Raw genomic sequence first — 72,089 nt, forward strand, 5'->3', positions numbered from 1 at the left:
TTCAGTTGCCTGATAACAGCTGGGAAGAAACAGTCCCTGAATCTGGAGGTGTACGTTTTCACACTTCTGTACCTTTTGCCTGATGGGAGAGGGGAGAAGAGGGAGTGTTCGAGGTGAGACTGGTCTTTCATTATGCTGTTGGCCCTGCCGAGGCAGCGTGAAGTGTAGATGGAGTCAATGGAAATTGGGTTGGTTTGCGTGATGGACAGGGCTGCATCCACAATTCTCTGCATGTACTCCGGTAGACCACTTCTGCACCCTCTCCATAGCTTCCACATCCTTCCTGTAATGGGGCGACCAGAACCTCACATAATACCCCTAATGCAACTGAACCAAAGTCCTACAAGGGTTCAACATGGCGTTCCCACTCTTGTACTCAGAGCCCGAGCAATGTTGGTGCACGGTGGTGCAGCGGTAGAGTTGCTCCCTTACAGCGCCAGAGACCCGGGTTCAATCCTGACTACGGGCGTTGGTCTGTATGGAGTTTGCACGATCTCCCCGTGGTGTGCGTGCATTTTCTTCGAGATCTTCCGTTTCCTCCTACACTCCAAAGACGCACAGGTTCGTAAGTTAATTGGCTTGGTAAAATTGTAAATTGTCCCTAGTGTGTGTAGGATAGTGTTTGGGTGCTGGGATCGCTGGTCAGTGCGGACTCGGTGGGCTGAAGGGCCTGTTTCCGTGCTGTATCTCTAGACCAAACTATACCCGCTGAGTATTACCTCAGCTTTCAGTGTTAAATGAAACTAATCCTGTGTTGGGCCATTACTATTACTACTCTCTGATCTCATTCACAGAGGATTCAGACCTGTTTTGGTTCAGTGTCATAATCCCTGACAATCTGCTTCTTTTCCGAGACCTTTCCCAGTGGCATATCAACCCCGCTCTCTCCCACCCCCCCCCCCCCCCATTCCCATCTTTCGGAATTTCAAATGCCTTCTGTCAAGACCCTCTTGTATCTAATTGCCACAACAGTAATTACTCCCGCTTCCCTGTCAGGTGTCAGCTGTATCTCAAACAAAAGATAACTTCTACAATTAGCTGGGGAATTATGAGGCAAATCCTCAGAGCTTTGCAAATGAAAGTGTGGATTTCAAGGGGTGTGTTGATACCTTTGAATTTAGTCTGCATCCAAACAACAACATCGTTTCATTTAGTTTAGAGATACAGCGCGGAATCAGGCCCTTCGGCCCACCGGGTCCGCGCCGACCAGCGATCACCGCATATTAACACACTAGTGACAATTTTCTACACACTAGTGACAATTTTCACATTTACCAAGCCAATTAATCTACATACCTGTACGTTTTTTGAGTGTGGGAGGAAACTGAAGGTCTTGGGGAAACCCACACAGGTCACGGGGAGAACATACAAACTCCGTACAGACAGCACCCGTAGTCAGGATCGAACCTGGGTCTCCAGTGGTGCAAGGGCTGCGAGGCAGCAACTCTACCGCTGCACCACCGTGCTGCCCTGCCTGTGTTGGCAGATATTTTCTCATCTTGGTGTTTTTGTAACCGTTACTAACTCATGTGAATGTGTCGGCCTAGGCCTACGCGATCTCCCAGCAAACTTCGCTGTTCACGTGAAAACAATCCAAGTCTTTCCAACCTCTCCATGTAGCTAATACCCCGTTACCCAGGCATAATTCTGCAAACATAGAAACATAGAAACATAGAAAATAGGTGCCATTTAGCCCTTTCGAGCCTGCACCGCCATTCAATATGATCATGGCTGATCATCCAACTCAGTATCCTGTACCTGCCTTCTCTCCATACCCTCTGATCCCTTTAGCCACATCTAACTCCCTCTTAAATATAGCCAATGAACTGGCCTCAACTACCTTCTGTGGCAGAGAATTCCAGAGATTCACCACTCTCTGTGTGAAAAATGTTTTCCCCATCTCGGTCCTAAAAGATTTCCCCCTTATCTTTAAACTGTGACCCCTTGTTCTGGACTTCCCCAACATCGGGAACAATCTTCCTGCAACTAGCCTGTCCAACCTCTTAAGAATTTTGTAACTTTCTATAAGATCCCCCCTCAATCTTCTAAATTCTAGCGAGTACAAGCCGAGTCTTTCTTCATATGAAAGTCCTGACATCCCAGGAATCAGTCTGGTGAACCTTCTCTGTACTCCCTCTATGGCAAGAATGTCTTTCCTCAGATTAGGAGACCAAAACTGTGCGCAATACTCCAGGTGTAGTCTCACCAAGACCATGTACAACTGCAGTAGAACCTCCCTTCTCCTATAAACCTCTGCATCCTTTCCACAGTCTCCACATCCTCTAGTCAAGTCGAGTCAATTTTATTTCTATAGCACATTTAAAAACAACTCTCGTTGACCAAAGTGCTTTCCATCAGTGCAGGTACTAACGTGCTACAAACAGTGGTACATAGATGTAACAATACATACATAAATATATACAGACAGCATTCCTTCAGAGGACCTCAAGAAACGCTTGTGAGTAGAAATAAGTTTTAAGTCTAGACTTAAAGAAGTCGATGGAGGGGGCAGTTCTGAGAAGAGGGATGCTGTTCCACAGTCTAGGTTCTGCAACTGCAAAAGCGCGGTCACCCCTGAGCTTATACCTGGACCGCCGGATGGTCAGTAGCCCCAAGTTGGCCGACCTGAGGGTGACCAGAACCGCATGCAGTGTTCCAAATGCGGCCTAACTGAAGTCATATAGAGCTGCATCTTGACCTCCTGACTCTTATACTCAGTGCCCTGAACTATGAGGTCAAGCCTTCTGCACCACCATATCGACTTGTGGTGCCACCTTCAACGAGTTATGGGCTTGAGATCCCCCCAAGTTCCCTCTGTACAACAATGCTGTTGAGGATCACAACATTACTTGCTTATTTGGCCACCTCACGCTTGCTCTGATTTGCTGCATCTGCCATTTCTATGCCCATTTCTGTAGCTGTTCGATATCCCACTGTAGACCTGGCAGCCTTCCTCACAATCCGTGACCCCAGTACATTTAAGTACATTTTTTGTTTTCCTTTGTTTTCACTTATTCTTTTCACGGTTTTATTCCAAGCATATGGCCTAAAGTTGCTGAAAAGGTAAGACTTATTTTCTCTAGAGCTTTGGAGATTAATGAGATACTGTAAAAGTATATACAGGTAGAACTATGAGAGACACAGATATGATATTTATATCCCAGGTTGGAAATGTGAAAGACTTCTTTAGTGAAAGGGGGGGAAGTTTAAAGGAGATGTGTAAGGCAGGTTGTTCACACACAGAGTAATGGATGACTGGAACGTGCTGCCTAGGGTGGAGGCAGATAAGATTGTGGTGTCTAAGAAGCTTTTAAATAGGCACACAGAGAGCGAGGGAATGGATGGAGAGGAGATGGCAGAGGAGATTAGTTTAACCTTGCCTCGTGTTCAGCATGGACATTGTGGGCCGAAGGGCCTAGGCTGTACTGTTTTATGTTCTAAGGGACAAGACTGCACCATTGACTCACAGGTGCATTGAAACACTTTGTTTCAATGGCCTGTTTCCACGTTGTATCTCCAAAGTCCAAAGTAAAAGTCTATAAAGAGCCTGTCCCACTTGGGAGTTATTTGCGCGTCATTTACACGACATCATTTACGCGTCACGTGCGCGTCATGACGTACATAACGCGCGCATGGCGTGTGGTGAGACGTGGTGGCGTAGGCAGTGATGCGCGGTCGCGCACGGCGCCCCAGGATTTTGGGATTCACAAAATCTTCGCGCACCACCTGCGTGACGCGCAAATGACGCCCTAGTGGGACAGGCTCTTTAAGAGTGAGAGAGACTTGTTTGTAGCACAGGAGATCCTGAGAAATGGTAGACACAAAATGCTGTGGTAACTCAGCGGGACAGGCAGCACCTCCAGAGAGATTGGAAATGTTTTAGAAAACAACAATGGATGACTAAGAAAATTATAAAGAGGGAAATTGTAAAGTGTTCGGGTATTTTGATGGGTAGAAAGATATAGCATGGACTTTAGGCTAGACTTTAGAGATAGAGCATGGAAACAGGCCCTTATGTCCACCGAGCTGTATAGGGCCCTAGTGAGACCACACCTGGAGTATTGTGTGCAGTTTTGGTCCCCTAATTTGAGGAATTCTATTGAGGGAGTGCAGCGTAGGTTTACAAGGTTAATTCCCGGGATGGCGGGACTGTCATATGCGGAGAGAATGGAGCAGCTGGGCTTGTACACTCTGGAGTTTAGAAGGATGAGAGGGAATCTTATTGAAACATACAAGATTGTTAAGGGTTTGGACATGCTAGAGGCAGGAAACATGTTCCCGATGTTGGGGGAGTCCAGAGCCAGGGGCCACAGTTTAAGAATAAGGAGTAAGCCATTTAGAACGGAGACGAGGAAACACTTTTTCTCACAGAGAGTTGTGAGTCTGTGGAATTCTCTGCCTCGGAGGGCAGTGGGCGACGGTTATATGGATACTTTCAAGAGAGAGTTAGATCAGGCTCTTAAAGATAGCGGAGTCAGGGGATATGGGGAGAAGGCAGGAACGGGGTACTGATTGGGGATGATCAGCCATGATCACATTGAATGGCGGTGCTGGCACGAAGGGCCGAATAGCCTACTCCTGCACCTATTGTCTATTGTATATTGAGTCTGTGCTGACCAGGGATCACCCTGTACACTAGCACTATGCTACGCACTAGGGACAATTTACAGCAGCGAATTAACTTACAAACCTGCAGGCCTTTGGAGTGTGGGAGCAAACAGGAACACCTGGAGAAAACCCACGCGGTCCCAGGGAGAAGGTGAGAACTTCATACAGACAGTCTATCTCCAGCCTTTTGTGTCCATCTACAGTTTAAACCAGCATCTGCAGTTCCTTCTTACACTCATAGTCAGGATTGACGCGGGTCGCTGGCGCTGTAAGACAGCAACTCTACCCGCTGCACCGCTGCACCGACCTTGAGAACAGGCCATTTGACCCACTGAGTCCATGCTGACCATTGATCATCATTCACACTACTTCTATGCTATTCCACACTCACATTCAATTCCAACACATGAGAGACAATTGACAGTCCATTAACCTACCAACCCATACACCTTTGGCTTGAGGGAGGAAAATGGCCTTAGAGTGGGGGCAGAATCAAATTTATTGACAACACAACAGTGTCTTTACATTGCTTGTCTGCAGAGAGCATGCGTTTGGTGGGACGGTAAATCATCTCACAGTGTCACCACTGCCTTAGCAAAAAAGAATAGATTAACATGAGATTATGTAGAAAGATAACTGCAGATGTTGGTTTATACCAAAGATAGACACAAAGTGCTGGAGCCACTCAATGGGTCAGGCAGTATCACTGGAGACAAATGATTTGGAAGATGGGCCCCGACCCAAAACGTCACCCATCCTTTTCCTCCAGAGATGCTGCCTGATCCGCTGAGTTACTCCAGCACTTTCTGTCTATCTCAGCATGAGTTTACCTGTGAAAGCAAATGTCACCAGTTCTTGGGAAATGTCATCACTTTACTGGTACTTGGATTTATATCACTTTGATTTTTAAACAATAAACTTTTGGTGATTTTTTTCATGTTCATAAAGGTTCCAGAAGCAGAATTAGGCCATTCGGCCCATCAAGTCTACTCCGCCATTCAATCATGGCTGATCTATCTCTCCCTCCTTACCCCATTCTCCTGCCATCTTCCCATAACTCCTGACGCCCGTACTAATCAAGAATCGGTCAATCTCCAACTTAAAACTATCCATTGACTTGGCCCCCACAGACGTTTGTGGCAATGAATTTCATTGAAAACACCTTTGGGGAAATTGACATTTGGCACAAAAAGCTGGAGTAACTCAGCGGGTCAGACAGCATCTGTGGAGCAAAGGGTCAGGTGACGTTATGGGCCAAGACTGAGAGTCAGGGAAGGGGGAAACAAGAGATATAGACAGTGATATAGAGAGATATAGAATAAAAGATATGCAAAAAAGTGACAATGATGAAGGAAACAGGCATTGTTAGCTAGGGTGTTTAAGAAGGAACTGCAGATGCTGGAAAATCAAAGGTAGACAAAAATGCTGGAGAAACTCAGCGGGTGAGGCAGCATCGATGGAGCGAAGGAAATAGGCAACGATTCGGGTCGAAACCCGCTTCAGACTGAAGAAGAGTCTTGACCCGAAACGTTGCCTACTTACTTCGCTCCATAGATGCTGCCTCACCTGTTGAGTTTCTCCAGCATTTATGTCTACCATTGTTAGCTAGGGACTAGGTGAAAATAAGTTACAGGTAATGAGACTCAACAAGACGACTTTGACGCTGGTACAACGACTTGGGTCAGGGAGGAGAATTGAATTTGGAAATTATCAGTATAGAATTGAATCCTGGTTATGTTTAAAAGGGCTTGAATATTCTGCACAAACCAACCCATTTGTTACCTCCAAATACTCACTGCAAATATTGGAAGCTCCCAACCATGACATCGTTTACAGCCCTCCCAGGGTATGGGGTATTGAATATTTTGTTTAATGCGGTAATTCTAAAGTGTAGTTACAGCCATGTGATTCATTTGCGCTGATACATATGTGTTAATAGCATTAGCCAGCTAATATGGATAAGTACACACAGGGCTGGCACAGAACACCATTTGGTGATCCAATTGATGGTTCTATTGCCGAGACTGTTCAATAATGTTACACAACTAACTGCATCGTAACAAGTTAATTTATAACAAGAGCTGTCGATATTCTCTTTCCGACTGTCTAAAGGATTTCAGTAGGGCGGTAGTGCATGCTTTTGTGCAAGGAGGAACAGGGTGATAATGTGAGCCACCTTATCCTTGGTGAAACGGGGCAGAAACAGTTACATTTAGGCAGGGTTAATCAAGGGAGTTAATTTAGTTTAGTTTCAACAGAGATGACATCCTGTATTCTCCTCTCCAGCTCAATGCAACATACCGGCCACCACAAAGTGTTGCCATTGCCACCAAAAATGAAAACCAACTTTTCGTTTAGATTAGAGATACAGCGCGGAAACAGGCCCTTCGGCCCACCAAGTCTGCGCCGACCAGCGATCCCCGCACACTAACACCATCCTATGCACACTAGGGATAATTTACAATTATACCAAGCCAATTAGCCTACAAACCTGAACGTCTTTGGTGTGGGAGGAAACCGGAGCTCCCGGAGAGAACCCACGCAGGTCACGGGGAGAACGTACAAACTCCGTACAGAGAGCACCCGTAGGCAGAATTGAACCCGGGTCTCTGGCACTGTGAGGATGCAACTCTGTAACTGCACCACCGTGCCACCATAATCTTAACCTTAAGGCAGGGTTACTGCAGTTCTGGAGAAGAGTCCAGACCTGAAACATCGGCTGTATCCAAGAAAGCTGCCTGACCCGCTGAGTTAAAACGGAGATTGATACGTTCTTGATTAATACGGGTGTGGAAAGGGGAGGATGGGGTTGAGAGGGAAAAGTATATCAGACATGATTGAATGTCGAAGCAGATTTGATGGGCCGAATGGGCCTATTTCTTATGAGCTTATGAACTTACTCCAGCACCTCTGTTGTAAAGCAGCACCTGCAGACACTTGTATCTTGATATTGACGGCTTGCCTGGACCATTAGCCAAGTATCTGAAGATTAGCTGGGGCTAGAGAAAACGGTATTGAATTTGCCACCCGTAAAGGTGGCTGAGGCATTAGAGGCTGCTTTGGGCCACAGAAGGGTAAGATTGACTTAATTACAGTGCATTGGATTTCAAATAGAGACACAAAGAACTGCAGATGCTGCAATCTTTATACTTTAGACGTTGCAAATACAAAGCGGAAACAGGCCCTTTGGCCCACCCGAGTCCACGCCGACTAATGATCACCCTGTAAACTAATACTATCCTACACACTAAGGTCATAAGATTATCTGATAGGAGCAGAATTAGGCCATTTGGCCCATCGTCTATCATTCAATCATGGCTGATCTATCTCTCCCTCCTAACCCCATTCTCCTGCCTTCTCCCCATATCCCCTGACACCGTACTAATCAAGAATTTATCTATCTCTGCCTTAAAAATATCCATTGACGGTCTTCTGTGGCAAATAATTCTATAGGATCACCACCCTCTGATTAAAGAAATTCCTCCTCATCTCCTTCCCAAAGGAACGTCCTTTAAATCTGAGGCCATGACATCTAGTCCTGGACTCTCCCATTAGTGGAATCATCTTCTCCACATCCACTCTATCCAGGCCTTTCACTGTTCGGTAAGTTTCAATGAGGTCCCCCTCATCCTCCTAAACTCGAGCGGGTAGTTCAAGTTCAAGTGAGTTTATTGTCATGTGTCCCTGTATAGGACAATGAAATTCTTGCTTTGCTTAAGCACACAGAACATAGTAGGCATTTACTACAAAACAGATAAGTGTGTCCATATACCATAATATTAATATATACACACATGAATAAATAAACTGATAAAGTGCAAATAACAGAAAATGGGTTCATAATAATCAGAGTTTTGTCCGAGCCAGGTTTAAAAGCCTGATGGCTGTGGGGAAGTAGCTATTCCTGAACCTGGTTGTTGCAGTCTTCAGGCTCCTATACCTTCTACCAGAAGGTAGCAGGGAGATGAGTGTGTGGCCAGGATGGTGTGGGTCTTTGATGATACTGCCAGCCTTTTTGAGGCAGCGACTGCGATAAATCCCCTCGATGGAAGGAAGGTCAGAGCCGATGATGGACTGGGCAGTGTTTACTATTTTTTGTAGTCTTTTCCTCTCCAGGGCGCTCAAATTGCCGAACCAAGCCACGATGCAACCGGTCAGCATGCTCTCTACTGTGCACCTGTAGAAGTTAGAGAGAGTCTTCCTTGACAATCCGACTCTCCGTAATCTTCTCAGGAAGTAGAGGCGCTGATGAGCTTTCTTGATAATTGGCCCAGTGCTGTCAAACGCTCATCATATGTTAACCCAATCATTCCTGGGATCATTCTCATAAATCTTCTCTGGACCTTCTCCAGCCAGCACATACTTCCTCAGATATGGTGCCCAGAATTGCTCACAATACTCCAAATGCGGCCTGACCAGCGCCTTATAGAGCCTCAACATTACCTCCCACCAGCGGCAATTTATGGAAGCCAATTAACCTTCAAACCTCCGCGTTTGAAGGTTAATTGGGAGTATTTAGAGTATGACCCACATGGTCACTGGGAGAATGTTCAAACTCCATACAGACAGCAGCCGAGGTCAGGATTTAACCCACGTCTCAGGCGCTGTAAGGAAGCAACTGTACCGCTGCACCAGCCTTGACCAAAACACGAAGCGCTGGAAGAACTCAGCGGGTCAGACAGCATCTTTATCGATGCCTCCAGATCTGCTGAGTTACTCCAGCACTTTGTGTTTTGGACTGCTAATAGCCAGACTTAGGTGAGCAAAGGTCCAATGGTTCAAGGTCCTGGTTCTTTATCATCACATGTACCGAGGTACCGTGAAATTATTTTTATTGCATACAGTTCAGTAAATTATTACTATACATAAGCACAATCCCTGATTAAGTACAACGTTTATAGAAATAGCCAACTGGGACCTTAGGCAAGAGTCACCAGATTTTGGTGTCATTTACAAAGTCCAAGCTGCAGCTGGCCATGAGGGCCTGTTGTCCTGGGGGCGTTGCAGGGTCGGCCTGGCCAAGTGAGGCTGTAGACATCCTCCACCGCTCCATGCCGCTGCAGGCTGTGTCCGGTCCGCTCGCTGGGTCTCCTGGAGCGGGTCCTGATCCAGGTGGGCCCCAGGTTGCTGCAGAGCCTCTGTTTGGATCGTCCAGTGAACCGTCGGCCCTCTCCTCGCCTGGCCACCTTCAGGGGATGGAGGGGCACTTCCCGCAGCCCACCATGAGGCCGTGGAATGTGAGACCCTCAGTTCCCTCTCACCGGCCCTTTGTTCGTGCATCCGCTCCCATCGCCAGCTCCCTCCACCCACCTCTCTGGTTCTCCGGTCCTCTGGGTTCGAGCAGGGGCCGGGCTCGGCGGATTCCCTCCCCAGGTGGGTTTCCCTGTTCCGCGGCCGGTGAGCCAGGCTTGTCGCCGGGGGATAGCCGCGGACCGACGGTGAAGATTAAAAAAAATTATAAACCTAACAACAGAAAACGGAGGTAATACTCGGTAGGTTAGGTAGCATAGAAACATAGAAAATAGGTGCAGGAGTAGGCCATTCGGCCCTTCGAACCAGCTTCACCATTCTATATGATCATGGCTGATCATCCAAAATCAGTACCCTGTTCCTGCTTTCTCCCCAGATCCCTTGATTCCGTTAGCCCCAAGAGGTAAATCTAACTCTCTCTTGAAAACATCCAGTGAATTGGCCTCCACTGCCTTCTGTGGCAAAGAATTCCACAAATTCACAACTCTCTGGGTGAAAAAGCTTTTTCTCATCTCAGTCCCCTTATTCTTACACTGCGACCCCTGGTTCTGGACTCCCCCACCATCTGGAACATTTTTCCTGCATCTCGCCTATCCAATCCCTTAAGAATTTACATGTTTCTATAAGATCCCCTCTCATCTGCAGAGAGAGCAATGTTGACCTAAATGCTACCTGTTCTGCCGAGTCCTTCCAGCATTTTTTGTTTTCACTTCAGGTTTAAAATATTAGTGTAGGAAGCAACTGCTGGTTTACACCAAAGTTAGACACAAAACGCTGGAGTAACTCAACGAGACAGATAGCATCTCTGGAGAAAAAGAATAGGTGATGTTTCGGGTCGAGACCCTTCTTCAGACTGAGAGTCAGGGGAGAGGGAACCGAGAGAAACACAAATTAATGAAAGATACGCAGAAAGGCAGACCAAAGCCAGCAACGAAGTTCAGGGAAAGGTGGAGCCCACAATGGTCCATTGTTGGCCGTGGGAAAGGTGATGACGAGCGATTCAAACAGTGAAACTTAGCAGGATGACACTGAACCTAGTGAGACAACTAGGGTGGGGAAGGGATGGAGAGAGAGGGGAGGCAAGGGTTACTTGAAGTTAGAGAAATCAATATTCATACCGCTGGGTTGTAAGCTGCCCAGCGAAATATATGGTGCTTTGTTTAGTTGAGCGATACAGCACAGAAACAGGCCCTTCGGCCCACTGAGACTGTGCTGACCAGCAATCCCAGCACATTAACACAATCCTACACACATTAGGGACAAATTACACTTATACCAAGACAATTTACCTATATACCTGTTCGTCTTCGGAGGGTGGGAGGAAACTGGAGCACCCGGAGACACGCAGGTCACGGGGAGAATGAACAAACTCCGTACAGACAGCACCCGTAGTCGGGATTGAACCGGGTCTCCGGTGCTGTGAGCGCTGTAAGGCAGCAACTCTACCGTAGCGCCACCGTGCTGCTGTGCTGTTCCTCCAATTTGCGTTTGACCTCACTCTGAGAACTATTTTGGTTTGCAACTTGTCTGACTTGAACTGTTTGGTAGGCAGTTAGGTGAGAGAGTCAGGCAATATGAAACTAGTCTGTCTGGTGACACAAATGAATGGGACAGATTTCCAAGAGGAAAATAAAGCGAATGGATTTCTATGACAGTATTGGAGTTGTTAGAAATTTGTCCTCCTGCACTTTTTTGAAACTATGCTGTACTTAAGTCTGTGAAAAGACCTAAATGATCACTTTAAATTTGTAACCAAGATATGTTTTGTTTTAAACTTAAATGCATATTTCTTTGAAAGTTCAATGCAACGGCTCATTAATGTAACTGGTCAATTTGAAAACGCCGATGTTTGCAAAAAGCCTTCTCCACCCACGAACATCCAGGAATGAGGAAGATTGCAAAAAAGTGGTGCTCACTGCCCCAGTCCACCACGGGTTCTGACCTCCCCAGCATCGAAGGGATCTACAGGAGTCGCTGCCTCAAAAGGGCAGCCAGTATCATCAGAGACCCACACCACCCTGGCCACGCTCTCAGTTCATTCCTGCCATCGGGAAGAAGGTACAGGAGCCTGAAAACTGTAACGTCCAGGTTCGGGAGCATTTTCTCCAGAGATGCTGCCTGTCCCGCTGAGTTATTCCAGAATTTAGTGTCTATCTTTGGTATAAACCAGCATCTGCAGTTCCTTGTTATTGCTGTTAGTCTTCCCATTGTCAATCAGAGGAAATATTGGTTTACCCACAAAGTAATGTTGGGCGGACGTTGTTGTGGTCTTAGGGTGGATGGCTAGAGTTGGGAGTTTTCAGCATATAAATGGAAATCCAACAGATGAAATCACTGAGGAAGAGCAGGAGTTAGGTATGAGTTGTTGCTGGGGTCATTTTGGCAGGAGAAAGGGTACTGTGGAGAGACTACTGGTGAAATGCATGAGTTTGAAGGATTTCTACATTGTGAAACCATACTGATCAGACCTAATTTGAGGAAGGACATTCTTTCTATTGAGGGAGTGCAGCGTAGGTTTACAAGGTTAATTCCGTGGATGGCGGGACTGTCATATGCTGAGAGAATGGAGCAGCTGGGCTTGTACACTCTGGAGTTTAGAAGGATGAGAGGGTATCTCATTGAAACATATAAGATTGTTAAGGGCTTGGACACGCTAGAGGCAGGAAACATGTTCCCGATGTTGGGGGAGTCCAGAACCAGGGGCCACAGTTTCAGAATAAGGAGTAAGCCATTTAGAACTGAGATGAGGAAACACTTTTTTTCACAGAGAGTGGTGAGTCTGTGGAATTCTCTGCCTCAGGGAGGCCGGTTCTCTGGATGCTTTCAAGAGAGAGCTAGATAGGGCTCTTAAAAATAGCTGAGTCAGGGGATATGAGGAGAAGACAGGAACGGGGTACTGATTGGGGATGAACAGCCATGATCACATTGAATGGCGGTGCTGGCTCGAAGGGCCGAATGGCCTACTCCTGCACCTATTGTCTATTGTCTATTGACTCAATCTTCAGATAGACACAAAATGCTAGAGTAACTCAGCGGGTCAGGCAGCATCTCTGGAGAGAAGGAATGGGTGACGCTTCGAGTCGAGATCCTACTTCAGACTGGAGATGGGTCTCGACCCAAAACGTTACCCATTCCTTCTCTCCAGAGATGCTGCCTGTCCTGCTTAGTTACTCCAGCATTTTGTGTCTTTCAACCAGCATCTGCAGTTCCTTCCTACACAAACTCAATATTTAGTTTAGTTTAGTTTAGTCGTACAGCGTGGAAAGAGGCCCTTCAGCCCTCCAAGTCGGCACCCACCAGTGATCACCCGGTACACTAGTTCTATCCTACACACTCGGGGCAATTTACTGAAGCCAATTAACCTGTAAACCTGCATGTCTTTGTAATGTGCAAGGAAACCAGAGCACCTGGAGAAAACCCACGCGATCCCAGGGAGAATGTACAAACTCCGTACAGACAGCACCCGTAGTCAGGATCGAACCCTGCTCTCTGGCGCTGTAAGGCAGCAACTCTACCGCTGCACCACCGTGGTGGATCACATAAGGCAGACCCTGGAGAAGAAATGGAACTGTTCTCAGGGTTGGTGAGGATCAGAAGGGAGACTCTGATGCAGATAGAACAGACAATAGGTGCAGGAGTTGGCCATTCGGCACCTTCAAGCCAGCACCGCCATTCACTGTGATCATGGCTGATCATCCACAATCAGTAGTAGACAAAAAATGCTGGAGAAACTCCCCTGACTCCGCTATCTTTAAGAGCTCTATCTTTAACGCATCAGGAGAATTGGCCTCCACAGCCTTCTAAGGCAGAGAATTCCACAGATTCACAACCCTCTGTGTGAAAAAGTGTTTCCTCATCTCCGTTCCTAATGGCTTACCCATTATTCTTAAAGCATACATTGTGGGAGACATCAAACAGGGCAAGCTTAAGGCAGGAGCAGAATGGATATCTTAACTAAGAGAGCAAGATGGAAAATAGTGTGAGAGTTTGACAATGGAATTTGGGACGATTCGAAAATAAATACAGGTGAAATGCAATTTTGTTTAGATGCTGGGAGCGACAGGAAACTATAGATGCTGGAAAGTTGAGTACAAAACAAAGTGCCGGAGAAACTTACACCCCAGCAGTGTGAATATTGATTCCCTAACTTCAGCTAATCTTTGCCTTCCCTCTCTCTCTCCATCCCTCCCCCTTCCCATTTCTCCAACTAGTCTGACTGTCCTCGTTTACATTTTATCTCTCTTTGCTCCATTTTCCTTGATCTCCATCCCCTTTGTCTCGTTTTCACACCTTACACTTCCTTACCTCTGTATCGCCCTCTCCCCTGACTCTCAGCTTGAAGAAGGGTCTCGGCCCAAAACGTCACCCATTCCTACCACCCTGAGATGCTGCCTGTCCCGCTGAGTTACTCCTGCATTTTGTGTCTATTGCTGGATGAACTCAGCAGGTCAGGCAGCATCTGTGGAGGGATCAACAGATTGCCGAGAATGAAGGGGGACCCAGCGAGGGGGAAGCCAAGATCAAAGGGGAACCTGGTGAGGGGCCGGCCTGCTATCTCATGAGGCGGCATGCCAGGTTCGTCACTGCAAGAAAATATAGACTGTTCACTAAACTGTTTATAACTTTGTTGGCAATAGACACACGGCGACTCTTTGTGTACTATCTCGGTGGAGTATGTTTGTATGATTTTACCAGTTTGTAGGCAAAAGCAAAGAATTTCACTGTACCTGGGTATAGGTAGCAATAAAGTATCATTGAATCATTGAATCATTGGAATAGACAGATGATGGTTTGGGTCAGAATCCTTCTTCAGACTGAAGAAAAGCCTTGACACGAAACGTTGCCCATCCATGTCCGCCACTGATGCTGCCCGACCCACCCAGTTACTCCAGCACGTTGATCTTCACTCAGAAACACTTTTGAAAGAGTGAGGAAAGGTCTGAAAAGAAGCAATTAAGAGCCATGCCGGATGTCAAATTTGGAAAAAGTCATCTTCAGCATTTTGAAGAAGGCCAAAGGAACATAAGAAGGGTTTCAGCCCGAAAGGTCGCCTATTTCCTTCGCTCCATAGATGCTGCTGCACCCGCTGAGTTTCTCCAGCATTTTTGTCTACCTTCGATTTTCCAGCATCTGCAGTTCCTTCTTAAAGGCCTGTCCCACTTTCACAACCTAATTCCCGACCTCTGCTGAGTTTGCCCTTGACTCATACTCGCAGCATGGTCGTCACGAGGTCGTAGGACGTCGTAGGTAGGTCGTGATGCTAGTCGTAGGTACTCGTGGCATCAAGTAGGTCGGGGCGTTTTTTCTAGCCTGATGAAAAATGTCCATGAGTAAAAAAGGTTGTGAATTAGGTCATGAAAGTGGGACATGCCCTTTAAACATAAACAGATCTTTGTGGGTTAGAAACTCCAGACTTAAGGTGGATTAAGGTGATGAACAGTGGGTTTGTTAAGGTCATGGGGAAGAACTGCACTATCAAAAGAAAAGCTCCCTGCCCTTTCCTTGCAGTGAAAACTATGATGAGATCGTTAATCATATAGAGATCATCCTTGTCTGGCGGCGTTAGTATATGGGTACGTACATAGTTGTGGAGAAGATAGATTTTAGTGTGTTTATGGGTTGATGGGCCTGTTCTTGTGCAGTTCTGTTCTATGTTCCATGTTCAGTATTCTATGTATCGCTCCCATCTTTGTCAGTTTCGTTTAGTTTAGTTTAGAGATACAGCGCGAAAACAGGCTCCATGGCTCACCGAGTCCGCACCGCCCAGCGATCCCCGCACACTAACACTATCCTACACACTCCAGGGGCAATTTTTACATTTATACCACGCCAATAAACCTACAAACCTGTACACCGTGGAGAAAAACCCACGCAGGTCACGGGGAGAACGTACAAACTCCGTACAGACAGCACCCGTAGTCGTGATCGAACGCAGGTCTCTGGCGCTGTAAAGGGCCTGTCCCACTTTCCCGAGTTACTCACAAATTCACCCGAATTTTCCCCTTGATTCAAACTCTGAGAATGTCTGTAACGGGTCCGTAGGAGTCCGTGGATATATCGTAGCGGCTCGTTCTGCCAGCCGTAGGTACTTGGGGCTATTTATTTAACTCATGGACATTTTTCATCAGGCCGAAAAAAAGTCCCGAATTACCTGATGCCCCGAGTACATACGGCTGGCATAACGAGCCGCTACGATATATCCACAGACTCCTACAGCCTCCTACGGACTCGTTACAGACATTCTCCGAGTTTGAATCAAGGGGGAAAGTTGGGGGAATTCGTGAGTAACTCAGGAAAGTGGGACAGGCCCTTAAGGCAGTAGATCTACAGCTGTGCCACCATGCCACTTAAAAAATAGGTTGAAAAATAGATTTGCAATATAGGCACTGTTGTAATTGCCCACATGTAACAACTCATTTATCACACCACTGGCCCAAGAATAGTGGTTCAGCCAAGTGTCGGAGGAGTGAATTGACCAAGAATTTTCGGGCGATTTCCCTTGTTCTTCTTTCAAATGGTGCCATTATATGCTGGATTTGCCCGAAAGCTGGTACAAGTCCACCACCGATTTTCTGGCAACTGGTGATCCAGCGCCTCCTTTAATCCGGATAAAATTAGGAGAACGCTCTTGAAATTCCCCCGGAAGTCCCCCTGAAAATATGGCGCCTAGGCCGGGTGAGGCAGCCGATCTCTACCTCATCGGGACTTCCGCGGCCAATCAGCGGGTCGAATTAGCCCCCTGCTGCCGGGGCTCTGGAACTCCGGCCCGGCCGGATCCTAGCGGATCCATTCCCATAGCCGACTTCCGAGGCCGTGATCTTTGTTGGTCCGGCAAGGCTCTAGAACAGAGGGTGCCGGAAAATCAGTGGTTGACTGCACCTGCGTAAGTGCAGCGATCTCAAGCATTGCACTTGAGTTCAGTTTTATTCATTTTTAGTTTATTGTCACGTGTACAGTGAAAAACATTTGTTGCCTGCTAACCAGCCAGCAGAGAGACAATACATGATTACAATCAAGCCATCCACAGTGTACAGATACATGATAAAGGGAATAACGAGAATAATATTTAGTGCAAGATAAAGTCCAGTAACGTCCGATCAAAGACAGTCAGAGGGTCTCCAATGTGGTAAATAGTAGTTCAGGACAGCTCTCCAGCTGTTGAAAGGATGGTTCAGTTGCCTGATAACAGCTGAGAAGAAACTGTCCCTGAATATGGAGGTGTGTGTTTTCACACTTCTATACATTTATTCGAGAGGGGAGAAGAGGGAGTGACCGGGGTGAGACACATCCTTGATTATGCTGCTGGCCTTGCCGAGGCAACGTAAGGTGTAAATTGAGTCAATAGAAGGGAGATCAACACAAAAAGCTGGAGTAACTCAGCGGGACAGGCAGCATTCCTTCTCTCAAGAGATGCTGCCTGTCCCGCTGAGTTACTCCAGCTTGTTGTGTCTATCTGCAGTTCCTTCTTACTCAATGGATGGGGTGTTGTTTGTGTGATGGTCTGGGCTGCATCCACAATTCTCTGCAATGTCTTGTGATCTTGGATAGAGCTGTTCCCAAACTGTGCTGTGATACATCGTGATAAAATGCTTTCTACAATGCATCTGCAGAAGGATCGAACCCGGGGCTCTGGCACTGTAAGGCAGCAGCTATACCGCTGAGTCATTGTGCCACCCCCTGTGATATATGGACTGATATAGAGTGTGCTACCTAAAATTGGAGAACCTGATACTGAGTCCGAAAGCTTGCAAGCTGTCAAGGTAAAAGATGAGGGGTTGTTAGAAACATAGAAACATAGAAAATAGGTGCAGGAGGAGGCCATTCGGCCCTTCGAGCCAGCACCGCCATTCATTGTGATCATGGCTGATCGTCCCCTATCAATAACCCGTGCCTGCCTTCTCCCCATATCCCTTGATTCCGCTAGCCCCTAGAGCTCTATCTAACTCTCTCTTAAATCCATCCAGTGACTTGGCCTCCACTGCCCTCTGTGGCAGGGAATTCCACAAATTCACAACTCTGGATGAAAAAGTTATGTCTCACCTCAGTGTTAAATGGCTTCCCCTTTATTCTAAGACTGTGGCCCCTGGTTCTGGACTTGCCCAACATTGGGACCATTTTTCCTGCATCTAGCTTGTCCAGTCCTTTTATAATTCTATATGTTTCTATAAGATCCACCCTCATCCTTCTAAACTCCAGTGAATACAAGCCTAGCCTTTTCAATCTTTCCTCATATGACGGTCCCGCCATCCCAGGGATCAATCTCGTGAACCTACGCTGCACTGCCTCAATCACAAGGATGTCCTTCCTCAAATTAGAAGACCAAAACTGTACACAATACTCCAGATGTGGTCTTACCAGAGCCCTATACAACTGCAGAAGAACCTCTCTACTCCTATACTTCTTCAAGCTTCACTCGGGTTTCATTGCAACATTACAAGAGACAAGATTGTTTGATTGTCAAATGTATCAAAAAGGAACAATGAAATTCCTGAACAATGAAGAGGCATACGGGCGGCACGGTGGTGCAGCGGTAGAGTTGCTGCCTCACAGCGCCAGAGACCCGGGTTGTAGAATGATTGGCTTGGTATAAATGTAAATTATCTCTTGTATGTGTATAATAATATTAGTGTACAGTGAATCGCTGTTGCTGGTCGGCATGGACAAAGTGGGCCAAAGGACCCGTTTCCACGCTGTATCTCTAAACTAACCTAAACTAAACTAAACTAAACCACCTGGAAATCTAGATTTCACCCATCCATAGGATTCTCTTGATTCATTGCATGTTACTTCAATAATTGGTCGAACAAGATTTTCTAATTAACACCTGGTCTTGTAGTTTTCCATATTTCCTGATGTAACATCTTAATAAAAGGTTTAAATAATTCCTTGATAGCAGCACTAATATGACCCATTGTTGTTTGCTTTCCGCCTGCTTGCCTTCTTGAATAAAAGAGGTCCATTTCCTATTTTCCAATCCAATGGAACCTTCCCAAATTTACGTTTAGGTTTATTATAGTCACGTGTACCGAGGTAAAGTGAAAAGCTTTGTTTTGCACGCTTACTGAACGCTGCCCAGTCCATCACGGGTACTGACCTCGCCGCCATTAAAGGGATCTATGAGAGTCACTGCCTCAAAAAGGCAGCCAGCATCATCAGGGACCCACACAACCTACACCACCCACCACCATGTATCTTTTCTCTTGAACTTCTACAGTGTACAGAAGGGAGCATATCGACTGGTTGCATCAGGGCTGGGTTCGGCAACTCGAATGCCCAGGAATGAAGACCTACACAATAGACAATAGACAATAGGTGCAGGAGTAGGCCATTGGGCCCATGAGCCAGCACCGCCATTCAATGGCTGATCATCCCCAATCAGTGCACCCCGTTCCTGCCTTCTCCCCACATCCCCTGACTCTGCTATTTTTAAGAGCCCTATCTAGGTCTCTCTTGAAAGCATCCAGAGAACCTGCCTCCACCGCCCTCTGAGGCAGAGAATTCCACAGACCATCCTGGCCACGCTCTCATTTCATTCCTGCCATCGGGAAGAAAGTACAGGAGCCTGAAAACTGTAACGTCCAGGTTCAGGAACAGCTTCTTCCCTACAGCCTTCAGGCTCTTGAGCACTATAACCACAAATAGGCTCTGAACTACATAGACTTGGTGACATTAATTTTGACTTTGCACTAAAATTGAACTTTTTTGTTGTTTATTTCCCTGCACTAAACGTTATTCCCTTTATCATGCATCTGTATACTGTGGGTGGCTCAATTGTAAATACGCATAGTCTTTCCGCTGACTGGTTAGCACGCAACAAAAGCTTCTCACCGTACCTCGGTACAGGTGACAATAAACTAAACTGCAAACTTCAAAGTTTTGCCCCAAAATTAGAGCATGTCAAAGATTTTTCTGAATAGTTGTTCCAATATGATAGGTAATAATAATAATAATGGATGGGATTTATATAGCGCCTTTCTAATACTCAAGGCGCTTAAGGTAATATTTCAGTAATAATGATCCTCATTCTGTTTCCAAAGGATGTTCATTTTTGGTACATGTGACAATAAACTAAACTAAACTAAACTAAATTAAACTGAACTACACTATTACAATCAGTCTGAAGAAAGGTCCCGACCTGAAATGTTGCCAACCCATCACACGCATGGATGTTGCCTGGTCTGTTCAGTTATTCCAGCACTAAGTGGGCTTCTGGATTATGCAAGGCCTCCCGATGCAGATGAATTCTGAGCTATGTCTCCTTCCACGTCCCACCATATCATAAAGTCATAAGGAATAGGAGTAGAATTAGGCCATTCAGCCCATCAAGTCTACTCTGCCATACAATCATGACTAATCTATCACTCCGTCCTAAACCCAATATTCTGCCTTCTCCCCATAACCCCTGACACCTGTACTAATCAAAAATCTATCTATCTCTTCTTTAAAAATATCCACTATCTTGGCCTCCACAGCCTTCAGTGGCAAAGAATTCCACAGATTCACTACCCTCTGACTAAAGAAATTTCTCCTCATCTCCTTCCTAAAAGAACGTCCTTTAATTATGAGGCTATGACCTCTAGTTCTAGACTCTCCCACTTGTGGAAACATTCTCTCCACATCCACTCTATCCAAGCCTTTCAGTATTGTGTACGTATCAATCAGTCTGCCCCAAACTATCGTAAGCACATTTGTACCACTACACCATCCTACCTGTTGTAATAAGCTGCCATCAATTACAAATTCTCACATTGTACTGCAGGTGATGAAAAAAGCATTCGAGGTTTCAAGTCATAACCCGATGTCTTATCCGGGCCTAGTGTCTGGAGGCAATAAATTACGTTACTTTCCACCCATGAATCATAAAACCTTCAGTGTGTTACAAAAATAGAGACATAGACAATAGGTGCAGGAGTAGGTCATTCAGCCCTTCGAGCCAGCACCGCCATTCAATATGATCATGGCTGATCATCCAAAATCAGTACCCCGTTCCTGCTTTCTCCCCATATCCCTTGATTCCTTAGCACTAAGAGCTAAATCTAACTCTCACTTGAATACATCCAGTGAATTGGCCTCCACTGCCTACTGTGGCAGAGAATTCCACAGATTCACAACTCTCTGGGAGAAAAGGTTTTTCCTCATCTAAATGTCCTACCCCTTATTCTTATGCCCCTGTCCCACATAGGAAACCTGAACGGAAACCTTTGGAGACCTTGCGCCCCACCCAAGGTTTCCATGCGGTTCCAGGAGGTTCCTGGAGGATTTTGTCAGTCTCCCTACCTGCTTCCACTACCTGCAACCTCCGGCAACCACCTGCAACCTCCGGGTTTCCGTCCAGGTTTTCTAAGTGGGACAGGGGCATTACACTGTGACCCCTGGTTCTGGACTCCCCCAACATCGGGGACATTTTTCCTGCATCTAACCTATCCTCCCTTAAGAATATTATATCTTTCTATAAGATCCCCTTCATCTGCAGAGAGAGCAATGTTGACCTAAATGCTACCTGACCTGCCGAGTCCTTCAAGCATTCTTTGTTTTCATTTCAGGTTTAAAATGTAAACTACTGTTAGCCCTAAGAGCCACATCCAACTCTCTCTTGAATACATTCAGTGAATTGGCCTCCACTGCCTTCTCTGGCAGGGAATTCCACAGATTCACAACTCTCTGGGTGAAAACTCTGGGCCGTGCAGAGATCTCTGTAGAAATAAATATCTTTCCATGTAGAATTGACTGGGGCGGCACGGTGGTGCAGCGGTAGAGTTGCTGCCTTACAGCGCCAGAGACCCGTGTTCGATCCTGACTACGGATGACTAGTTGAGGTTACTAGGAGCGATATTGATTGGCTTTTTCCTGTCTCACTGAATCTAAATCTGGTAATTGTGAGTAAAGGCGGCTTAATAAAACATCGATATTCTTGTTTGCTCTCCATGTGCACAATCGCAGCACGGTGGCACAGCAGTAGAGTTGCTGCCTCACAGCGCCAGAGACCCGGGTTCAATCCTGACCACGGACGCTGTCTATAGTGAGTTTTGTCCAGAGATACAGCACGGAAACAGGCTCTTCGGCCCACCGGGTCCGCGCCGACCAGCGATCCCCGCACATTAACACTATCCTACATCCACTAGGGCCAATTTTTACTTTTACCAATTAAAACCACAAACCTGCACGTCTTTGGAGTGTGGGAGAAACCGAAGATCTCAGAGAAAACCCACGCGGTCACGGGGAGAACGTACAAACTCCATACAGACAGCACCCGTAGTTGGGATCGAACTGGGAACTCCAGCGCTGCATTTGTTGTGAGGCAGCAACCCTACCGCTGCACCACCATGACCGACCAATGTACGTTCACCCTGAGAACCATGTGGGTTTTCTCCAGCATCTCCGGTTTCCTCCCACACTCCAAAGACGTACAGGTTTGTTGGTTAATTGGCTTTGGTAAAAATTGTAAATTGTCCCATGCGTGTGGGATAGGTCTACCGTGCAAGGGGTGATCGCTGGTGGGCGCGGACTCGGTGGGCCGAAGGGCCTGTTTCCGCACTGTATCTCCACAGCCTACAGTCTAAACACAGCAGTGGAAACCCACAGTCCCTCCGCAACCGAAGATCAACGCCGGGGATGGGCGCAGAGCCCGCAGAGTGGTGGGAAGCTGTTTAAATCCAGCCAGCTATCGATCCGAGTGGCTGAATGGAGGAGCAGTGGTCGAATGTGTTCTGCCTCCCATCTTCAGTGAAGGAGCAAGCTGCCTCCCAGCCCCTCCCCCCCCCCCTCCCCTCCCCTCCACTGCACTGCACTGCCAGGCCAAACACATGATGAATTGCCTTGTCAACAGAATTCATTCAGGGACCAATTAATTCTGCAGAAATGAACTGGAGCCATCAGTTGGTGAAAAACTCAGTGCAAGGGAAGGGAAGCTCTGTAACGCTGGAAGTTAGTCTGACAGAAATTGGTCATTTACTGCTTTAGTGCACCAGAGACAGCCCTGTCATACACAATGCCATGGCAGGGTTCCCCTGGTACTTTATTTATTAATTATCCCGAGCAGCCAGGGCGTTTAACTGTCTCACTCCACACCCGTCAACTTGACTTCTTGTCATTTTTTTTTTTTTTTTTTTTTTTTTTGCAAACAGATCCTTAAGCTACTTGGAGGTTAATGGAATGAAACCCTCGTCTTTCCAAAAATGTAAAGTATTTCTTTTGAGGGAAGTGAACAAATAACATGTTTTATTTTTCCAGTTTGTCAGCGGAACCTCTTGTTTCAACGAGTGGCCATTTTGGGTTGAAACACCAATGGTTAAAGGGCGCCTTCCGCGTGGTTCCCCGTGATGGGGAAGAACTTAAAGGCGACTCATGTCCATGATAGACAATAGACAATAGACAATAGACAATAGACAATAGGTGCAGGAGTATGCCATTTGGCCCTTCGAGCCAGCACCGCCAATCAATGTGATCATGGCTGATCATCCCCAATCAGTACCCCGTTCCTGCCTTCTCCCCATATCCCCTGACTCCGCTATTTTTAAGAGCCCTATCTAGCTCTCTCTTGAAAGCATGATGCTGCCGAAAGGCGATTCCTATTTTGACATTGAATTGGAGACGAAAGAAACAGCCGACGTTGGAATCTCAAGGAAAAACACAAAGTGCTGGAGAAAACCAGAGGGTCAGGCAGCATCTTTGGAGGGAATGGCCAGATGGGCTTCCTTCTTAGAGTCTCAGAGTCTTACAGCATGGAAAGTTGCCCTTCAGCCCAACAGCAAACATATCCCATCTACACGAGTTCCACCTGCCTGCATTTGGCCCATATCCCTCTAAACATGTCCTGTCCCTGTACCTCTCGAAACGTTCCTTAAACGTTGCGATGGTACCTGCTTCAACAACTTCATCTGGCAGCTCGTTCCGTACACTTACCACCCACCACCTTTGTGTGAAAAGGTTACCTCTCGGGTTTCTATTAAGTCTTTCCAGCTTCACCTTAAACCTATTTCCTCTGGTTCTTGAGTCCCCTACTCTGGGCAAGAGACTGTGCGTCTACCCGATCTATTCCTCTCATGATTTTGTACACCTTTATAAGATCACCCCTCAGCCTCCTGCACTCCAAGGAATAGAATCTTAGCCTACTCAACCTCTCCCTATAGCTCAGACCCTCGAGTCCTGGCAACATCCTTATAAATCTTCTCTGGACCCTTTCCAGCTTGACCACATTCATAGAAACATAGAAAATAGGTGCAGGAGTAGGCCATTCGGCCCTTCGAGCCTGCACCGCCATTCAATATGATCATGGCTGATCATCCAACTCAGTATCCTGTACCTGCCTTCTCTCCATACCCCCTGATCCCTTTAGCCACAAGGGCCACATCTAACTCCCTCTTAAATATAGCCAATTAACTGGCCTCAACTACCTTCTGTGGCAGAGAATTCCAGAGAATCACCACTCTCTGTGTGAAAAATGTTTTCCTCATCTCGGTCCAAAAAGATTCCCCCCTTATCCTTAAACTGTGACCCCTTGTTCTGGATCTCAAACTAGTCTGAGTAATATCTTTTAAATTATTTTATGGATTTAAGGCAACTATCTTACATTAATGTCTTGAAATCATTTTGTGACATATCTCCGCCATAGACATCCCAACAGGTGGCCAAAGTAAGCTCTTGGTCTTTCTCCAGCCCCGTGGAAGGAGATGAGGAGACATTTCTTTAGTCAGAGGGTGGTGAATCTGTGGAATTCTCTGCCACAGAAGGCTGTGGAGGCCAAGGCAGTGGATGTATTTAAGGCAGAGATAGATAGATTCTTGATTAGTACAGGTGTCAGAAGTTATGGGGAGAAGGCAGGAGAATGGGGTTAGGAGGGAGAGATAGATCAGCCATGATTGAATGGTGGAGTAGACTTGAAGGGCCGAATAGCCTAATTCTGCTCCTATCACTTATGAGCTTTTGACCTCCATATTATCGCTTTGCACAGTGTTCCAGAATTTGAGACAAACCAACAATTTCAGCCCAGATGAACTTAATACATGGTAGGCGTAAGGTCGTGGAAGTGGAACTCTCTTTCTCATCGATTCCCGTAAATGAACTGTTTTTTTAAAGTTATTGCTTTGTTCTTGCAGAGAACAGTTTGCCCTAGGACCTGCTTCTATGGACGATCTCAGGTGAAAGAGTTACCCATTCTTCAGGTGTGTATTGAATCAATGAGAATCGGCAAACCTTTTAGTTATGGGGAGACTATGAGTGGGGGCACAATGGCGCAGATGGCAGAGCAGTGCCAGAGACCCGGGTTCGATCCTGACCTCGGCTGCTGCCTGTATGGAGTTTGGACATTCTCGCTGTGACCATGTGGGTTTCCTCCAGGTGTTCCTGTTACCTCCCACATCCCAAAGACGTGCGACTTTGTACGTTGATTGGGCCTCCGTACAAATGCCCTTAGTGTGTCGCGAGTGGATGAGAAAGTGGAATAACATAGAATTAGTGTGAATGGGCGATAAATGGTCAGAGTGGACTGGATGGGCTGAAGGGTATTAGGGCAGTTTCCTTGCTGTATTAGGGCAGCACAGTGGAGTAGAGTTATAATTGCTGACTTACAGCGCCAGAGACCAGGGTTCGTTCCTGACTGAGGGGGCTGTCTGTACGGAGTTTGTACCTTCTCCCTGTGACAGTGGTGGTTTTCTCCGGGTGCTCCAGTTTCTTTCCACACTCATTGTTAATGGAGGGTTTGTAGGTTTGTAGATTAATTGGCTTCTGTAAATTGTAAATTGTTCCTAACGTGTAGAATAGCACAAGCATACTGGTCGACGCGGTCTTGGTGGGCCGAAGGAATGTTTCCATCTCGAAAGTCTAAAGCAAAGTTTAAATCTCTAAACAAAATAAAGCAACACAAAATGAAACTAAACTAAACTAAACTAAAGTAAATCTCCAAACTAAATGAAATGAAACAAAATTAAATGAAATGAAACTAAACTAAACTAAACTGAACCAAACTAAACTAAACTAAACTCATTCTCTAAACTAAATGAAATGAAGTGAAATTGAACTAAACTAAACTAAACCAAACTAATCTAAACAAAACTGTCCTCCTGGATCGATGCATACATACTGCAACTAAACAAAATGTCACATCTTCCTTTTCTTCAGAGATGCTGTCTGACCCACTGAGTTACTCCAGCTTTTGTGTCTATCTTTGTTTTAAACCAGCATCTGCAGTTCTTTCCTACACAGTAAACCTCTCCCAGCCGATACAAGGAACTGCAGATGCTGGTTTACAAAGAAGAAGGGTCCCGACCCGCCACGTCACCTATCCATGCTCTCCAGGGATGCTGCCTGACCCGCTGTTACTCCAGTAAAACGTTTCACCTTCAGTTTGCAAATGAAACCATTTAAAAAGAACAGTATCTCCATTGACATCTCTTTATTTTCTGGCCTGGGTGAACCTTCTTCACTTCACTGCACAATCTGATAATAATCTTCAATCTTCCCCCATTAAGTATAGTGACCACTGTTAGATTACAACTCCATGGCCAACAGAAAGGTTCTGATGCCTCAACGTAACACCCTCGATCTCCAACATTAAGACTTGTTCACTGTGATCAACACTTGACACTACGTTAAGCTTAAGAAACTGCAGATGTTGGTTTATACCAAAGATAGACACAAAGTGATGGAGTAACTCAGCGGGTCAGGCAGCATCCCTGGAGAACATGGATAGGTGACGTTGTGTGTCTGGACCCTTCTTCTTTGTAAACCAGCATCAGCAATTCTTTGTATCTACTGGATATTTGTATCTACTGGGAGGCTGAACCAAACCATCATGGTCTGGTTTGGCTCAGCCACCAAGCACGACATCCGGAGGCTGCAGCGAATCGTCCGATCAGCTGAGAAGGTTGTTGGCTGCAACCTTCCACCCCCCCCATTGATGAACTGTACACTGCCAGGGCCAGGAAGCGAGCGGGTAAGATCATCTCTGACCCTTCTCACCCTGGCCACAAACTCTTTGAATCACTTCCCTCTGGAAGGCGACTCCGGACTGTCAAAGCTGCCACAGCCAGACATAAAAACAGCTTTTATCCACGAGCAGTAGCTCTATTCAATAACCAAAAGTCTGTAGCCTCCTTTTGCTCTGGAATTTTATTTCATTCACATGTTTAAACTATAATGTTTTATTCTTAATGTTCAATGTTTTATGTGTCATTCTTAATTGTTACTGTATGTTGTGTTGTTACTAGTGAGTAGAGCACCAAGGCAAACTCCTTGTATGTGTGCATACTTGGCCAATAAACTTATTAATTCAAGTTTACTGTGTAGGAGAAAAAGGAGGGGCGATGTTTTAGGAAGGGACCCTTCTCGAGACTGAAAGTGGGGAGTGGGGTAGGAGGTGAAGAGCTGGAGGCAAGAAAAGACCAGGACCAAACAAGGTTCGGCCACAAATGGCCTCAGATAAACCAAACCAAACCAAACCAAACCAACTCCCTTGGGATATTTTCTGACATTAAAGGCAAAATATAAATGTGGGTATTGTCAGCCTCACTGACTTTACTTCAACAAAAGTTTTTGTGAGATTAAACAATTTACATTTAAACCTGAAAGAAAAAAGAAATGCTGATCAAAATGTGGAGATTTAATTTCACGGACTCAAACTGCAAATACCTGATTGCTGATGAGTAAAATTTTTCTGCAACCTCTGATCCGTTCAAGTCTTTGTCGCTAATTTTCTCATTAGAATGAGCTGATAAACTGTGACACAACTTTTCATAAAAAACTCTATGTGTTTATCTAAATTCTTGATTAAACAGCGTTGCAGTCAGTTTACGCCGAGAATGAGTATTTCAAGCGGATTACCCCTTGGAGAAGGGCATAAGGGAGTGGAACAATCGGCTGCCAACAAAGAACTCCTTGTAGATAACTCATCATCTAATGTATGGGGTGATCACTGGGTGGCATGGGCTCAGTGGGCCGAAGGGCCTTTTTCCACGCTGTATCTCAAAACTAAACTAAACTAAACTAATGTTTAGGAAGGAACTGAATCCTTGCTATCCAAGCAAAATATGAGGTGCAGTTCCTCCAATTTGTGTTTGTCCTCACTCTGACAGTGGAGGAGGCCCAGGACAGAAAGGTCGGTGTGGGAATGGGAAGGGGAGTTAAAGTGTGTGGCAACCGGGAGATCATCAGTTATTACTCCTGCAAACTTCTTGTTTCTCAGGGTAGGAAGGAACTGCAGATGCTGGTTTACACCAAAGATAGACACAAAATGCTGGAGTAACTCAGCGGGACAGGCAGCCTCTCTGGAGAGAAGGAATGGGTGACATTTTGCATCAAGACCCTTCTTCAGACTCAGTCACTGCCCTTCAAAGTGCTCTGTCACCTTTCCCCAAGTGTGACAGAGCATGGTGTGGCACGGTGGCGCAGCAGTAGAGTTGCTGCCTTACAGAGACCCGGGTTCGATCCTGACTACGGGTGCTGCCTGTACAGAGTTTGTACATTCTCCCTATGACCATGTGGGGTTTCTCCGGTTTCCTCCCACATTCCAAAGACATGCAGGTTTGTAGGTTAATTGGCTTCTGTTATGGCAAATTGTCCCGATTGTACAAGTGTACGGGCTGTCGTTGGTCGGCATGGACTCGATGGGCTGAAGGCCTGTTTCTGTGCTATATCGCTAAAGTCTAAAGTAGACACTCAAACTGCTCACCTTTTACTCACTAATGAGTAACTTAATCATGAGAAAGAAGTTAAACCACTGATACAACTGGTATCTCTTCACCCTGAGGTCTGGATGCCTCTGAAGTAGCCCTTGTTTGGTTATGTGTGACAATTGACAAGGAAAATTGATGACTTAATATTGAGTCTGGCTTAATTTAGTTTAGAGATACACCCACAGCATGGAAACAGGCCCTTCGACCCGCTGGGTTCATGCCGACCAGCGATTACCTGCACACTAGTTTTATCCTACACACGAGAGACAGTTTACAGAAGCCAATTAACCTGCAAACCTGCACGTCTTAGGAATGTTGGAGGAAACTGAAGCATCTTGAGAAAACCCACGTGGTCACGGGGAGAACGTACAAACTCTGTACAGACAGCACACGTAGTCGGGATCAAAACCGAGTATCTGGTGCTGTGAGGCAGCAACTCTACCGCTGTGCCATCGTGCCCCCCTGAGTCACGTAACATGTGAAGCTATACGTCTTAATAACGAAGAAACCAAACGCCTTGCACTTATTTAACACTGTACCTAGAATGTTTCAGAATCTGAAAGTAACTTCTGTAGTATGGTCACTGCAATTGTGTAAACAACTGCACAACAGTAGTAGGAGTAGGAGGGGGACCCACAGCCCCATTTATATCAACGGGTCGATGGTTGAAAGGGTCAAGAACTTCAAATTCCTGGGGGTGCACATCTCTGAAGATCTTTCCTGGTCCGAGAACACGAACGCAATTATCAAAAAAGCTCATCAGCGCCTCTACTTCCTAAGAAGATTACGGAGAGTCGGATTGTCAAGGAAGACTCTCTCTAACTTCTACAGGTGCACAGTCGAGAGCATGCTGACCGGTTGCATCGTGGCTTGGTTCGGAAATTTGAGCGCCCTGGAGAGGAAAAGATTACAAAAAGTAGTAAACACTGCCCAGTCCATCATCGGCTCTGACCTTCCTTCCATCGAGGGGATTTATCGCAGTCGCTGCCTCAAAAAGGCTGGCAGTATCATCAAAGACCCACACCATCCTGGCCACACACTGATCTCCCTGCTACCTTCAGGTAGAAGGTACAGGAGCCTGAAGACTGCAACAACCAGGTTCAGGAATAGCTACTTCCCCTCAGCCATCAGGTTATTAAACCTGGCTCGGACAAAACTCTGATTATTAGCAACCACTTCCTGTTATTTGCATTACCAGTTTATTTACTCATGTGTGTATATATTTATATCATGGTATATGGACACATTTATCTGTTTTGTAGTAAATGCCTACTATTTTCTGTGTGCTTAAGCAAAGCAAGAATTTCATTGTCCTATACAGGGACACATGACAATAAACTCACTTGAACTTGAACTTGAACTGTGCAAAGCAAGATCTCACACACAGTGACGTTACAAAGAACAGGTCACAAATTTGCAGGCACAATTTGAGGGTAAATATCTGCCAGGACTCAGGAACGATATCTCTTGGGCGGCCCAGTGGTGCAGTGGTAGAGTTGCTAACTTACAGCGCCAGAAACCCGGGGTCGATCCTGATTACGGGCGCTGTCTGTATGGAGTTTGAGCTTTCTCCCCGTGACCACGTGGGTTTTCCCCGGGTGCTCCGGTTTCCTCCCACACTCCAAAGGTTTGCAAGTTAATTGGCTTCGGTAAAAATTGTAAATTGTTGCTCGTGTGTCGGACAGTGTTGGTGCGTGATCACTGGTCGGCATGGACTCGCTGGGCCGAAGCGCCTGTTTCCGCGCTGTATCTCTAAACTAAAATGGATAGGAACGGTTTAGAGGGATAGGGCCAAATGTGGGCAAATGGGACCAGCTTGGTCAACATGGACAAGTTAGGCTGAAGGGTCTGTTTCAGTGCTTAATAACTCTATGACTCTAATATGGTGAGCTTTATTTTGACCATCTGTCCTTATAGGTGGAGTATTGTGTTTATATCACAGCCAATGCATGCGGCCTGCAGGGTATAGCTTTCCTCAGTGCCACAGTGAGTGCCAACCAAGTTTTGACTGTGGGAGCGAGGATGAAGAACTCAGGGAGCAATGAGTGGGTGATATCTGGCCAAGTTTTGTGGGTTCAATAGATTATGAAAAAAAGGATTAGGGTGAGGATTTGAACGAGTTTCATGTGATATCTTTATTATCTGCGACATAAGAACATTAACCCGCTTCATCCACAAATTGGATGGCAGAGTCTGCAAATCCGCACACCAGGATACATTCCTATCAAGTGCAACTTGATAAAGAAGAATATTAGATATCAATAATTTGCACCTTTCGTGTGAAAATACCAATAAGGCAATAATCCTATTTCAGACGCTTTATGATATTTTCTAACCACATTAGGTGTGCACAGCCATCCAGAAATTGGATCATATATTTATGTACTAAATGATTCCATTTGAATGAAACATAAAACATAATGGAAAATCAAGGATTGGCAATGAATCCCGCAAAGTTCATAATTTTTCTTCTGAGATCATTGTGTGTCTGTACGTCATTAATACACCTGGAGGAATATTGGGGCTCGTAACAGATTCATTGAATTGATTAACAGATTTGAACTAATAGTCCAAAAGAGGCCAATAGGGCAGCACGGTGGCGCAGCGGTAGAGGTACTGCCGTACAGCGCCAGAGACCCGGGTTCGATCCCGACTACGGGTGCTGTCTGTATGGAGTTTGTACGTTCTCCCCGTGACCTGCGTAGCGTTTCTCCGAGATCTTCGGTTTCCTCCCACACTCCAAAGACGTACATGTTTGTAGGTTAATTGGCTTAGTGTAAATGTAAATTGTCCTGAGTGTGTATAGTGTTAGTGTGCGGGGATCGCTGGTTGGTGCGGACTCGGTGGGCCGAATGGCCTGTTTCCACACTGTATCAGCTACACAGTCTGACAACTACGTCAGACCAATTCATAGACAAAATGTGCAGGAAGGAGCTGCAGATACTAGTTTACGTCAAAGGGTAACCCTTGCTTTCCCCTCTATCCACCCCTCCCCACCCTAGTTTCACTGTCCTCCTGATTAACTTTACTTTTTTTATGCCTCATTGTCAACTTCCTCTCATCCAACAATGAACCATTGCACATTTCCTTGATCATCTTCTGTTTGATCTGTTCTTTCCACGCCATACATGCTCTTTGTACCCTTCCATATCTCATTCCCCTCCCCATCTGACTCTCAGCTTGAAGATGGGTCTCGACCCAAATCATCACCCATTCCTTCTCTCCAGAGAGGCTGCCTGTCCCGCTGAGTTACTCCAGCACTGTGTGTCTAACCTATTCATAGTCTGCAGCTCTGCCTTTAACACCATTACACCGTCCAAGATCATCACCAAACTCACGGGATTTGATGTCAGCACTCATCTCTGTAACTGGATCCTCTACTTCCTGACCAACAGACCCCAATCAGTGAGGATAGGGGACAAATCATCCCCCACGATAATCCTCAACACGGGTGCTCCACAAGGATGCGTTCTCAGCCCCTTCTTTACACCTTGTACACCCACCACTGTGCAGTCATGTACAAATCTAATTCCATTTGTAAATTCACAGACGACACCACCATTGTGGGCCGGATATCAAATAGTGATGAGACGGAGTATGGGGAGGAGATTGAGAACCTCGTGTCTTGGTGTCGAGACAACAATCTTTCTCTCAATGTCAGCAAGATAGTGATTGACTTCAGGAAGTGAAGCGTTACACATACCCCAGTTTACATTGACAGTGACGAAGTAGAGATGGTTGAAAACTTCAAATTCCCAGGAGTCAATATCACCAACAACTTCTCCTGGACCACCCATACTGAAGCAACGACCAAGCAAGCACACAAAAGCCTCTACTTCTTTAGAAGGATTAGGAAGTTCGGCATGTCCCCATCAACTCTCACCAACTTCTATAGATGCGCTGTGGAAAGTATTTTCTCGAGGTGCGTCACAGCACGTCACAATAAACTCAAACTGAGCTCTCTGTGCTCTCGAGGTCGGCTGCAGGAGGCACCCCTGGGGCACAATGGTGGACGGGAGAGGAGAGGAGAGGAGAGGAGAGGAGAGGAGAGGAGAGGAGAGGAGAGGAGAGGAGAGGAGAGGAGAGGAGAGGAGAGGAGAGGAGAGGAGAAGAGAGGAGAGGAGAGGAGAGGAGAGGAGAGGAGAGGAGAGGAGAGGAGAGGAGAGGAGAGGAGAGGAGAGGAGAGGAGAGGAGAGGAGAGGAGAGGAGAGGAGAGGAGAGGAGAGGAGAGGAGAGGAGAGGAGAGGAGAGGAGAGGAGAGGAGAGGGAGAGGAGAGGAGAGGAGAGGAGAGGAGAGGAGAGGAGAGGAGAGGAGAGGAGAGGGACGTCGGATCGCCGGCCGATCCACATGTCCAAGGAAGGCAATGGCTGGAGGCCCTGGATCGGGAGCCACTCTTCAGACCTAGAGCGCGGACTCGACTTTGAAAATGACGCCAAAAGATGGCGCTCTTGTATGCGGGCTTGGCGGACTATAACTGTACACTTTGCCAATCGGGGATAGTCCCGACGGGAAACATTGCCTGTCCATTCCCACCACAGATGCTGCCTGACCTGCTGAATTCCTCCAACACTTTGTGTTTGGCTCAAGATTCCAGCTTTTACACTTCCTGATTAGCGCGGACTAGATTTGAAACGGTGCCAAAACACGGCTCCTCTTGCAAGCAGGCTCAGTGGACTATTTCTGTACAGTTGCTAATCAAGATAGAGTCATAGATTCATAATAATAATAATAATAATAATGGATGGGATTTATATAGCGCCTTTCTAATACTCAAGGCGCTTTACATCGCATTATTCATTCACTCCTCAGTCACACTCGGTGGTGGTAAGTTACTTCTGTAGCCACAGCTGCCCTGGGGCAGACTGACGGAAGCGTGGCTGCCAATCTGCGCCTACGGCCCCTCCGGCCACCACCAATCACTCACACACATTCACACACATTCACACACAGGCAAAGGTGGGTGAAGTGTCTTGCCCAAGGACACAACGACAGTATGCACTCCAAGCGGGATTCGAACCGGCTACCTTCCGGTTGCCAGCCGAACACTTAGCCCATTGTGCCATCTGTCGTCCCAAAGAGTCTTACAGCATGGAATCAGGCCCTTCGGCCCAACTTGCCCACACCATCCAATGTGTCCCATCTACACTAGTCCCATCTGCCTGTGTTTGGCCCACATCCCTATGAACTTGTCATATCCATGTACCTGTCTATTTCTGAAACGATACATTAGTCCCAGCCTCAACTACCTCCTCCGGCTGCTCATTCCATACACCCACCACCTTTGTGTGAAAATGATACCTCTCAGGTTCCTATTAATTTTCCTCCTCACATTTAACCTATGTCCTCTGGTTCTTGATTCCATACTCTGCGCATGAGACCCTGTGCGTCTACCTGATCTAATCCTCTCTTGATTTTGTACATGAGATGTGCTTGGGTATGGCAACACTCTACAGGAATGAATGTAAGAAAATGATTTCACTGTGCATTTTGTACATGCAAAAATGAAAGCACCATTGAGGCATTGAAACTTGTGTCTCCTTGGTCCAATCTCACCAGACAGTAGCTGGTTCGAAGCCTTTATATCTTCCACACTAAAAACTCAACTTTATATCATCAACAACACCACAGTCATATCTGTGGAGTCTTTTAAGTTCCTGGGAACCATCATCTCCAAGGACCTTAAGTGGGGGGCTACCATCGACTCCACAGTCAAAAAGGCACAACAGAGGATGTACTTCCTGCGGCAGCTGAGGAAACACAATCTGCCACAGGCAATGATGGTCCAATTCTACACGGCCATCGTAGAGTCTGTTCTCACCTTCTCCATCATGGTCTGGTTTGGCTCAGCCACCAAGCACGACATCCGGAGGCTGCAGCGAATCATCCGATCAGCAGAGAAGGTTATTGGCTGCAACCTTCCCTCCATTGATGAACTGTACACATGCAAGGGCCAGGAAGCGAGCGGGCAAAATCATCTCTGATCCCTCTCTCCCTGGCCACAAACTCTTTGAATCACTTCCCTGTGGAAGGCGACTCCGGATTGTCAAAGCTGCCACAGCCAGACATAAAAACTGTTTCTACTCAACAGCCAAAAATCTGTAGCCTCTCTTTGATCTGGCATTGTGTTGGTTCACATGCTTGATCAATGGTGTTTTATCATTAATGTTTTATTATTATTAATGTTTAGTGTTTTATCAGTCATTCATAACTGTCATTGTATGTCATGTTGTTACTTGTGGGCGGAGCACCAAGGCAAATTCCTTGTATGTGAATACTTGGCCAATAAACTTACTTACTTACTCCCTCCTAGACCCTGGTCTCAGTCTAAGCTGCTCACTAAATGAATGAATGAATAATGAATGAATGAATAAGTTTATTGGCCAAGTATTCACATACAAGGAATTTGCCTTGGTGCTCTGCCCCCAAATAACAACATGACATACAGTGACAGTTGGAATGACACATAAAACATTAAACATTAATAATAAAACATTATCGGTTAAACATGTGAATTAAATAACAGTGATGTCGGATGCTCTGATGGTCTTTCCACAGGGATGAGCTAGCACTGAAAATCTTGCCTTCTACTAAATGTCCAGGCAGCGGTTTCTCAAACGAGTGCAAATGCTGGAATCTTGAATTTTAATGTGCCTAAACAGGTGCCTTTCATTTCCTTAGACCTCGTTTTAGTTTATTTAGATACAACGCAGAAACTGGTCCTTCGGCCCAGACAGTCTGTGCCTACCAGCGATCTCCACACACTAACATTATCCTACACACGAGGGACAATTTACAATTTTACTGAAGCCAATTAACCTCCAAACCTGTATGTCTTTGGAGTGTGGGAGGAAACCAGAGATCCCAGAGAAAACCCACGCAGGTCACAGGGAGAACGTACAAACTCCGTACAGCCAGCACCCATAGTCAAGATCTAACTGGGGTCTCTGGCGTTGTAAGGCAGCAACTCTACCGCTGCGCCACCATGCCGCCCGTGACCAGGCTCACTCGCCAACCTCCTGTTGTTTAATGACATCAAAAGCTGCGTCGCTGAGGAATTAAAACATATCTTTGGCAGCATCAGCTTATTCCAGAGCGTGTCAGAAATACATTGCACCAATAGTTCTGCAATTGCTTGGATAACGGGATTTTTATATGTGGCCAATGTGTACGATTATGCTCCCTGCAGGTAGACTACAGTAGGTCTGGTCCCATCAACAGGCTTATAGTATACAGCTTTAGACTTTAGAGAGATACAGTGCAGAAACAGACCCTTCAGCCTACTGAGTCTCCACCGACCAGTGATCACCCCATACACTAGCACTATCCTACACACTAATTTACAATTTTTACCGAAGCCAATTAACCAACAAACCTGTACGTCTTTGGAGTGCGGGAGGAAACCGGAGCACCCGGAGAAAACCCACGCAGGTCACGGGGAGAACGTGCAAACTTCGTACTGACAAGCATCAGTAGTCAGGATGGAACCCGGGTCTCTGGCGCTGTGAGGCAGCATCTCTACCACTGCGCCTCCGTGCTGCCCCTATTGTTTTTTCAATGGATTTACTGTGTGCTTTGGACAGCAGGCCCTGTTTCACTGCGTGACATAAGGCTTGAGGTTTGGGGAAAAGGACGAACATGCTGCGGGTGAGAGAAGGTTAACTGGACGACAAGGAATGCCTTGTTGCTCCGATCTTTCCACGTCACCCCTCCTTTTTATTTCGGAGAGAAATCCGACAAGGATGCTGAAAATTAAATGAAAATTTCCTCCGTCCTTTTAATTTTTTTCTCTACTTCTTCTACTTCTTCCTCTCGAGGCTTATTGCTGCCCTGCCTCGACGTGTTCAAAGTTAATAAAAGGATTGGCTGTGGAGATGCGCGGCAGAATATAATTAATTAAATGAGACTAATTAGGAACATGAGACCCAGGTGCAGGGCAGAAGCTGACAAGGGATAGACACAATGAGGAAACCCGTTAAGGGTGTAATGTGACAGGCGTAAGAACAAAACGCAACTTTTATGTATTTTGCTATCTGAAGTCTCCCAAGGGTCACCGAGTGAAACCGTAGATTGCTGGGTCCTTGGCTTTTGTTGTCGTCAAAGATCTTTTCTTTGGAGCCGCCAGTAACACAGGCTAAAATTTGCTACCCAATTACTCCAACATATGTCCAATGTCTGTCTCAACATTCTCCCTGTATCAGTTTCTCCTGCATATTTATCTCAGGTGAAACCTACCATGGAGATGTCGTGTCGAATGGGAATGTCAGTGGAGAGGTTTTTAAACAGGGAGCAGTAGGATGGCCACAAGGCCAGTGTTAATGTTTACTGCACTCTGACCGCCCTCCATTCATGGCGATAGGTACAGGGACACAAGGATTGTCGTCCTTCCAGTCCTTGCATGAGCCTAAATAGGAGACCCGCCGAGAACGCTGGCTGAGCCCAATGTTTTGCTTAGTGAGGTGTAAGTGTGCAAACACACACACATGCCGCACATTCTCACTCACTCTCTCTCTCACACTCACTTATTCACTCACTCACACACAAAAACACACTCCCTTACTCTTGTGTGCACATACACATATACACACACATGCGCACACACACATGCCGCACACTCACTCACTCCCTCACTCACCCCACCCTCACACACACACCCAAACTTACACCCACACACACCCACAGCCGCACACTCACACCCAAATTATTATTAATATTTAATGTTTTATGTGTCATTCCTAACTGTCACTGTAGGTCATGTTGTCACTTGCGAGCAGAGCACCAAGGCAAATTCCTTGTATGTGAATACTTGGCCAATAAACTTATTCATTCATTCAAACCAACACACACTCACGCACACACACACACAACCACACACACACAAACACACACACACCCCCATACATACACACATAGACACACACACACATATACACACCCAAATATACACACACACAGCCACACACTCACATCCAAATTTACACACAGCTACACACTCACACACACAAACACATATACACACACAAACACACACACACACCCATACACACACACACACACACATATATACACCCACATATACACACCGACATATATACGGCCAAATATATACACACACACACACACACAGCCACACACTCACACCCAAACTTACACACACACCCACACACACAACACACTCACACCCACATCCACACACTCACACACACCCATACACAGTCACACACACACACACACACACAGGATCAGTAAGCCAGAAAGAAGGAATGCCGAGCCGGCCCCTGCTCATCCCCCGAGGACGGGAGAACCGGAGTGGAGGACGGAGGGAGCCGATGGACACGAGAACAATGGCCGGTAGGAGAGTGAACCGGGGTCTGACCTTCCTTCTGCGGCCTCACGGTGGGTTGCGGGACGCTCCCCTCCCTCCCTGGGCCACATCGGCCGGGCGAGGAAAGGGACCACGGTTCACTGGACGATCCGGATGGAGGCGACGGCTGGAGGCCCTGCAGCAGCCTGGGGCTCGCCTGGATCGGGACCCGCTCCAGAAGACCGGGCACTTTGGAAATTATGGCAAAACCTGGCGACTCTTGCACGTGGTCTCCGTGGACAATTTCCATGCACTTTGAGCTAATCAGGGGTTGTGCTTAGGTACGGCAATACTTTACCGAACTGCATGTAAGAAAAATAGTTTCACTGTATGTTTGTACATGTGATAATGAAGAACCATTGACCATATACACACACACACACTTTCTCTCACTCACTCACTCTATTCCCCTCATCATCTTATGCACTTTTATAAGGGCGACACCGGTGGCGCAGCAGTAGAGTTGCTGCCTTACAGCGAATGCAGCGCTGGAGACCCGGGTTCGATCCTGACTATGGATGCTGCCTATACGGAGTTTGCACGTTCTCCCCGTGACCTGCGTGGGTTTTCTCCAAATTCTTCGGTTTCCTCCCACGCACTCAAAAGACGTGCAGGTATGTAGGTTAATTGGCTTGGTAAATGTAAAAATTGTCCCTAGTGGGTGTAGGATATTGTTAATGTGCGGAGATCGCTGGTCGGCACGGACCCAGTGGGCCAAAAGGGCCTGTTTCTGCGCTGAAACTCCAAACTAAACTAAACTAAAAATCATCTCTCATCCTCCAAGGAATAGAGTCCTAACCTGCCTAACCTCTCCCTATAGTTCAGGCCCTCGAATCCTGGCAATATCCTTGTAAATCTTCTCTGCACTATTTGGAGCTTAACAGCATCTTCACTACAGCAAGCAGACTAAATCTGAACACAATACTCCAAATGTGGCTTCACCATACTCCAGATTAATCTGTCGGAGCGTCTTTTAATGAAGACATATGGACCGGTACATAGATAGGAAAGGTTTAGAGGGATATGGGCCAAGTCAGGCAGGTGGGACTAGTGTAGATGTTGTTGGCCTGGGCAATACTTTATAGAAGTATATAAAATTATAAGATGTGCTGACAGGATAGATTGTTCGTCTCGTTCTAGTGTGGAAATGTCAGATACTGAAAGGCACAGGTTTACGGTAAGACATAGAAAATGTAAAGGGGATTTGCCATACAGAGTTCCGGATACATAGAGTGTCAGGTGCCTGGACAGTGCTGCCAGCAGTGGTGATAGAGGCAGAAATGTTAGCATTATTTAAGACGGGCGCATGAAAGACAAGGACTCGAGGAACACCATCACATGTTAAGGCAGATGGGACTAGTTTAATGTGGCATCATGGTTGACACAGACATGGTGGGCACAGTGGCGCAGCTGGTAGAGTCGCTGCTTCATGGTGCCCGAGACCCGAGTTCGATTCCACCCTCGGGTGCTGTCTGTGTGGAGTTTGTACGTTCTTCCTGTGACCACGTGGATTTTCTCTTGTGTAGAAAGATGACCCCAAAGACAGTAACTCAGGCAGCTCAGGCAGCAACTGTGGGGAAAAAGTTATGGATCGGCCTTTTTGCATCGAAACCCATCCTCAGACTCAGAACTGCAGGCGCTGGTTTATACCGAATATAAATACAAAGTGCTGGAGTAATTCAGCGGGTTAGGAAGATGGAAAAAAAAGACGCTGGTTTATATCTTGTAAACCAGGCAGGCATCTGCAGTTTCTTCTGCCTTCATTATAAAAATAGTGAGCTTGATTGTGGAATGAATCTCACCCCTAATGCAGGGTGCAGAATATCAAGGAGCTAGCTCGAGCTTGTTCCATTTAATCAATTTAATGCCACATTTAATTCTGAACAAATTCCTATTACTTTGGAATTAACCTTTTTTAGAACAGATCAGATGAATAGCTTTTGCACAGGGCATGGTCTGCCCTGTGAGTGACAGGTCTTTCCCTGCAACATTAGATCAGTTGTAATGAGTATGCAAGTTTGACTTTTCCCAGGCATTTAAATCAACTATTTATATTTCTAGGGCAATGCACACATCATTTGTTTTGATTGAGGGAATTGTCACTGTATTACTGTAGACAGTTGATATTCTGCAGGTAGCCAAACGTACCACTGAGGTCATTTCATTCCTGGATGGCACTTGCATTTAGCCAAAATACACCATTTATCACTGGTGTGATGTCGAGCAGTGGTTCCCAACCTTTTTTAGTTCATGGCCCCCTTGGGCTCTTTAATTTTTCTGTGGCCCCCCTGTCATTATTAGCGAAAAAAAGGGGCCCCCTTCATTGAACCTGTGGCCCCCTAAATCCCCACATTTTTCTGTGGCCCCCCTGAAATTTGCCATGACCCCAGGTTGGGAATCACTGCTCTAGAGTATGGATCAATGTATCATCTGCATTTCGAAAGATGTCTCAGACATGATGGCATGGTGGCACAGGGGTAGAGTTGCTGCCCTACAGTGGCAGAGACCCGGGTTCGATCCAGACTATGGGTGCTGTCTGTAGGGAGTTTGTACATTCTCCCCGTGTCCTTCATGGATTTTCTCTGGGTGCTCCGGTTTTCTCCCACATTCCAAAGGCGTATGGGTTTGCAGGCTATTTGGCTGGGAATAATTGTAACTTCTACCAGGTGTGTAGGGTAGCGTTAGGGTACGGGGATCACTGGGCGGCGTGGACTCGGTGGGCTGAAGGGCCTGTTTCCGCGCTGCATCTCTAAACTAAGCCAAACTAAACTCTGAAAAAGGGTTCCGACCCAAACCATCGCCGGTTAATGCACGATTGTCAAAGTATCAATTGAATTGAATCATCATTGAATCTTGAATCATTCCCTCCACAGATGCTGCCTGATCTACTGAGTTCTTCCAGCGCTTTGTGTTTTACTTAAGATTCCTGCATTTGCAGTTCGTTGTATCTCTGTTGACGAACAGAGTGGGGCAGCACTGTGATACAGCATGTAGAACTGTTGCTGCCTCACAGTGCTAGAGACCCAGGCTGGGTCCTGACCTCGAATGCTAGTTGTGTGAGGAATTTGAACGTTCTCCCTGTGACCGCGTAGGTTTCGTCTAGGTGCTCTAGTTTGCTCCCAGATACCAAAGACATGAAGATTTGTAGGTTAATTGGCCCCTATATATTGCCCCTAGTGTGCAGGGAATGGGTGCAAAAGTGGAATAAAAGTGGGATGCATAAAGTGGCATGGACTCAGTGGGACAAAGGGCCTGTTTCCATGATATATCATTCAATCTTTCAATCAATCAAGCTTTCAATCTGAAATTCTGTTAAGTTCACATTTATTGTCACATGCACCAATTGTTACAGTGAAATTTGATAAGGTCCCACATAGGAGATTAGTGGGCAAAATTAGGGCACATGGTATTGGGGGTAGAGTGCTGACATGGATAGAAAATTAGTTGGCAGACAGGAAACAAAGAGTAGGGATTAACAGGTCCCTTTCAGAATGGCAGGCAGTGACTAGTGGGGTACCGCAAGACTCGGTGCTGGGACCGCAGCTATTTACAATACACATCAATGATTTGGATGAATGGATGCAAATTAACATTAACAAATTTGCAGATGACACAAAGTTGGGTGGCAGTGTGAACTGTGAGGAGGATGCTATGAGAATGCAGGGTGACTTTGACAGGTTGGGGGAGTGGGTAGATGCATGGCAGATGAAGTTTTATGTGGATAAATGTGAGGTTATCCACTTTGGTATCAAAAACAGGAAGGCAGATTACTATCTAATGGCGTCAAGTTGGGAAAAGGGGAAGTACAACGGGATCTGGGGGTCCTTGTACATCAGTCTATGAAAGTAAGCATGCAGGTGCAGCAGGCAGTGAAGAAAGCGAATGGCATGTTGGCCTTTATAACAAGAGAAGTTGAGTATAAGAGCAAAGAGGTCCTTCTGCATTTGTACAGGGCCCTAGTGAGACCATTCCTGGAGTATTTTGTGCAGTTTTGGTCCCCTAATTTGAGGAAGGACATTCTTGCTATTGAGGGAGTGCAGCGTAGGTTTACAAGGTTAATTCCCGGAATGGCAGGACTGTCATATGCCGAGAGAATGGAGCGGCTGGGCTTGTACACTCTGGAGTTTACAAGGATGAGAGGGAATCTTATTGAAACGTATAAGATTGTTCAGGGCTTGGACACGCTAGAGGCAGGAAACATGTTCCCGATGTTGGGAGAGTCCAGAAACAGGGGCCACAGTTTAAGAATAAGGGCTAAGCCATTTAGAAGGGAGACGAGGATACACTTTTTCTCACAGAGAGTTGTGAGTCTGTGGAATTCTCTGCCTCAGAGGGCGGTGGAGGCCGGTTCTCTGGATACTTTCAAGAGAGAGCTAGATAGGGCTCTTAAAGATAGCGAAGTCAGGGGATATGGGGAGAAGGCAGGAATGGGATACTAATTGGGGATGATCAGCCATGATCACATTGAATGGCGGTGCTAGGTCGAAGGTCTGAATGGCCTACTCCTGCACCTATTGTCTATTGAGTTACCATGCTGCCATATGAATGAAAAGAACACAATACGCAATAGAATTTAACATAAACATCCACCACAGTGGAATCAACATTTTTCATAGTGATGGAAGGCAATAAAGTTCAGTCATCTTCCTCCTTTTGTTCCCCCGTGGTCGGGGCCTAGAACCCTCCGCAGTGGGGTTGGAATCGGAACATTGGGATGGATCGGAACACACTCTGCGGCTTTAAGTTCCCGAATCAGCCACTTCTTACCGGAGACCGAGGCTTCCGATGTTAAAGTCTACAGGCCCCGCTGGATGTTACAGAAGTCATCATGTCTCATGAAACTGCTATTCGTTGGGGTGGTACATTGTGAATTGGAATTGTCCAGATTAGATCAGGATTGGGAAATTGAAATGAACAGTGGGCTTCATCCTTTGGTTACAGAATGAGGAGCATTTTTGCTGAAATATTACCTATCATATTTGAACAACTATCCAGAAAAATCTTTAACGTGCTCTAATTTGGGGGCAAAACTTTGAAGTTTGCAGTTTAGTTTTATTGTCACGTGTACCGAGGTACAGTGGAAATCTTTTGTTGCGTGCTATCCAGTCAGCGGAAAGACTATGCATGATTACAATTGAGCCGTCCACAATGTACAGTGGCATGATAAAGGGAATAGCATTTATGTGTTTCCTTGTGTTTCCAAACATGTAGTTCGTTGTTTCTACCTTATGACCACTTGTTCCATTCTGACTCTTCTCACCCATCTCCCTGCTGCCCCATGGATACTGAGACCACCGCCCCTGGTTTCTTTTGTTTCAGAAAATGTTTTTTTTTAAAAGCCTTCAGTGCTTGATCACAGCACATTGTACTAGAATTAATAGCTTTTACTTTAGCATTTATTGCATTGCAGCGAAATGCTTTCACTCCATGACAAGGTCCATTAAACAAGAAAAAAATTGCTTTTAAAGGGAATATGGCCTGGAGTGTTGAAAGGTTTTATAGAAAAGGGGCCAATTTATTGAATGGAACCATTTTGATTCCAGTCAATGTCTGCTATCTGTAGCGAGCGTTTCTTAATCTGGCAAATTCCGATTAAATTGATGCATCGTTGCAGCAATCATTCTGGCGCAAGGTCAGAAACCCTGAAATAAACAGTTTATAATTTCCTGCTTGTGCTCTCATGAAGGATCTTTATCCAATAGTCCTCATCCAGTTGGTGTAGCCAATTATAATTCTGAAATGAAGGACATTGGTCAGGAATTTCTGTTCAATATTGTGCATGGGAGAGGTGAGAGGAGAATGGTGTAGTCGGAACGGAGTCATAGAGTCAGACAGCGAAGAAACAGGCCCTTCGGCTCAACTTGCCCACACTGGCCATCATGTCCCAGCTACACTCAATAGACAATACGTGCAGGTGTAGTCCATTCGGCCCTACGAGCCAGCACCACCATTCAATGTGATCATGATTGGTCATCCCCAATCAGTACCCCGTTCCTGCCTTCTCCCCATATCCCTGGACTCCGCTATCTTTACGAGCCCTATCTAGCTCTCTCTTGAAAGTATCAAGAGAACCTGCCTCCACCGCCCTCTGAGGCAGAGAATTCCACAGACACCACTCTCTGTGTGAAAAAGTGTTTCATCATCTCTGTTCTAAATGGCTTATCCATTATTCTTAAACTGTGGCTCCTGGTTCTGTACTCCCCCAACATCGGGAACATGTTTCCTGCCTCTAGCGTGTGTCCAAACCCTTAATAATCTTATATGTTTCAATAAGATCCCCTCTCATCCTTCTAAACTCCAGACTATACAAGCCCAGCCACTCCATTCTCTCATCATATGACAGTCCCACCATCCCAGGAATTAACCTCGTAAACCTACGCTGCACTCCCTCAATAGCAAGAAAGTCCTCCCTCAAATTAGGGGACCAAAACTGCACCCGGGTTCGATCCTGACCACGTGTGCTTGTTTGTACGGAGTTTGTACGTTCTGCCCGTGACCTGCGTATGTTTCCTCCGAGATCCTCAATCCTTCCTCAAATTAGGGGATCAAAACTGCACACAATACTCCAGGTGTGGTCTCACTAGGGCCCTGTACAACTGTAGAAGGACCTCTTTGCTCCTATACTCGACTCCTCTTGTTATGAAGGCCATCATGCCATTCGCTTTCTTCACTGCCTGCATGCTTACTTTCATTGACTGATGAACAAGGACCCCAGATCACGTTGTACTTCCCTTTTTCCCCAACTTGACACCATTTAGATAACCTCACATTTATCCACATTAAACTGCATCTGCCATGCATCTGCCCATTCACCCAACCTGTCCAAGTTACCCTGCATTCTCATAGCATCTTCCTCACAGTTCACACTGCCACCCAGCTTTGTGTCATCTGCAAATTTGCTAATGTTACTTTTGTTACCAAATCTATTTCTCTCTAAGCTGTGGGGCAACTTTTTCACACAGTAGGTGGGGGGTGTATGCAACAAGCTGCCAGAGGGGGTCATTGAGGCTGGTATGATAACAACATTTAAAAGACATTTGGACAGATACATGGATTGAAAAAGTTTAAAGGGATATGGGCCAAATGTGAGCAGGTGGGCCTAGTGTAGATAGGATGTCTTGGTGGGTATGGGCAAGTTGGGTCGAAGGGCCTGTTTCCATGCTGTGTAAACAGCATTGACTATTGACTATGACTAAACCAACGTGCATGAGGCTAAACACAGTCAGTTCTTTAGACCTTAGACTTGAGAGGTATGGTGTGGAAACAGGCCCCTCGGCCCACTGAGTCCACTTCAACCAGCAAGCAACCCATTCACTAGCACTATCCTACACACTACACACTAGTATGTTGCAAAACATACTTGGCTAATTAAGTATTATTGTGATTGTGATTGTGATCCAAGTTAAAGGCAAGTATATCCTCCGCAAACAGTTTTCGGATCGAGACCCCTTCTTCAAAACTACCTGAAGTATTTCTAATCCTTAAAAGGCAAAGATTGGATATAAAGTCCAGTCTGCTGGATTTGTGTACTTTGTTTCCACATAGGTAGCAACATTCAATTGAAATTAACATGTCTCAGTTGATAATGGATCCAATATAAAGTGCTGGTAATCCTCTCCTTGAAGATCCGAGTCCTAGTGGCGACACAGAAGATTGCATTTGCTGGAAGGACGTTCGTTTAGGAAGGAGATGAGGAGAAATTTATTTAGACAGTGGGTGGAGAATCTGTGGAATTCATTGCCACAGAAGGCTGTGGAAGCCAAGTCAGTGGTTATATTTAATGGCCCTGTCCCACTGTATGAGTTCATTCCAAGAGCTCTCCTGAGTTTTAAAAAAAATCAAGCTCGTGGTAAGCACGTAGAATGAACGTAGCGGGTACGTCGGAGCTCGGGGACGTCTCTTCGCTGCTTGTAACGCTAACGGCAGGTACTCGGGAAGACTCGCTAACGGCAGGTAAGCTCGGAAAGACTCCTGAAGATTTTTCAACATGTTGAAAAATGTCCACGAGAGCCCCGAGTACCGACGAGTGGCCATTACCATAAACCTCTGAGTTCGAATCAGGGCAAACTCGGTAGAGCTCTTGGAATGAACTCGTACTGTGGGCCAGGGCTTTTAGTGTGTGGGACATCGCTGGTCGGCGGTTGCAGGTGGTTGCCGGAGGTTGCAGGTAGTGGAAGCAGGTAGGGAGACTGACAAAAACCTCCGGGAACCTCCAGGAACCGCACGGAAACCTTGGGTGGGGTGCAAAGTCTCCAGAGGTTTCCGTTCAGGTTTCCTAAGTGGGACAGGGGCATAAGGGTTCACAGCGGTACAGTTGATGCCTCACAGCACCAGAGACCAGGTTCGATCCTGTCTGTACGGAGTTTGCACGTTCTCCCCATGACCACGTGGGTTTTCTCCGGGTGCTCTGGTTTCCTCTCGCACTTCAAAGACGTGCAGGTTGGTAGGTTAATTGGCTTCGATAAAATTGTGCGTAAGCATAGTGCTGGTGTACGGGGTGAGCGCTGGTCATCACGGAAGGGCCTGTTTCCGCGCTGTATCTCGAATGTCTAAAGTCTAGAAAGTCTGCCCCTTTAAGAAAAGGGGGTTAGATGGGGGTGACTTTGTTTTTTAATTATTTCTCGGAGGCTTGGACTGTATATCATCATTAACTGACTAAATAGTGCTGGTCACAGACCCAGGTTGTGGTAAACGGAACAATTATTGCTGTGTGGAGTGAACTGTATTCAATTTGAAATCTTTCTCTCTTAATCCATCTCCTCTGATCACAGGGCCTGCTGAGCTATGGACTTACATTCAATTAAATGAATCAGGTTAATTTGAAGTTAAAGTGAACATGTTAATCATAGTAGAATAACTGCCTGAAATGTATCAAATTATTTGATTAGATTCATGAAAAATTATCGGCTGCAATTTGAATTGTTCTTCTACAAATGCAGATACCTCAAAGAATCTTCCAGCAACCTTTGGACCGGCTTAATACCACACTCTTCTTTCTACATTGAAAAAAAAATGCTTACAATATATTTGTTTTCAGTAAGAATAATCAGAAGAAACAAAAGCAATTATTTTTTTTAATGTCCCTGGTTATCAAATCCTTAGGGCGGCACAGTGGCACAGCGGTAGAGTTGCTGCTTTACAGCGCCAGAGACCCAGGTTCGATCCTGACTTCAGGTGCTTGCCTGTACAGTGTTTGTACGTTCTCCCCATGACCTGCATTGGTTTTTTTCTCCGCGATCTTCGGTTTCCTCCCACGCTCCAGAGACGTTCAGGTTTGTAGGTTAATTTTCACTTGGTATAAATGTATAAATGTAAAATTGTCCCTAGTGTGTGTAGGTTAGTGTTAATGGGTGGGGATTGCAGGTCGGTGCGGATTCGATGGGCCGAAGGGCCTGTTTGTTCGCTGTATCTCTAAACTAAACTAAACTAAACTAAACTAAATATATTTGTTTCCAGCAAGAATAATCAGCAGAAATAATTTTTTTTTTTTTTTCCTGTTTAGACACCATCTTCATGAGCTAAATTCCCAGGTATTTGCCCTAACCCCCTTCGCTTGGGTTGAATAGTTAAATTAATGATTTTCGTCTAGAAGGGAACCCTCTCGGCAAAAACCCAAGGCTTGTGAGAGATTTGTGACTTTTGCGTTCTTTAAATTGTGCGGCACGGTGGCGCAGCGGTAGAGTTGCTGCCTTGCAGCACCAGAGACCCGGGTTTGATCCTGACTACGGGTGCTGTCCGTACGGTGTTTGTACGTTCTCCCCGTGACCTCGTGGGTTTTCTCAGTGATCTTCGGTTTCCTCCCACACTCCAAAGACATGCAGGTTTGTAGGTTAATTAGCTTGGTATAAATGTAAATTGTCATTAGTGTGTGTAGGATAGTGTTAATGTGCGGGGATCGTTGGTTGGTGCCGACTCGCTGGGCCGAAGGGCCTGTTTCCGCGCTGTCTCACAAAAAACTAAAAAAAATGCTGAGAGCGTCTGCAGGTTTTCCGGTACCACAGAGGAATCGAGTTTAGTTTAGTTTATAGATCCAGCAGTGAAACAGGCCCTTCGGCCCATCAAGTCCACACCGACCAATTGTGCACCATGTTATCCCAGTTTGGCATATTACACACTAGGGGCGATTTACAGAGGTCAATTAACCTATAAACCAGCACATATTTGGGTTGTGAGAGGAAACCCCCGCAGGCACATGGAGAATGTGCAAACTCCACACAGACAGCATCCATGGTCAGGATGGAACCTGGATCTCTGGCATCGTGAGGCAGGGGATCTACCAGCTACGCTGCCCCGTTTAATGCAGCTACTCAGGTTGTACTCTAACCAAGAGGGAAAGTTGCCTGACTGCACTGTAAATAAACTCACTGGTTGGAGACAGATCAGAATGCTCAGGGGACAGAGGTGGGTCTATCGTTCATCTATTTGAGTGAAAGAAGTTGTCTATATAGACTTCAGTAAGGCGTTTGACAAGGTTTAGTTTAGTTTAGTTTATTGTCCCAGTACCGAAGAACAGTGAAAAGCATTTTTTGTTGCATGCTATCCAGTCAGCGGAAAGACTATACATGATTACAACCAAGCCATCCACAGGGTACAGATACAGGATAAAGGCTATGATGTTTAGTGCAAGATAAAGTCTAGTAAAGTCCAATTATAGATAAACTGTAGGTCTCCAATGATGTACAGGTGGATGGCAGGTCAGGACCGCTCTCTAGATGGTGATAGAATGGTTTCAGTTGCCTGATAACAGCTGAGAAGAAACTGTCCCTGAATCTGGAGGTGTGCGTTTTCACACTTCTATACCACATGCTTTATGAGAGAGGGGAGAAGAGGGAGTGACTGGGGTGAGACTGGTCCTTGATGATGCTGCTGGCCTTGCCGAGGCAGCGTGAGGTGTAGATGGAGTCGATGGTTTGTCGATGGAGTCGGAGGTTGGTTTGTGTGATGGTCTGGCTACATCCACAATTCTCTGCAATTTCTTGTGGTCTTCAATAGAGCTGTCCCAAACCATTCGGTGATGTATCCCAATATAATGCATGATTAAAAAAGAATATACATAATTGCAATCTAGCCATCCACAGTGCACAGATAAAGGATAAAGGCTCCAATATTTAGCACAAGATAAAGTCCAGTAAAATATAGTTCAAAGATCTCCAATGAGGGTAGATGGCAGGTCAAGACCACACTCTAGTTGGTGATAGGATGGCCCAATTGCTTGATAACAGCTGGGAAGAAACTGTCCTTAAATCTCGTGGTGTGCATTTCTTGCCTGATGGGAGAGAACTGAAGAGGGGGTGAGACTGGTCCTTGATTTTGCTGGTGGCCATGCCGAGGCTGCGTGAAGTGCAGATGGAGTCATGGGAATGGAGGTTGGTTTGTGTGATGGTCTGGGCTACTTGCACAATTCTCTGCAATATCCTGTGGTCTTCGATGGGGCTGTCCTTCAAGATGGTCCTTGATTTTGCTGGTGGCCATGCCTAGGCAGCGCAAGGCATCGCGAGGCAAGCTTGAGGCAGGTCCTGCATGGTAGGCTGATTCAGAGATTAAGGCCCATGGGATCCAAGGAGAACTGGCCAAATGAATCAAAGTGGTTTGGTGATAGGGAGCAATGGTAGTGATGGAAGAATGGAAGTCTCTGATTGCTATTCTGTGACCACTGGTGTACTACAGGGATTGGTGTTGGGTCCCTTGATATTTGTGATATTAATCAACAACAGGTTTTGACTTAGGTTTATTGCGTGTACCGAGGTACAGTGAAAAACTTTGTTTTGCCTGCTATCCAAACAATTTAGACTTTAGAGATCCAGTGGGGAAACATGCCCTTGGTCCCACCGAGTCTGTGCTGACCAGTGATCACCCCGTACACTAGCACTATCCTAGTCAGCCACAATGAACTCTGGACTAACCCACATTGACTAGTAGCTTTAAAATTAATTTCCACTTGTAAAAAATAAAAAACAGCGCCAGAGACCCGGGTTCGATCCTGACTGTGACCGCGTGGGATTTCTCCGGGTGCTCTAGTTTCCTCCTACATTCTAAAGATGTACATGTTTGTAGGTTAATTGGCTTCGGTAAAATTGTAAATTGTCCCTAGCGTGTAGGATAGTGTTAGCATACGGGGTGACCGCTGATCGGCGTGGACTCGGTGGGCCAAAGGACCTATTTCTGCGCTGTTTCTCTAAAGTCTAAAGTCTGAAGTCTTTTTTCACACAAAGAGTGGTGGGTGTATGGAACAAGCTGCCAGATGAGGTAGTTGAGGCAGGGACTATCCCCACATTTAAGAAACAGTTAGACAGGTACATGGATAGGACAGGTATAGAGGGATATGGACCAAGCACAAGCAGGTGGGACTAGTATAGCTGGGACATGTTGGCCGGTGTGGGCAAGTTGGGCTGAAGGGCCTGTTTCTGCACTGCATCACTCTATGACTCTAAAGGTCCCTACGCAAGAGCATTGCAGGAATCTATTCTCCAAAAGGACTTCAAACCATCAGAGGAGATGTTTCGCCCCTCATCCCCAACACCCCACCTTCTCAAGAGATATTAGAATCAAATAATAAACGTTGATCTTTCCAGCAATGTACATACACCATAAACAAATTGATAATAATAATTCTGGCAACGACAGGATACCTGACTGACTGCTGTCCCCAACATTTCCTATGGAGTTTTACTGTTGCAAACTTCGAGTTGCCTTCAATAGTCCACAAGTTAATTGAAGAACAAATACGAGACAGACATATTCCTAGGCTAGATAGATAGATAGATAGATAGATAGATAGATAGATAGATAGATAGATAGATAGATAGATAGATGGATGGATGGATGGATGGATGGATGGATGGATGGATGGATGGATGGATGGATGGATGGATGGATGGATGGATGGATGGATGGATGGATGGATGGATGGATGGATGGATGGATGGATGGATGGATGGATGGATGGATGGATGGATGGATGGATGGATGGATGGATGGATGGATGGATGGATGGATGGATAGATACTTTATTGTCACATGTAGTTTAGTTATTCAGTTTAGAGCAACAGCGTGGAAACAGGTCCTTCGGCCCACCGAGTCTGCACTGTCCAGCGATCCCCACACATTAACACTATCCTGCACACACTAAGGACACTTTTTACACATACACCAAGCCAATCAACCTATATACCTGTACGTCTTCGGAGTCTGGGAGGCAACCGAAGATCTCTGAGATAACCAATGCGGTCACGGGGAGAACGTACAAACTCCGTACAGATAGCACCCGTAGTCGGGATCGACCCTGGGACTCTGGCACCACAAGTGCCGTCAGGCAGCAACTCTACTGCTACAAATTCTTTGTTTCCGCATACACAGTACACCAAACAGTTGGTTCCCTTGTTGGTCCCTTCTTTGTCCCTCCCCCCTCTTGTTCTCAGTGCCCCCACCTACATGCCGGGGCCCGTCCACCTCGGCCCCCAGGGTCTCTGAGAGAATTAGATTTAACTCTTGGTGCTAACGGAATCAAGGGATATGGGGCAAAAAGCAGGAACAGGGAACTGATTTTGGATTATCAGCCATGTCATATTGAATGGCGGTGTTGGCTTGAATGGCTGAAGTCTTCTGCACCTATTTACTATGTTTCTATGTTTCTATAGCCGGGTCTCTGGCAATGTAAGCATTGTAAGGCAGAAACTCTACTGCTGCGCCACCGTGCCATCCTATTGCCGCCCAAGTATTCCTGAGAAAGAAGTAGCATCCAGATTGGCTTCTCGAGAGCTTGTCTGAAGCACCCATGTGGGCTTGAGAGGGTGGGGGCTTCAGTTAGGCTCGGGAAACAGTGGGGTGGGGGTGGAGGGGGCTAGAGGAATATGATGGTCTCCTTGGCTACTTATCAATGTCACCTATTCCTTCACTCCAGAGATGCGACCTGTCCCGCTGAATTACCCCAACTTCGGCTACCCGTAGTCAGGATCGAACCCGCTTTTCTCTGGCGCTGCAAGCGCTGTAAGGCAGCAACTCTACCGCTGCGCCACCATGCCGCCCTGCTTTGTGTGCACCCTCTGCGCGTGATATGACCCTGCACAGATGATGAAGCATCATCCAGACCAACTACACAATGGATTCTGCAAACGCTCTCCGTTAGACTCACTCACTTGGAGCAGGTTATCATTATACACGCATTACTCCCTCAAAGTGATAAATGCTCAGAATGGTGATCCAGGAACAGGCAGAGAAAGACATATGTGAGAGATGGGAAACAGCAGCATTAACAATGTATCTTTCAGATAGAGCAAAGTTTAATCTCACTCCTATTTTTCACTGACATCCACCTTCTGCCCATTGTCAGTTGTCAAATGTTATAACGTTTCTGCAATGGATTGCAGTTAACTCCAATGTCCTAAAGGCAATGGATGGAACACTGTAGCTGTATGTTTCTCGTGTTTACTTTAGTTTAGTTTGGATCCCCGCACATTAACACTATTTTACACACATTGGGGATAATTTACAGATACACCATAGCCAATTAACCTACAAACCTGCATGTCTTTGGAGTGTGGGAGGAAACCGAATATCTCGGAGAAAACCCTTGAGGTCACGGGGAGAACGTACAAACTCCGTACAGACAGCACCCGTGGTCGGGATCGAACCCGTGACTCTGGAGCTGAAGGGCAGCAGCTCTACTGCTGTGCCACCGTGCTGTGTTGGAAGAAACTGCAGGTGCTGGTTTTCACCAAAGGCACCAGAGGCACAAAATGCTGAAGTAACTCAGTGGGTGAGGCAGAATCTCTGGAATGGTGCAGTTTCGGGTCGAGACCCTTCTTTGGACTGAGAGTCAGGGGAAACTGCTGCCTGTGGGTAGAATGACCGCATTTGACAAGTTAAATTTTGAAACTACTGGCAGTACACTCGGAGGCCTGAAGTCAAATGATATTTATACTTTAGACTTTCGAGATACGATATGATACAATACGATATTACTTTATTCATCCCCGGAGGGACATTGGTCTGCCAACAGTCATAACACACAACAAGATACACGGAAACTTGAAATTAAATACAAACACAAATAAATTTAATAAAATTGAAATACAACGTGGAAACAAGCCCTTCGGCCCACCGAGTCCACGCTGACCAGTGATCACCCTGTACACCAACACTATCCTACACACTAGGGACAATTTTACCAAGTATCAAAACCAATTAACCTACAGAGATCTCTCCATCTTTAGAGTGCATGAGGAAACCAGAGCACCCGGAGAAAACCCACGCAGGTCACGAGGAAAACGTACAAACTCCAAACAGATAGCACCCATAGTCAGGATTGAACCCGGGTCTCCGCCGCTGCAAGGCAGCAACTCTACCGCTGCGCCACCGTGCCGCTCTATCTTTACTTTGTTTGGTACAGATTCAGCAAGAAGCTGATAAATCGAACAATCCATTCCTGCTGCAAATATATTAAACGTGTCGAAAATAAAACCAGTGGAAATTATTTTTAAAGTGACCAGTCAATGCGGATTAGTTCAGAGCGACCCTTGGCCGAGCCTTTCTTTTAATAAGGTAATGTTATTCAAGGGCGGCACAGCTGGGCAGCGGTTAGAGCTGCTGTCTGGCAGTGCCAGAGTAAGTTTCAAGAGTGTTTTACAGCCATTTGTATGACAATACATATGACCACTTCATATGTCCAAACTAGAACAATGAAATTCTTACTTGCAGCAGCACAGCAGGTTTGTAAGTTCAGTACTTAATACATAACATAATAAACAAACGTAAAAAAAGGTTCAATAATAACAACATCTAAGCAAAGCCCCAACCAAGTCCCCCGTGCAATCAAGGCAGTTCATAGTTTGGAATTTGGTTGGAGTCGGTAGTGTTTTACCTTGCACTAAATGTTATTCCCTTATCATGTATCTGTACAATGTGAATGGCTCGATTGTAATCATGTATTTTAGTGGTCTGAGAAACGACTACAGGTACTGAAATTTTCAACAGATCTTTATTCAAAAGTTCGATATCCAGTATACAGGTTCTCCAGACACGTCTGCCCATAACAGTGGTCAGCGTTGAACTAACGCGCGCAAGTGAAAAAACGCGCAAATCAAGCAGCCCCTCCCGAGTCACGTGACCGCGGCTTCCGAACGCCGGGTTCGATATCTGCGTGCGCTAGCAGGCGCCGCCACAGTATTCAGTTTTAGTTTCGTTTCGTTCAGAGATACAGCGCGGAAACAGGCCCTTCGGCCCACTGGGCCCGCGCCGACCAGCGATCCCCGTACACAAACACTATCCCAAGCACACTACGGACAATTTACACTTTACACAAGCCAATTAACTGACAAACCTGTACGTCCTTGGAGTGTGGGAGGAAACCGAAGATCTGGGAGAAAAAGCACGCAGGTCACGGGGAGAAAGTACAAACTCCGTACAGATAAGCACACGTAGTCGGGGTCGAACCTGGGGTCTCTGGTGCTGCAAGTGCTGTAAGGCAGCAACTCTACCGCTGAGCCACCGTGGCACCAGCGTATTGTCCTTCCGTCGACTGGTCAGCTCGGCAACAAAAGCTTTACACTGTGTCTCGGTACTCGTGCCAATAAACAAAATTTCACCGAACCAAACTGAACTGAACTGATGGTTGTTGGGAAGAGGCTGCTCCTGAACATGGACATTAGTTTTCAGTCTCTTCTTCCCGATGGCAGGAGTGAAATAGTGTGGCCAGGGTGGTGTGGGTCTCTGATGATGCTGGCTGCCTTCTTGAGGAAATGCCATGTTCTCCCTGTGAACAGGTGGGTTTCCTCCAGCTGCACCGATTACCCCCTCATCCCAAAGACGAGCGGGTTTGTAGGTCAGCTGGCCTCTGTGAGTTGCCCCTAATGTGTGGGGAGTGGACGTGAAAGCGGAATAACATAGAACTGGCGTGAACGGGTGATCGATGGCCAGAATGAAAACGTACACCTCCAGGTTCAGAGACTTAGATACATAGATACATAGAAAATAGGTGCAGGAGTAGGCCATTCGGCATCTAGCCTGCACCACCATTCAATATGATCATGGCTGATCATCCAACTCAGTATCCCGTACCTGCCTTCTCTCCATATCCCCTGATCCCTTTAGCCACAAGGGCCACATCTAACTCCCTCTTTAATATAGCCAATGAACTGGCCTCAACTACCTTCTGTGGCAGAGAGTTCCAGAGATTCACCACTCTCTGTGTGAAAAATGTTTTTCTCATCTGTCTTAAAAGATTTCCCCTCTATCCTTAAGCTGTGACCCCTTGTCCTGGACTTCCCCAACATCGGGAACAATCTTCCTGCATCTAGCCTGTCCAACCCCTTAAGAATTTTGTAAGTTTCTATAAGATCCCCCCTCAATCTCCTAAATTCTAGCGAGTACAAGCCGAGTCTATCCAGTCTTTCTTCATATGAAAGCCCTGACATCCCAGGAATAGGCCTGGTGAACCTTCTCTGTACTCCCTCTATGGCAATAATGTCCTTCCTCAGATTTGGAGACCAAAATTGTACGCAATACTCCAGGTGTGGTCTCACCAAGACCCTGTACAACTGCAGTAGATCCTCCCTGCTCCTATACTCAAATCCTTTTGCTATGAATGCTAACATACCATTCGCTTTCTTCACTGCCTGCTGCACCTGCATGCCTACTTTCAATGACTGGTGTATCATGACACCCAGGTCTCGTTGCATCTCCCCTTTTCCTAATCGGCCACCATTTAGATAATAGTCTGCTTTCCTGTTTTTGCCACCAAAGTGGATAACCTCACATTTATCCACATTATACTGCATCTGCCATACATTTGCCCACTCACCCAGCCTATCCAAGTCACCTTGCAGCCTCCTAGCATCCTCCTCACAGCTAACACTGCCCCCCAGCTTAGTGTCATCCGCAAACTTGGAGATGTTGCATTCAATTCCCTCGTCCAAATCATTAATATATATTGTAAATAGCTGGGGTCCCAGCACTGAGCCTTGAGGTACCCCACTAGTCACTGCCTGCCATTGTGAAAAGGATCCGTTTACTCCTACTCTTTGCTTCCTGTTTGCCAGCCAGTTCTCTATCCACATCAATACTGAACCCCCAATACCGTGTGCTTTAAGTTTGTATACTAATCTCTTATGTGGGACCTTGTCGAAAGCCTTCTGAAAGTCCAGATACAACACATCCACTGGTTCTCCCCTATCCACTCTATTAGTTACATCCTCAAAAAATTCTATAAGATTCGTCAGACATGATTTACCTTTCGTAAATCCATGCTGACTTTGTCCAATGATTTCACCAATTTCTTCCCAGCTGTTTCTTCCCAGCTGTTATCAGGCAACTGAATCATCCTACCACAACCAGAGAGCACTGCTGAACTACTATTGACCTCTGTGATGTCTCCTTGACCGGACTTTGCTGGCTTTACCTTGCACTAAACGTTATTCCCTGATCATGTATTTGTACACTGTAAATGGATCGATAGTAATCTTTCCGCTGACTGGTCAGCACGCAACAAAAAGCTTTTCACTGTACCTCGGTACACGTGACAATCAACTAAACTGGACTGAAATGAACTGTGGGCCAAAGGGCCTGTTTGTATTCTCCACCTGTAAACTAAAAATGTCAGTCTGCCATGTTTGATCATTCGGTGTGGAAACAACATTGCGTTATCAATGTGTTTGAGGACATTATTTATCTCTGGCTTCTGGTACATTGTTGGATGTGAGACACTGACAGATGCATTGGCAAAAGCATGTGATAGGTAATCTGGCAGTGATGAATGATAGATACTTTGGCAAAGGTGAGTGATAGATATGCTGGCAGCGGTGAATGATATGTACATTGGCTCTGCAATTGACAGGTACATTGGCAAATTAGTTGACAGATACATTGGCATCAATGACGTGTGAAGGCTAATGGAAATAATTGTCAGATGCAACATAGATACAGAGCTCGGAATAGATGACCAGAGCAACGGTAAAGTGGAAGGGACGAAATACTGGTGAGACTGACTGCCATGCTCAAGTTAGAATAGGTGTGAAGAATTAGGGCGTAGCCATAGAGTTGCTGCCCTACAGCACTTTTTCTCCAGAGATGCTGCCTGACCCCTTTGGGTTATTCCAGCATTTTGTGTCCACCTTCGGTGTAAACCAGCATCTGCAGTTCCTTTCTGCCCAGGCTACCTGACCTGCTGGGTATCTACAGCACTTCAATTTTGCCAAGTCACTGGATGGATTTAAGAGAGAGTTAGATAGAGCTCTAGGGGCTAGTGGAGTCAAGGGATATGGGGAGAAGGCAGGCACGGGTTATTGATGGGGGACGATCAGCCATGATCACAATGAATGGCAGTGCTGGCTCGAAGGGCCGAATGGCCTCCTCCTGCACCTATTTTCTATGTTTCTATGTTTGATTTCAGTTTTCCAGTGACTGCAGTTTTTTTTAATCTTTGGTCATTAGAGTGATGTTGAAGTTCTGGTTAGGAACCAAATACAACTCAAACTGTAGCAAATAGCCAGTGCTGCCTGGCACCAGCAGTGCTATAATGTCCAGGCAAATGGCCAGACGGCACATCTCCTCGCCTACCTAACAGCGGAAATCTTCATTTGGATAACGTACGTGCCAATGATCTGTTGTTATTGCCCTTCGATTCCTCCTGTTGACGTTTTCTTGACTGCATTATTGTGAGGTTAATAATAATAATAATAATGGATGGGATTTATATAGCGCCTTTCTAATACTCAAGGCGCTTTACATCGCATTATTCATTCACTCCTCAGTCACACTCAGTGGTAAGCTACTTCTGTAGCCACAGTTGCCCTGGGGCAGACTGACGGAAGCGTGGCTGCCAATCTGCGCCTACGGCCCCTCCGACCACCACCAATCACTCACACACATTCACACACATTCACACACAGGCAAAGGTGGGTGAAGTGTCTTGTCCAAGGACACAACGACAGTATGCACTCCAAGCGGGATTCGAACCGGCTACCTTCCGGTTGCCAGCCGAACACTTAGCCCATTGAGCCATCTGTCGGCCCACGAATACCACAGAAGTCTCTTGGGGAATAGTGGTATTAAAGTGATGTTTGGGTCGGTATATGGACATGCAAGGAATGGAGGGATATGGATAAAATGTAGGCAGATTAAATGTCTGAAGAAGGGTTCCGACCAAAAATATCATCCATCCTTTTCCTCCAGAGATGCTGCCTGTCCCGCTGAGTTACTCCAGCTATTTGTGGCTATCTTCACATACATATATTTACATATATATATATATACGTACATATTAAAAAAAATAATACTAATAATAATAATAATAGTGTATTAATAACAACAATAGTCTATGTAGTTCGGGGCTTAATGGAGGTTGTAGTATTTAATAGCCTGATTAGGGTTGTCAACTTTCTCGCTCCCAAATAAGGGACAAAAGGTCAAAATAAGGGTCTAATTCCCGATGGCAATTCGTTGACCGACTCGGCCGTGGCAGGGTGAATGATGAGTTGGCCTGGGCGCTGGACTGCACACAAAGCCCAGCCGGCGGGCCAGCTGAGGAGTTTTGGCCCGGGCCGCGCGATGTCCCGTGCAAAGTCCGGCACCCCATCCAACTCATGAACCGATGATCGACCATGAGAAGGAGGGGTGGTGGCGGTGTCGGCAGTAAGGGAAGGTCGGGCTGCCAACCGACGGGGCCACGGGCGCTGCTGCTGCTGCTGCTGCTGCACTCCATGGGCTGCAATACGCCGGGACGGGTGAGGCGGGGCCGGACATGGCTCTCTGACCCGACAGTCCCCTCGACCTTAGTAATATGGGACAAGGGCGGTCCTGTATGGAACAAACCATTTTAGCCCAAAATACAGGATGTCCCGGCTAATATGGGACCGTTGGCAACCCTAAGCCTGATGATTGTAGGGAAGAAGCTGTTCCTGAACCTGGATGTTACAATTTTCAGGCTCTGTTCCTGTCGTTCTATACATATTGACTAGGAAACCTTGCATTGAGATGTCTCTCCTTTGCTCACCCTGTTGCCCCCCCCCCCCCACCCCCCCTTGACCCTTCACCTTCAAGGGTTATTCTGGAATAACTTTAGTTCAGTTTAGTTTTGAGATACAGCACGGACACAGACCCTTTGGCCCATCGACTCCACACTGACCAGCGACACCTGTGCATTAACACTATCCTACACACTCCTGTGACAATGTTATATTTATACCAAGCCAATTAATCTACAATCCTGTACGTCTTTGGAGTGTGGGAGGAAACCAGAGATCTCGGAGTAAGCCCACCCAGTCACGGGGACAAAACGTGCAAACTCCATACAGACAGTACTGGTAGTCTGGATCGAACCCTGGTCTCTGGCGCTGCGAGGCAGCAACTCAGCCACTGCACCACTGTGCCATCCTCATAACGTTGCATGAATCCGAACCATTCCTCTCCTGTTAGGGCAAGGACTTCACTGGAAAGCGTCTCAGCTTTGTGGCTGTCAGTGAGACGGGTGCATCAGTCCATGCAGAGAGGAATCCAATCCCCCAGGAGTTGTGCCGTCCTGCACTCTGTCTTCCCAGAGTGGGTTTTGAATGTTGGAACGTCATCGGGAATAAGAGATCTGGCAGCCGGCAGGGGATCAGGCTCCACGTGGCAATCCTCAATGTGGCATTACATGTGCTAGGCACGCTGACTGCCTGTGCGATTCTCTTGTCTAATTCAGCACAGGGTTGTTGTGTGTGGGCACACATTCTGGTGCCAAGCGCGGACAAGAAATGCCAGCACCATGAATGCTTGAAGCCCTCTCCATCCACTACTTCGCTGCTCACATTGGCTGCGACTTTGTCAGGACCACAGACAGGTGCTAATGCATCTCACTCACTTCGAGTACTCAGTGCCACCACCACAGGCTGGCCGTGCCGGGCAAGATGGCACTAGTGGTGGAAACATTCCGCTGGTTTAGCTGTGGAGAGAGAAACGGTTAATGTTACAGGTTAAAGGCCCTCCTTCAGAATTGAGAAGCACGAGGAGGAATTTATTAGGGCAGAGGGTGGTGAATCTGTGGAATTCATTGCCACAGACGGCTGTGGAGGCCGTCAATAGATATTTTTAAGGCTGGGATAGATAGATTCTTGATTAGTACAGGTGTCAGGGGTTATGGGGAGAAGGCAGGAGAATGGGGTTAGGAGGGAGAGATAGATCAGCTGTGAATCAATGGCAGAGTAGACTCGATGGCCTAATTCTGCTCCTATCACTTATGAACTTATGTACTTATGAAGGAAATGAAGATTCAAGGTACAGTTCCTTCCCACACAGATGGCGAAGGATATTCAACATGTCTCCATTGGTTCTTACCAATGTCTACCACTGCACCATAGAACGCATCCTGTCGGGATGCATCACAGCTTGGTATGGCAACGGCTCTGCCCAAGACTGCAAGAAAGGGTGGAGGATATTTCACGAGGCGTTCCCTGCAACCGGTTTCTCTCCCGGTTCACAGACTCGCCAGCCGCCTGCCACGTTTGCGGGCCGGAAGAGTCTGTGTACCACGTGTATATGGAGTGTGTGAGGCTGCAGCCCCTGTTCCAATATCTAAAGGGGCTGCTCCTTGCCTTCTGGTTGAACTTCTCACCCACCATATCTTTGGACACCCCCTGTGCGTAGGGGAGAGAGTAGGGCCAAAGATGTCCTGGGCCTGGCCAAGCTGGCCATCAGCGAGTCACGACGCCAGGCGGAAGAGGGCTCTGCCCGAGCCAGCTGCCTGCCCCATTTTTCCGGGGTTACGTCTGTGCTCGGGAGGTGTTAGAGAGGGAACACGCGCTGTCCACGGGCGCCCTGGGGAACTTCCGGGACCGCTGGGCACCGCGGGGGGTGGAACGCATCCTTGACAAGGAATGTAAGTTAGTTGTATAATAGTTTATCATTTGTCGTGTATTATGGTGGTGGACTCTGTTTTGTTTCTTACTGTACTGTATATATTATGTTAATGTTTGAATATATATGTTTGATTAAAGAAAAATTAAAAAATTAAAAAACTGCAAGAAACTGCAGAGTGTTGTGAATGGAGCCCAGTCCATCACACAAATCCCCCCTCCTCCCCATCAACTCCATCTATGTATCCATCATACTGCCTTGAGAAGGCAGACATTGTAACCAAGGACCACTGCTACCCTGGTCATTCCCACTTCTCCCCTCTCCTGTCTGGCCGAAGATACACAAATTTGAAAGCACATACCATCAATCATGGCTGAGGTAGAGACAAAAATGCTGGAGTAACTCAGCAGGACAGGCAGCATCTCTGGATAGAAGGAATGGGCGATGTCTTTGGTCGTGACCTTCTACGATCATAGCTGTTCTATATTTCCCTGGCAACCTCACTCTCCTGCCTTCCTCCTGTAACCCTTCACGCCCTGAATAATCGAGCATGTATCAATGATGTATTCAAGAGAGAGGTAGATTTAGCTCTTCGGGCTAATTCTACTGCTAGGTATTATGGTCTTGTGGTCAATGGGATTATTGTGGTCCTCCTTCACCTTGGCACTTCCATTTGGTTTCTCGTTCTCTCTCCACAGATGCCGCCTGATCTGCCGTGCAACCCTTGCATTGTACGTACTGGTTTCAGCTTTCCAACATCTGCAGTGCTTTGACCATGGATAGCACACCACGCTCTCTCTGGTTTTAAGGGCTGGTAATTATACGAATGACAACAATACCAAGTGCATTCCCATCTGTTGCGTCGTATACCCAGATAGCAGGAGATCTCATCCATACTCAGCAGGGACTGATTTATTCCAGTAATTTTAGCACCAGCGTTCCCGGAGACATGGTGTTGCTTTTCTGGAGCCGGATGTTGCTTTTCAGATCAGCAGGTGTTGCAACATCTGGATTCTGACAGTTCTTTGCATAGAAATTCCCCAATTTCAGTATTGTTTTTTCTCATCTGCTCAGTGAAAATTATTAGTTCCCAATAGCTTATCCACAAACAACATGTTAATAGGATTAACAAACTCGTCAGGAAGGCTGGCTCCATCCTGGGGTCTTGGAGGGAAGGATGCTCCTCAAACTGTGGAGCATCCTGGACAATGCAGCTCACCCCCTCCATGACTTAAAGATAGCGGAATGTGGAAGAATGTGGAATGTGGAATGCAGGTTCTCTGGATGCTTTCAACAGAAAGCTAGATAGGGCTCTTAAAAATTGCGGAGTCAGGGGATATGGGGAGAAGGCAGGAACGGGGTACTGATTGGGGATGATCAGCCGTGATCACATTGAATGGCGGTGCTGGCTCAAAGGGCCGAATGGCCTCCTCCTGCACCTATCGTCTATTGTCTATTGTCTATTGTCATGACACACTGGTCAACCTGAGGAGCACCTTCAGCAACAGACTGGTTCCACCAAGATGCAGCACAGAACGCCACAGGAAATCTTTCTTCCCTGTTGCTATCAAACTCTACAACTCCTCCCCCTTCTTTCATGGGATAGACTGACTCTCCTCCCCCCCTCCCCCCCTCCCCCCACTTCTCCATCCTTCCACAATCTTTGCACATCCCTAATCCTTTCACTTTAATTTCATGTTTCATGTATTTTGTCTTTTTTGACTGTTGGCAGATCAATTTCCCTCCTGGGATAAATAAAGTTCTATCATATCGTATCATATAGTCACGGCACCTGATTTATCCTGAGTCATAGAGTCATACAGAGTGGAAACAGACCCTTCTGCCCAACTTGTCCCAGCTATAGGCATGTTTAGCCCATATCCCTCTAAACCTGTCCTATCCATGTACCTGTCAAAATGTTTCTTACACATTGTGATAGTCCCTGCTTCAAGTACCTCCTCTGGCAGCTTGTTCCATACACCCACCACCCTTTGTGTGAAAAGGTTAGCCCACAGATTCCTATTAAATCTTTTCCCCTTCACCTTAAACCCATGTCCTCTGGTCCTTGATTCCCCTACTCTGGGCAAGAGACTCTGTGCGTCTACCCGATCTATTACTCTCTTTGATTTTGTACACCTCTGTAAGATCACCCCTGGGGTGGAAGATTGCAACCTTCACGTGGTCCGCCCTGTTTCGACTAATGCAATCAACTCGACGTGCACAAACGGTAGATCAAATAGAACAAGTTGTCCAACAACTTTAGGCTGTGCACGCCAGACGAAATAAGAAGAAGAAGAAGGAGTTCACCCCTCATCCTCCTGTGCTCCAATGAATAGAGACCCAGCCTGCTCAACTTCTCCCTATAGCTCAGGCCCTCAAGTCCTGGCAACATCCTCATCAATCATCTCTGCATCCTTTTCAACTTGACAATATCTTTCCTATAACATGGTGCATGAATTGAACACCACACTCCAGATGCAGCCTCACCAACATCCCATACAAATGCAACTTGACCTCCAAACTTCTATACTCTGACTGATGAAGGCCAATGTGCCAAATGCCTTTTTGACCACTCTGTCTACCAGCGATGTCATTTTCAATGAACTATGTAATGTAACTGCGCTCTGAAATCCTTCTGCCCTACCTTTCACTGTGTAGGTCCTGCCCGTGTTAGTCCTAACAAAATGCAACACCTAACATTTTTCAGTATTAAATTCCTTCAACCATTCCTCAGTTGGATTGAGGTTTGGATCTCAAGTTGCTGTTTCCAGGTCTGACGGTTAGTTTCAGTTTCAAGAACAAATGTAAGGAAGTACGTGCAGGAATGGACAATGAGATAGCAGAGCGGGTCAGGCAGCATCTCTGGAGAACATGGATGTGTGACGTTTCAGGCTCAAGACCCTTCTTCAGACCAAGCAAGTGTTTCAACCTGAAACGTCACCTATGTTTTTTCTAATTGTGTTTTTGCACCGATTTCGTGCCTTTAGAATTTTATGTGCAATTCATATATAATGTTTTTGTGTTTGTCTTTGTGCAGTGATGTTGCTGCTAGCAAGATTTTCATTGTTCATCACTGGGACGGCATGGTGGCACAGCGGTAGAGTTGCTGCCTCACAGCGCCTGAGACCCGGGTAAGATCCTGACTATGGGTGCTGTCTGTACGGAGTTTGTGCGTTCTCCCCGTGACCACGTAGGTTTTCTCCGGCTGCTCCGATGTCCTCCCACACTCCAGCTGGTTAATTGGCTTTCAGTAAAAATTCCGCTTATGATTCAGTACGCGGATCGTTAGTCGGCGACGACGTGGGGCCGAAGGGCCTGTTTAAGGTCTTGAGTAACGTCTGAAGCCTAAAACCCAATCTTTCTACGTTATTTAAAATCTCCTGTTTTTGAACCCCAATGGCAATGAAGGTCGCTCTAATTTGATATTTCAGAGCAACTCATTCACCATCTCAACAATTCAAGACTATCCAATCTCATAGAGTCATAGAATCATCCATATTACTAAAAGTCTGATCTTGACCGCTTTTGGCCCACTGTGCTGAGATTTCCGAGAGAACGCTGCCACCTACGGCTGTCATTTTTGACCACCTCGCTCAGAGCCCCCCATCCTCCTTCCAGGACTAGAGGATTTTTCCCATCGATGAAAAATCAGAGAGATATTAATGTTTTTTTTAAAATCCCCATTCTCTCTGCTGCCCCCGCTGGCGGCAGGGGGGGGGGTCTATAAAACCCGGAAGTGTCGTGCCTCACTCAGTCTCTGCCAGACCCAGGAAGCGAGAGGGTCATGGCTCTCTGAGCTGTGAATAACACTGAACGCACGCCTACTCCACGGTGAGTCCCCTCAATGTGGCTTCTGCCAAATTGTTTGCCTTTTTATTTAAAGTTTGTGTTCACAACATGAATTTTGGTTGTCAGGTGGCTGCAGCCCAATTGTTTGCCTCTCCTTTTTAACAAGTTTGTGTTCACAAAATACATTTTGGTTGTCAGGTGGCTGCAGGCCAATTGTGTGCCTCGCCTTTTAAAAATGTTTGTGTTCACAAAATGAATTTTGGTTGCCGGTTGGCTGCAGCCAAATTGTTTGCCTTGGCTTGGCTTTTAAAATCGTTGCAACAGTTGGCTGCCAGCCCAAGAATCCATTCGGCCCACAATGTCTATACTAGCCCTCTGGAAATCAGTACCTTTGACCTGCAACACCCATACTAGCGCAACAGAAAGCCCCCCCCCCCCCCCCCCACTGGTGAGCAATAATGGAATTGGAGGAGAGGTGGAATATTGCGTTGGTGACCAGCCCTCCCATGTGATTCTGGGACCCAACGGGTCCCACTTAAACTAGTAGAGTGATACAACTTGCCCACACATCCCAGCTACACAAGTCCCACCTGCCAGCATTTGGTCCATGTCACTCCAACCCTGTCCTATCCATGTACCTGTCTAACTGCTTCTTAAATGTTGGGATAGTCCCTGCCTCAACCATTCATTGTGTGAAAATCTCTCATTATAGCCACAGTTTTGTAGACTCAGTGGGTCGAAGGGCCTGTTTCCACATTGTATCTCTAAAGTCTAAAATCTAGAGTCAGCAAATTGTGAAGGTTTGGTCTACTGTGTTTTAAAGTTCATTGATTCAAGGTATGTAATTAAACAGCAATGAGTAATGATTTAAAGTGTGATGCTTAGGCTGTGAGGATTTCTACAAATCATTGAAGTGAGATGTTTAAATTGAATATGCGTAGGAAGAAACTGCAAATAGAAACAAAAAGCTGGAGTAACTCAGCAGGACAGGCAGCTTCTCTAGCGAGAAGAAATGGGCAATGTTTCGGGTCGAGACCTTTCTTCACACAAGGAACTGCAGATGCTGGTTTTCCCTCCGAAGATAGGCACAAAATGCTGGAGTAACTCAGCAGGTCAGACAGCATCTCTGGAGGAACGGAATAGATGATGTTTCGGGTAGAGACCCTTCTTTTGTATGAGGTGTGACTATTTGGATTGGGGCTGCAAGATGATTCATAGCTTAGATTGAGACTGTGTGAAAATTCAATGCCCTGAAAGATATACTATTCTAAAGGTAACTGAGGTTCGTATTCCTAAACCCACCTAATCTCCCGGTTTCTAAACACTAACTTCCCCTCCATTCCCACACTGACCTTTCTGTCCTGGGCCTCCTCCACTGGCAGAGTGAGGCTCGGCACAAATTGGAGGAAGAGCATATTTCGCTTGGGTAGCTTATACCCCAGCAGATAGATGCTGGAGTAACTCAGCGAGACAGGCAGCATCTCTGGAGAGAAGGAATGGGTGACGTTTCGAGTCGAGATCCTTGTTCAGTTCCTACACATTGCACCGCAGCGGTATGAACATTGACTTCTCTAGCTTCAAGTAACCCTTGCTTTCCCTCTCTCTCCATCCCTCCCCCTTCCCAGTTCTCCGACCAGTCTGGCTGTCCCCCTGGTTACATTTTATCTCTGTCTGCTTCGTTGTTACTTTCTCCGAGCCAGCAATGATCTATTCTACATTTTCCTTAAGCCTCATCCCCCTTGATGTCTTGTTTTCACACCTTACCCTTCCTTATCTCTGTGTCTCCCTCTCCCCTGACTCTCAGTCTGAAGAAGGGTCTGGACCCGAAACGTCACCCATTCCTTCTCTACAGAGATGCTGCCTGTTCCGCTGAGCTACTCCAGCATTTTGTGTCTATCTTCGATTTAACCCAATGCCTCAGTGGGCCTAGGTTGATAAATCTGGGGATAGATGAGAATGATCCCAGGGATTGTATATATCTGAGGTTGCAGTACCTGCAGTATTTCCAAGTGCTGATGAATAGAAGTGTGGTCCTTCAGAGTTCGACCTTCTGAATGAGACAACTTTAAATGCTTCGATTGGAGGTGCAGTGATTTAAACTGTGATTTTTGTTTTGAGCTGAAAGATGTTACAGAGTGAAGTATGATCATTTAAACTGTGGCTGTTCAAAGCTCTACAACTTAAACAGTGACAGCTTAAATTGTGACAGCATTTGCTGACTGACTGGTGTGTATGGGTTTGAATTGTGATAGTTTGTAGTTTGCAATGACTGGAGCAGCTGGGCTTGTACACTCCGGAGTTTAGAAGGATGAGAGGTATCTCATTGAAACATATAAGATTGTTAAGGGCTTGAACACGCTAGAGGCAGGAAACATGTTCCCGATGTTGGGGGAGTCCAGAACCAGGGGCCACAGTTTAAGAATAAGGAATATGCCATTTAGAACGGAGACGAGGAAACACTTTTTCTCACAGAGAGTGGTGAGTCTGCGGAAGTCTCTGCCTCAGAGGGTGGTGGAGGCAGGTTCTCTGGATGCTTTCAAGAGAAAGCTAGATAGGGCTCTTAAAAATTGCGGAGTCAGGGGATATGGGGAGAAGGCAGGAACGGGGGGTGGGCTGTATGGTCGTGAGTCGTCTCCTCAGTCGCCCAAAGAGTCGTAGCGTCTTTCTGGTCACCGCTGGATTTTCAACAAGCTGGAAGAGAGGAGGTACAAAAGAAAGCCTGAAACAGATGAGCGAGGTTCTCTTATAGGCAGATAGTGGACAATGAGCTTGATCTAATCAGATGGGTAGCGCAGTAGCGCAGCGGTAGAGTTGCTGCCTCACAGCACCAGTGACCCAGGTTCGATCCTGACCACGGGTGCTGTCCGTATGGAGTATGGACCGCGTGGATTTCTCTGGGTCCCTTGGCTTCCTTCCACATTCCAAAGACCTTCAGGTTTGTGGGTTAATGGCTTCTGTAAATCCTCTTGTGTGTGGGATTCGGAACGAGTGTACATGTGATCGATGGGCGGTATGGTCATGCCGGGCCAAAACGCCTGCTTCCGCGCTGTTTCTCGAAATAAAACTAAATTCATCAAAGGCCAGAGATCAAAAAAACTGAATGTGCGAGACAAAAGGATTGAAGAGTTGCAAATTGTGAAGCTAGAGGAAGGAATGTAGGTGGAAGGGGAGGGGGAGCTGAGAAACAGGTGTGAGTCTAGACAGGAGTGGTTTAGTTTGGTTTAGAGATACAGCGCTGAAACAGGCCCTTCGGCCCACCGAATCCACACCGACCAGCAATCCCCGCACACTAACGTTGTCCTATACACATTAGCGACATAGCGACACCCAATCACACCATATACTAGTTTCCACTAGTTCAGTTTAGTTTAGTTTAGAGATACAGCGCAGAGCAGGCCCTTTGGCCCATCGGGTCGATGCTAACCAGCGATCCCCCGCACATTAACACTTTCTTACACACACTAGGGATAATTTGTATATTTACCAAGCCAATTAACCTATAAACCTGTACATCTCTGGAGTGTGGGAGGAAACCGAAGATCTCGGAGAAAACCCACGCAGGTCACGGGGAGAACGTACAAACACCGTACAGACAGCACAGGTAGTCAAGATCGAACCCGGGTCTCTGGCGCTGTGAGGCAGCAACTGTACCGCTGCGCCACCGTGCTGCCCTTAATGTGTGCATTTGATGTATGATATGCTCAAACTGGAAAAGTTTGATGTGCTATGAAGTGCAATGGTTTGAAATACGATAAAATATATATGATACTTATTGGGTGGCACGGTTTGATCCTGACTACAGGTACTTTCTGGTGGGAGTTTGTACGTTCTCCCCGTGAATGAGTTTAGAAGAATGAGGGAGGACCTTATTGAAACGTACCGAACAGTAAAAGGCTTGGATAGTGGATGTGGAGAGAATGTTTCCACTAGCAGGAGAGTCGAGGACTATAGGTCATAGTCTCAGAATTAAAGGACGTTCCTTTCGGAAGAAGATGAGGAGGAATTTCTTTAGCCAGAGGGTGGTGAATCTGTGGAATTCATTGCCACAGACGGCCGTGGAGACCAAGTCAATGGATGTTTTTATGCCAGAGATGGACAGATTCTTGATTAGTACAGGTGTCAAGGGTTACGGGGAGAAGGCAGGAGAATGGAGTTAGGAGGACGAGATAGATCAGCCTTGATTGAATGGCAGAGTAGACGATGGGCCAAATGACCTAATTCTGCTCCTATCACATGACCTAATTGTCGTGGCTACCCCTCGAGGTCGAGGGTGATGGGTACGTTCTGTTGTTTTTATGGACTCTCAGGTGGCTTATGTCCAATCGTGGCTTTGAAAGTTCTTCGACATTCAGGACAGGTAATTCCAGATGGCAGATCGGGTTTTGGTTGTTGCTGCCTCTCTTTCCGTTTCTTATCTTATCTTCTAATTCTGCGCATCTCTTGGCTTCGAAGGTCGCTGTTCCTTCTTGGATGCTTCTTGGATGATGGTTCACTAGAGTTTCCTGTCCTTGGCATTGGTTTCCCAATTGTCGATGTCGGTTTCACATTTCTTCATGCTGGCTTTTAAGGCGTCTTTGAATCTCTTCTTTTGTCCGCCTCTATTACGCCTCTTCTTTAAGCTGGGAGTAGAAGGTTTGCTTTCGTAGACGCTCGTCTTGCATCTGAACGACATGACCGGCCCATCTTAGTTGGTTCTTGATGACGAAGGCTTCGATGCTAGATGTTTTTGCTTCATTCAACACGCTGACGCTCATTCTTCTGTCTTCCCAACTGATATTTAAGCAGCTTCGAAGACATCGTTGATGGAACTTTTCTGATGACGTCGATATGTTGTCCAGGTTTCTGATGCATACAGGAGTGTTGGAATCACCACTGCTTTGTACACTAAAGTTTTGGTGTCTGTTTGGATGTCACGATTTTGAAAGACTTTCGATCGAAGACGTCCAAAAGTTGTTCCAGCACACTTTAGACGATATTGGATCTCGTCATCAAGGTCGACATTGGATGAGAGGTGACTTCCAAGGTATGGAACGTGATCCACATTTTCCAGGGATGTTTCACCAAGTTGAATTGATGGTTCTTTCCGATTTGTCTCAGTTGGTGATGATTGGTAGATAACCTGAGTCTTCTTGGAGTTGATGGTAAGTCCAAGATTTGTGTATGCACTGTTGAAGGCGGTCAAGATCTGTTGTAGATGAATTTCTCAGTTGTAGTCTGCGTATTGGAACTCGATGAGGGAACTCATAGATGTCTTAGTTTTGGACTTGAGACGGGCAAGATTGAAAAGTCTGCCATCTGTTCTGTAGACGATTTTGATTCCTGGGGGTAGGTAGGTCGTCCTTGATGATGTGGATGGTTGTCACAATGAAGATGGTGAACAGTGTTGGGGCAATCACACATCCCTGTTTCACTCCTGATTTGACTTGGAACGGCTCACAGTTGCTGTTGCTGGCCATGACTGTGGCAAGCATAATAATAATAATAATAATAATATCTTTTATTGTCATTGCCCGTCAGTGCAATGAGATTTAGTATGCAGCTTCCAACCGATGTAAGAGAAAAGTAAAATAAATAAATAAGCTGTGTGACGTGACCATCCGAGGGAGACAATCCAGGGGGGGGGATGGGGGGCACTCAGCAGGGCCAGTTCAGAGTCGCTACAGCTCTGGGAATAAAGCTGTTTCTGAGTCTGGAGGTTCGGGCGTAGAAGGCCTTGTAACGTCTGCCGGAGGGAAGTAGTTCGAACAGTCCGTTACAAGGGTGTGATGAGTCTTTATGGATGCTGACGGCCTTCCTGAGGCACCGTGTGTGGTAGATGCCCTCCAAGGCTGGTAGCTGAGTCCCAATAATCCTCTGTGCTCTGTGGACGACGCGCTGAAGAGCTCTCCTCTCCGCCTCCGTGCAGCTGAGATACCACACAGAGATGCCATACGTTAGCGGTGCAGCGGTAGAACGTTGTCAGCAGCTGTTGGGGCAGACCAGTCTTTTTTAATGTCCTGAGGAAAAACAGCCGTTGCTGTGCCTTCTTGACCAGCGCGGCGGTGTTTGTGGACCATGTGAGGGCCTCTGAAATGTGAGTGCCCAGAACCTTAAAGCTGGACACTCTCTCCACACTTTCCCCGTAAATGGAGATTGGGGCGTATTCTCCATTATGGGACCTCCTGAAGTCAATAATCAGCTCCTTGGTCTTGGAGGTGTTTAGTGCTAAGTTGTTATTGGCGCACCAGTCCGCCAGGTTCTGCACCTCCGCTCTGTATTTTGTTTCATCACCGTTGGTGATCAGCCCAATCACTGTTGTGTCGTCTGCAAACTTCACGATGGTGTTGGTGTCGAATGCAGGAACACAGTCGTGAGTGAAGATGTCATCGTGGTGGAGTCTCTGGATTCAAATGTACTTTTCAGGACATCCAAAGGTGGATAGGACATCACATTAGAGTTCCGTTATGGTCTTATGACTCCATGGGTTTTCTCCAGGATCTCTGGTTTCCTCGCACACTCCAAAGATGTACAGATTTGTAGGTTAATTGGCTAATTGTATAATTGGCTGTAGGATAATTGTAAATTGTGTCGAATAGTGTTAATGTGCGGGGATCGCTGGTCGTCGCGGGCTCGGTGGGTCGAAGGGCCTGTGTCTGCGCTGGATCTCTGAACTAAATTAAACTAAATGCAACATATAGAGGATAAACATATAAAACATAAAATGAGACAGCATGAAGTGTGATTGAGCTGAATCAATACGAATTACACGGATAAACTGAGACTCTTTGAAACATAACATTCTATATTATAGAACTACAATGGATAGAAAGATTGCATAAAGAGTAATTATTTGATATGTCACTGAAAGAACTGTGTCAGTGACATGCGTGACTGTCGAGGGGGAATTATTTGGATCAGGATTTTAAAATGCTTCACGGTTTAAAATGAGATTAAATAAAGCTTAACTGGAAGTATGAATTATGATTATTTGAACCCCAAGAGATGTTGAGGCCTAATATGGCAAATAGGATTTGAGTCTTTCGGCATCACAGGCGGAACAGGTGGCACGGCGGTAGAGTTGCTGCCTTACAGGGCCGGAGACCCGGGTTCGATCCTGACTACGGGTGCTGTCTGTACGGAGTTTGTACAGTTCTCCCCGTGACTGCATGGGTTTTCTCCGGGTGCTCCAGTTTCCTCCCACACTCCAAAGCCGTATACGTTTTGTAGGTTAATTGTCCATTGTCCCAAGTGTGTAGTATAATGTTAATGTGCCCGAATTGCTGGTCGGTGCAGACTCGGTGGGCCGAAGGGCTTGTTTCCGCAATGTACCTCTAAACTAAACTAAAATCACAGATGGTAGACAAAAATGCTGGAGAAACTCAGCAGGTGCAGCTGCATCTAAGGAGCGAAGGAAATAGGCAACATTTTGGGCCAAATTACTGATGGCTTGAACAAGGTGGGATGAAAGAATCCATTTCTGTGCCGTATTTTCTTTGATTCCATTATTCTATGGTTCGATTTGATTAAACCCCCTTATCGTGGATCTGCACACTGTAATTGGCTCGATTGTAATCATGTATAGTCTTTCCGCTGACTGGTTAGCATGCAA

The sequence above is a fragment of the Amblyraja radiata genome, chromosome 37 (genome assembly GCF_010909765.2).
Source record: "Amblyraja radiata isolate CabotCenter1 chromosome 37, sAmbRad1.1.pri, whole genome shotgun sequence".
Taxonomy (NCBI): Eukaryota; Metazoa; Chordata; class Chondrichthyes; order Rajiformes; family Rajidae; genus Amblyraja; species Amblyraja radiata.